The sequence below is a fragment of the Lactuca serriola genome, chromosome 4, assembly GCF_051521515.1.
Source record: "Lactuca serriola cultivar US96UC23 chromosome 4, Lser_US96UC23_V15, whole genome shotgun sequence".
In the NCBI taxonomy this organism is placed as follows: Eukaryota; Viridiplantae; Streptophyta; class Magnoliopsida; order Asterales; family Asteraceae; genus Lactuca; species Lactuca serriola.
The window spans coordinates 372,489,808-372,561,896 of NC_136411.1; the positions used below are offsets into that span (position 1 = coordinate 372,489,808).

Consider the following 72,089-nt stretch of genomic DNA (forward strand, 5'->3'; position numbering starts at 1 on the left):
CATTGTCACTCGGTCTATAGAAAAGATAGCCAAAAGACTTCTGCGGATAGCCGATGAAATAACACTTCTCACTACGAGGTTCGAGCTTGTCATGAGTCTCTCATCTTATGAAAGCCTCGCAACCCCAAACCTTAATATGTGCCAACGAAGGAGCTTTCCCTGTCCACATCTCATGAGGAGTCTTGGTAACCTTCTTGGTGGGAACTAAGTTAAGGATACGGGCGGCAATCTCTAAGGCATACCCCCAGAAAGTTATTGGTAACGAAGTCCGACTCATCATAGAATGAACCATGTCCAACAAGGTCTGATTACATCTCTCAGCCACACCATTCAATTGTGGCGTCCTCGGAGGTGTCAATTGCGAAACAATTATGCATTCTTTTAGATAGTCGTGAAACTCAAGACTTAGGTACTCTCCTCCTCGGTCCGACCAAAGCATCTTGATTTTCTTGCCCAGCTGATTCTCCACTTCATTCTTAAACTCTTTGAACTTTTCAAAGGTTTCCGACTTTTGCTTGATTAAGTAGATATATCCATATCTACTATAATCATTTGTAAAAGTCATGTAAAAGCGGCAAGCATCTCTTGTGGTGGATCTAAAGGGCCCACACACATCGGTGTGTATGAGATCCAATAGACCCTCACCCCTTTCACAAGTGTCAGTAAAGGGTGACTTGGTCATCTTCCCAAGTAAACAAGATTCACACGTGTCATTATCCCTAAGGTCGAATGACTCCAACACTCCATCCTTTTGGAGTTGGGATATGCGTTTCTTGTTGACATGGCCAAGGCGACAATGCCACAAGCATGCTTTGTCTAGGCTAGTAGACGAATCAATATTCAAAACATCATTTCCTAAATTATCAACAATCATCACAAATTCATAAATCCCATTACAAGGTAATGCATTGAAATAAAAGACACCGTTCAAATAAACATTAATAGAACCATTGCTATTATCAAAAGAATATCTGAAACCTTGTCTAAACAATCCATGAAATGAAATTATGTTTCTTGCCATATATGTAGAATAACAACAATTATTTAAATCTATCCCTAACCCATTACTCAACACTAAAGAATAAACTCCGACTTTGGTCACAGGCGACGATCTTCTGTTTCCCATAATCAGGTTCATCTTTCCATGTTCCACTTCCCTACTTCTTTTTAGGCTCTGCAAATCAGAACAAATGTGGTAACCACACCCTGTATCAAGAACCCATGAAGTAGCACATGATGAGTTATTAGATTTAATAGAATACATACCTACGAAGGTGGGCTTAATCTTCCCATCCTTTATGTCTTGCAGATACTGAAGGCAACTTTGTTTCCAGTGGACCTTCTGGTGGTAGTAATAGCACTCTGCTTCTTTGGGGTCGGAAGAGGGTTTGACCGAACCAGCTTTGGTTCCACTAGAAGAGGAACCATTTTGGGTCTTACCCTTATGGTGGCTCTTACATGGAGCCTTCCTCTTCTTACCCTTTCCTTGGCTAATTGCCAACACGAGAGCAGCCACAGCAAGGGAAGATGCAACAGATTTGTCTTTGAGGTTGCTCTCATCAGTTCTCAACAGTCCTTGGAGCTTGCTCATGGACACCTCATCCTTGTTCATGAGGTAGGTCATTCTGAACTGGTTGTAACAGGAGGGCAAGGAGTGGAGGATTATGTCGATAGCCAAATCCTCATCAAACTTAACATTAAGTTTGAGAAGACGATCAACATACCTCTGCATTTTCTGCAAATGAGAGGTTAGGGATTCTCCACTCCCCATCATAGTGGTGATCATGTTAGTAATGATCTCATAGCACTCTTGCCTCATGCTCTGGTGATACCTGTCCAGCAAATCCTGATGCATTTCATACGGATACATGTCATCATAGGACTTTTGGAGTTCGAGGTTCATGGTGGCCAGCATGCTGCAATGAACTTTCGTTGCATCACGCTCGTGGGCCTCAAAGGCGGCCAACTCTTCAGGAGTAGCAACATCTTGGATGATCTTTTCAAGCTTTTCATCGAGGACATATTCTTTTTCCTCGTAGCGTGTGATCATGCGAATATACCTCATCCACTCATTGAAGTTTGACCCATCAAATGTCACCTTTTGACATAGGTTCATCAACGAGAATGACCCAGAAGCGTTGTTATTGTTGTTTGCAGACATTTGAAAAAGAAAGGAACAAAGTTTGATTAGAAATGAGTCCCTAATTAAACACCCAAATGAGAAATTAGGGCTAGGACCCAACAACATTATTTACAACTTAGAAAGGGATGCCGTACGCTAAAAGTAAATAATTTGAAGGTAAGTGAATGATAATTCACTAATTCTCACCATGAAAAACGAAAAAGAGATTTAGGTTTTAAATGTATTGAAAACTCCTAGATCTTTGAGATTCATTGAACTTTTCAATGGCATGTTTAAATCTCAATATGCACTTCAAATTTGCGATTGGGATACCGAGGATCGCAAACAAGTTGTGAATAACCATGTGAATCAACATGCTGCACTCAATGTCTCTATCACCTAATCAATGTGTCGGTAAACCACACACGCTCCATTGATCTATGACAAACATCGAGTCACCCTTCACTACCAATGTCACTCCCAAATTAGTGTTTTGGTTAACCACACGCGCTCCACCAACGTTTGACAAGGGTACAAAGTGTGATTCCATGGATTAGCATCATTTTCACATTTTACCCTAAAGTAACTAAGATTGGGAATTTGTAAAACATGTAGTTACTTTGTATCTTACATTATACTCTTAATGAGGAGATGATTGCCCTATCCTACCTATTCAGCTAACGACCCTCCACCAGTCAAGCAAGCGGTGGGTGTGAGTGTACACCCATTAAGCGTCATTTTATAGGTAGCAACCTTATACCCACCTTATAGACTGGCTTCGTGAATGAGGCCTACTAACGGTAAGACTAGCATTTTAAGTTATATATATATATATATATATATATATATATATATATATATATATATATATCCAGCTTGTAATAATATAATAGTATAGGGTTGAATTTTAAACTTGTAAAATTCTAAGGGTTTGAAATTTAAATTGTTCAAAATTTAACTTTTAATCACAAAATTCAAATTTCAAAACTTGAGGACAAGTTTTGAACTTTTCAAAACAAAAAGGGATCAAATAACAAATAATTTAAATTGAAAAATTAATTTCATAATTATCTATATTTGATCTAATCCAATTTTAGACATAAGATAATTACCAAATAATTTAAATAATCCTTATTTATCATATAAACAACTAATATTTAAAAGATTTGAAATTATCTATTGTTTTGGCAGGGATAAACATGCAAATAATATAAAATTCGGATTTTATCTTTCAAAAACAATTTAGGCATTAATCCCATGACAAAACAGCAACAAAATCCCGAAAATCTTTCTGTCTGACGTCAAAACTCATCAAGTCCACTTTGGAAATCGTCGAGTTCATCAAACAATTAGCACAAAAAAATGATTTTCAACAAGCAAACAGTTAAAGCATCACATACAATTGAAACCAACCTGGCTCTGATACCACTGTTGGGTTTTATGCATATGAACAATCCTATGTGCTCATACAAACCCTAATGCTTGGATTTAGGTTTCTCTATTGTACATGCTTTGAATCCAAGACTTACAAACCTAGATCTATCATATAAGATTCGAAAATAACATCATAAGAACAGATCTAAGTGTTTACCTCTTTCAAATAGCTTGAAATCCTTGTAGTCTTCTTGATCTTGAGCTTAGAGTCACAATTGTAACTCCTCTAATGGTTCACAAACCCCACAAGCAAGAAGGAAATATGAGAGAGGATGAGAGATGCTAAAATCGGCCCTAGGGTTCTCTTGGAATCAAGTGTAGCCGATTCTCATAGCCTAGGTGTCTTATTTATACTGCAGGCTGCTAGGGTTTCAGTCTAAACCCTAATGGACAGCTTAATCACCAAGCAGCTCAAGGAACCTTCTAGATTAGGGCCTTGGATGAAAATATGATCGATCCCCATCATAATTTCGTTCCCCCTTAGTCCATTAGGTTTCCAATCCCAAAACTCAACTATCATACATTTGACAGTTTATGCCCCTTTATTCAATTAATCTCTTTTAGTCACCAAATTAATTCCCAATTAATTTATGACCAATACTAATTAAATAAATATGATTTATCCTTTAATATATTATTCTCATAATATATTAATAAACCATAATATTCTCTCTCTCTCTCTCTCTCTCCTTAAATTACCTTGTCAAGTTGCTTTGGTGAAGGCAACCCAAAAGGACCATGCACAACCGAGTCAAGTACATACCAAATATAGTTACGGGCTTAGACACTAATCCAACATATACGTGTATAGATGTATATACATAGATGTATATAATATTTGTATTTGTTTATGTATATATGTGTGTATGGTTAGTATTTGAAAGAGAATGTGTATACATATGTGTATAATCATGTGTTTAGCATGATATGTGCATATGTTCATATATGTATATACACATATGTGCAAAGTGAATGTATGCTAAGTATTTCACAGTGAATATATATATATATATATATATATATATATATATATGTGTGTGTGTGTGTGTGTGTGTGTGTATACTCATGTGTTAAGCATGATATGTGCATATGTGCATACATGTATATATACATATGTGAAAGTGAATGTATACTTAGTATTTCAAAGTGAATGTACATGTATATGTGTATACTCGAGTCCTAAGCATGACATGTGCAAATATATAGACGTGTATAAATACATATGTGTAATAATATGTATATACACAAAGGCATATGTGAACATGTGCATATATGTCAATTTATTTATATACAAGATAAGACTTTACAATGCATACACATACTTACTTATATGTATATGCACATATATGTATGTGCACATATACATATATGTCCATTTGTCTATGTATAAATATATGCATAAACTTATTTGTAGATAATCATTTTTCATTAACGTACTTAATAATTGTAAGTTTACGAATTTTTATTTATATTTGTGTATATGCATATGTATGTGCATATATACATATATGAATATTTAGATATACACATGCATTTTTACAAATGCTCTTAAAATTTTGTTTTGTATTCATTTTGATGAATTTTTCTGTAGATTTAGAGGAATTTGTCGATGAAATCTATGAATGAAAAATGGTTAATCGAAGAAATGAAGATAAGCCAAAGTTGTTGGATCAGGTGTCTAAGCCAATAACTGAATTAATATATACTTGAATTTTAAGCAAAGTCCTTTTGGGTTGGCCTCAAATCTAGTAATTGAATATGATGACTTTTAGAGAGATAGACTGATTTATTGATTTATTATATGATTAATAAATATCAATAAATAAATTTGTTATGATGTTATGGAAATAATATATTAATTAGAAATAGTATTGTTTAATTAATAATTAATTGAATATTAATTGAAATTAATTTTAGGATTAATTGGATTAACTAAACGTACATGGGTCTAACTATAATTGTTCAATAGTTGAACAAGAGGTTCGAGAACCTTCCTCCCTTAGGGTGGATGGTTTCTAGAGGGAATATTCTAGGGTTTCTACAATATCCCTTGTAGATAATTATCTAATTTGAGACATTAATATAATATTCAAATTAGGGTTATCTAGGGTTTCGTAATTCAAATTAAATAGACTGTAAGGGCTTCAAAATTTCGACCACTTGATTATTCCAAGGCATAGTTGAAATTCTACTTCTCTCCTCTCATCTCTCTTTAATCCTCATTGTTGTTAGGACTACGCGGGAATCATCAGAGGCATGAAAATTCTATTTCTAGCTTCCATGTTACTATAAGAAGGATTGTGATTGATTATCTACTAGTATAATTAAAAGGTATGTAACCAGAAACTCTTTTTTTTCGAAAATATTAGGGTTCTTGTAGGGTTCTTAATGGTCAATTGGTTGTTGCATTCAATAGTGAAAACATAGATCCTGTAGGTTGCATGTGAACTTAGGGTTTCAGTTTTTCAGCCAAAATATGATTTTTGTAACCTATAAATCCCATCAATGATATCATAGCCATTGTTTTCAATTGAATATGCATAATAGTTGAATAGATCAAGATTAGGGTTTATAGAAATTAAACCCTAAGCGATATAAAATTTTCGACTTGGGCTAGGGTTTTTGAAACCCTAGCCTCCACCCTTATTTTCGAAATTTCTAGGGTTTCCTAATTTGATAATTATTGCTTTGTTGAAAATAGAATAATTAAAATTGGATAACCATTATCCCTTGATTTTTGAAAATTTAGACGGAAAGGGATTAGGATTAAAGTTAAATTATTTGGTTAATAATTAATGGTAAATAATTATTTAATCCTCATAAGATTTAAATTAATTAAATTAATTGTTACTTAAAAGATAAAGATTAAATCTAAATTAATTTATTTTAAATTGAATTAATTCTTTTAATTTCGAAAATTTAAATTAAACCTGGTATTTTAGAAAAATTTTAAAATACACCTTATATATATATATATATATATATATATATATATATATATATATATATATATATATATATATAATATTATAAGTTAATTACTATACGTATGAGATTAAGTCAGTCGGATCGCTAGTATGCCTCATTCACGAAGTTGAACTATAAGTGGGGTATAAGGAAACTGCCTATAAAATGGTAGTTGAATGGCTGTCCACTCTCACCCACTATTTCCTTGTTTAGTGGAGGGTCATTAGCAGAATGGATCTGATAGGACATTAACTTCATTAAAAGTATAATGCTATTAAAGTACTAGAACTCTTTTATAAAATCTCACTCTAGTTATTTTAGGAAAAATGTGAAGAGTATGTTAATCCATGGAATTACACATTATGCTTTGTATGTCGTTAGTGGAGCGTGTGTTGTTAACCAACACATAAATTGGGACTATAAAGAGTATTATTAGGCATCTCGAGAATTATCATTGTTGATGGAGCATATGTGGTTAACCAACACATCAATTAGAGATGATAAATGACATCAAGGTTTTCAAGAACATTTGCATGGTTATTCACATCTTGTTTATGATCCTTAGTATCCTAGTCGCAAATAGATAGAGCATAATCTGAGATTTAACATGTCATTGATAGATTCAATGAAAATCAAAAGATGTAGGGATTTAATTTTTGATTAAAATTAGTAAAAAAATTTTACTTACCTTTAAAAAAATTAATAATTAGATTATGACATCCCTCTTCTATATTGTGAATTGCATAGTTGGGTCCTAGCCTCAAATATTTATTATGGGTTAAATATTAAAGATTATTTTATCATCAAACTAAAATTACCTTTTTCTCTATAGATGTCTACTCCCGGCGATGCTTCTGCTGCTTCATCGTCTACCCACAACTCAGTTTTCTCACTACTCTCGATCGTGTCCAAGGTGACATTTGATGGCACCAACTACAACGACTTGATACGTAACATAAAGATGGCTCTTCGATTCGAGGGCAAAGAATATGTCCATGAAAAGGAACTTTTTGAAATCAATGAAGCCACCACTACTCCATAACAACTAGCCTCCTACAAGGAATACTACAACGTTGCAACAAAAGTTGCTTGCATCATGGTTGCTACTATGTCTCCCGAATTGCATAGGTTCTATGAGGAATATTGGCCATATGAGATGAACAATGACCTTGTGGAAAAGTAACACAAGATAGCTCTTCAAGAGAAATATGAAGTGGTCAAAGCTCCCATGGCTTGCAAGATGAAAGAGGGAGAGTTTGGTTGAAACCACATGCAGGGAATGCAAAGGTACGTGGAACACCTTGTTAGGCTCAATGTGTAGTTCGATGAGGAGTTGGCAATTTACATGGTCTTGAACTCTTTGCTAAGTTGTTATGATCAGTTCATGTTGGCTTATCATTTGAACAACAATGAAACCACATTGGCCCAACACCATAACTTGCTACAGACTGTTGAATCAGGAATGAAGGGAAATAATGCAGCTCCTTCCACTAATGCTCCCAATTCTCGCCATTGGGCACAGCAAAGGGAAGAATAGGAAGGCTACTCCCAAAGCTAACTGGAATGGCAAGGCCTATGTTGGTTCATCTAGAAATGGACCAAAAGCGAGGCCTAGTACATACATTCCAGCTATTAGTGACCCCAAAGAGGCCACTTGTTACTATTGCAATGACAAGGGCCATTGGAAGAGGAGTTGCCCCAAGTACCTGCAAGACATCAATGATGGTAAGGTGAAGCCATCATTAGCATGTATATACACTATTCAAACTAATAACTCACAATATACTTGTTCTTGGGTCCTTGATACAGGATGTGGTTTTCACGTTCTTCTCCTGTTACCAAGATTAGGACTTATCATCTTACGCTTAGTAGTGATGTTAGTTTCGATTTAATAGATTGTTGTTATTTATCATAAATAACATGAAATATTATTTCATTTCATGAATTGTTCAGAAAAGGTTTCGTTACTCTTTTAATGATTTGAATGGTTCGATTTTAGTTTATAAAAATGGTGTTTTTATATTTGAAGATTTATCTTGCAATGGTGTGTATGAAACAGTGACTTGTGTTGATAGCTTAGGCAATAGTGTATTTCACATTAATTTATCTAATGGTTTAGACAAGGCATGCTTGTGGCATTGTCGTCTAGGGCATATTAACAAGAAACACATTGCCCAACTCCAAAAGGATGGATTTTTGGAATCATTTGACCTGAGGCCAAATGATGAGTGTGAATCTTGTCTTTTGGGCAAGATAAAAAAATCACCTTTCACTGGATCTTGTGAAAGAGGTGAAGGATTGTTGGACCTTATAAACACAGAGGTGTGTAGACCCTTCAGATCTACCATAAGATATGCTGATCGATTTTACGTAACGTTTATGGATGATTATAGTAAGTATGGTTATATCTACTTGATCAAACATAAATCAAAAACCTTTTAAAAGTTCAAAGAGTTTAAACATGAAGTCGAGAATCAATTAGGCAGTGGGTGCATAATTGACCATAAATAGATTCAAGAGTCAACCAAGGTATAAAACGGTTTCGTATGGAAAATTCCAAGAAAGGACAGCTACCTATTCAAAGCAATGCCAAGTTAAGTAAGACTCAAAGACTAAGTACGGATGAAGAGATAGTTGATATGAGTCGATTCCCTTATGTTTCGTTTGTAAGATAGATCATGTATGTTATGACATGTACTCGCCCTAATATGTCATTTGCTTTAAGCATGGTCAGTCGCTATCAATAAAATCTTGGAAGGGCTCATTGATTAGTAGTAAAGAACATTCTCAAGTATCTGAAAAGGACAAGGGTATGATTCTAGTCTTTGGAGGTAGTGATATGTTGAGAGTAAATGGTTATAGTGATGCTAGCTTCCAGACAGGTAGATACAACTTTCGTTCTCAGTCAGGTTGGGTGTTTCCATTAAATAGTGGAGCAGTTACTTGGAAAACTTCTAAAGAAGACACGGTGGTTGATTCTATGTGTGAATCAGATTACATAACGGAAAATGAAGCATAAAAGGAAAGGGCTTGTGATTGATTATTTACTAGTATAATCAAAAGGCATGAGAATTCTTGTACTAGCTTCCAAGTGACTACAAGAAAGATTGTGATTGATTATCTACTAGTATAATCAAAATGTATGTAACCCTAAATTCTTTTGTTATTTTTTAAAATATTAGAGTTCTTGATGTTCAATTGGTTATTGCATTTAATAGTGAAAACATAAATCATTTAGGTTGCATGTGAACTTAAGGTTTAAGTTTTTCCTCCAAAATATGATTTTTGTAACCTATAAATCTCATCAGAAGAGTACATGAATGGTTTCAGTTTGTATTCTTATTCTTTTTTCATAAATGCTTTTGTGGACTTAGAAGAATTTGTCAAGTAAATTGAAGAATTAAAGATAAACTGGAGAGTTGATAACAACTAAGGAATAAACAAATAAAGATATTTTGAAATTTTGTTGTATTTTATTGTTTTTAATTTTTTATGATTATATCTGTTAAAATAAATGTATGTTATTGGTTTGTTGTTTTTAATAAAATTGTTTTGCTTATGATTAGTATTCATATATTTTTGTGTATTTTATTTCTTTTTATACTTTATGGTTTTATGATAACCATATATTATGAAATAAGGATATTTTTGTGTGTTTTTTATGGATGTTTTTAATAAGCAGATATGTATATTTGATTATATATAGTGTAAAATTTTAAATATGTATATATGCATTCTCCTAAAAAAATACACATATTTGAAAGCTTTCTATAAAAATTCAGAAATATGATGTTTTTTATATAATGTTTTTGATATTTTTCTTTAACAATTAAAAAAATCTGATATTTTTATATTCAAAAAATTGTTTTATTTAATAAAATTCAAAATTTAAATTTTTAATAGCCTTATTTTAGGGGATGTTTCAATCTTTGAAAATAATTACAAAATCAATAAGTTAAATTGTATTAACCTAATGACTATCATGCCCTTGACACATCTAACGGTCCAAAAAAGGTTCTTAATTACAAGATTTCAATCTCTCTCTCTCTCTCTCTCTCTATATATATATATATATATATATATATATATATATATATATAGAGAGAGAGAGAGAGAGAGAAAAAAAAAGAGGTTTATGTGTTCTATACATCTATTGTGTGTATGTAGGAACCAATAGAAATTTAGAAAAATTTAAATTATTAAAAATCAATATAAGGATAAATATGTAATTTGCATAATAAACAATTAATTAACACTAAATTCATAAATCTTTGATTTAAGTATCTAAAAATATAAAGCCTATTTTTAAGGTATTGAAACCATTATCACCAGCCAAGACCATAACCATTGTCTTCTCTATTGAACATCGATTGTCATACCATTATCTTCATCGTCTACATCATGTGCGACTCTTATCTTTTCATCCTGCGCCTATTTCTGAAATCCAATCTCACAGTCGTATTTACTTCCATGTTATCGATTTTCTCTGGATTTATCTCAAGATCTTTTTAATTTCTGTACTATTCTATGTCAATTATTTTCTCACGATCTTGATAATTGCATCCTAAATTCATTATCCATATGTTATAATATCATTCTGATACTAAGAAAGACCACTTCTTTATCTCAACTGTCACTTGCCTTCCTCCTTGTTTCCACCGCCAACCAGCACCCCATGTAGCTTTCCATCCTCATCAAAATTGAAATACTACATTGTTGGCATGTTATTTTTAAGGTAATTATGTTTTTGGTTAACTTCAACAAATTATCATGCTCTTATGTTATCTTCTGATCGACGATAGTTTCTTTTAGTACCATATTTTTAATTGATAAGTGAAACAAAATGTAAAGATAAAACCAAAGTGTTTGATTTAATGCCTCAAATAAGCTTGAGTATCAATTAAAATGGTTGGATCTTTAACCATATATGTTTAGATGACATAGCTCAAGAATTTAAATTTTAGGCAACCTAATAGCCAACTAACCTGCAGCCTTCTACCTTCTACCTATTGGACCATATACCTAAAATATTTGATTTCTTTTGTACATCTATTTTCTTGATTTACATGATACAGTGAAGTTCTAAACATAATATTTATAAATTTCACATCAACAACACATAGCTTTTGTTTTATTGATTTAAGTGTTGTTTATTTTTTTGAAGCGAAAATTCATGAAGTCTGCAGACCACCTCTACAATTCTAAGAGGTTGACCAAACGACTGTGTTGAGTTGAAGACTCGTTTGAAGATTGCGTCATTGGGCTCGGCTGTTAGTCCATTTGTTTTGTACTCCGGTTTTGGGCTTGTCCAACCGTGAGTTTGTTAGGTTTACTATATAAAGATATGCTTGCATGCATATTAGGTAATCGATTTAAGAGAAGTAACGATAATTACGATAGCGGTGCAGATTTCTTTATCGTTCTTGTAAACCTCCAACCCTCTACAGTTGATGTTCTTAATCGAGCTCTTCTGAGGGTTTATTTTATAATCATTCGACACGTTTGATTCATCCTTGAGTTGTTCTTTATTTTGCGTTCATTCTTGCTGTTTAAATATTTATTTACCTGTTTAAGATCTAATCGATCTTCCAGATTAAGTTTTAATCTCATCAATTGGTATCAGAGCAGGAGGCTGTGTAATCGATACACTTCTTTTCTGTGAAAAGGTTTCAATTAGGGTTTTTCCGCAATAACTAATATTTATTGAGCCGTCATCTCATTATTGACGTATCTGATATTTATTGTTTTGCCCTAATCTGATTTATTACAAGTCTGATCTTTGAACAGGTTATTCGATCATAATGGACGAGTCGCAATCGAATCCCATCAATATTTCCAACAGCATCGGTTCAACCACGAAGATTCCCATCCTATATACCCATGATTATGAAGTCTGGGCGCATCACTTCGAAGACTACGTTATAGGATCTGAGGATAATGGATACCTCATATGGGAAGCAATCATTAATGGACCTTTCTCTCATTCTGCAACGTCGAGGATTATTAAAACTCAAAAGGAGTATAATGATCTACTGAAGGATGTCAAAGATATTGCGCAAGATGAAAAGGATAAATTCCAGTGTAATATCAAGGCGTTACGATTGATCAGATTCGCCCTTCAGTCCGACACCTTCAGGTTGGTAAGCTCATGCACGACGGCAAAGGAAGTTTGGGATAGACTTCGTGAACTGTACTCTACAGACGAGGATCTTGAACACTCTATCCAAACCTTGCTCTTATCTGAGTTTGGAGAATTTAGGCAAGGAGCCGAAGAAACTGTGACCCAAACGTTCGATCGCTTCAATCATCTTCTCAGCAAGATGATCAAACATGACATTGAAAGGAAGCTTATCGAGCAGAAGGTTACGTTTCTAAATGGTCTAAGGTCAGAGTGGAGAGCAGTGGTGTCTACAGTTAAAGCCCATGAGCAGTTTAAATCATATTCTTTGGCGAAACTGGTGGGTATTCTCAAGTCCCAGGAGAAGATTGTGCTGCAGGAAAAGAACGTTGTTTCAAGCCTAGGTTCGCTGGCCCTCTTGTCAAAAAGTAAAGCTGTAATGGAGGACGAAGACCTCAACCTAGAGGAGTATGACCTCACGTCGGAGGATTATGCTATGATGGTGTCTAACCCCAAGAGGTTCATTAAGAAGAGATTCCCCAGCAACAAAAATCGAAACTGGCAGGGGAGTTATAGTTCAGAAAAGGTTAACAATGAACTGAAGGTTGAAGAGCCCAAGAAGGAACCGAAGGCAGATGGTGATTCTGGAGTAAGCTGTTACTACTGTGGTGGGAAAAATCACTATGCAAAGGATTGTGTCCTCAAAAAGATGGCTGAAAAAGAGTGAGGCAAAATGTAGCCGCCACGTGAGGTTTCTTATGTAGTGTTAGATTCTTTAGTCTATGCTGAAAGTGTAATTTATTCCTCTTGTTTGAATAAATCGAGTGATCATTCGACCTAATCTTCATATTTGTGTTTGTTCTTATTTTCCGCACCTTGTTCATCAAATCTCAATTAGGGTTTTAATCCCAACAAGGGAGAAGCGAAGTCCGGATCGAAACCACCTCCTTCCTCAAAAGCTGCTCACACAACCGAACCACCTCCGACTGGTCAAACTTCGGGTTCGGGTGTGAAGGACAAAGGAAAGAACATAGCTGAGGAAGAAGAAGAAGATGATAAAGAAACCATTGCTGACTTGCTTAAACGCAAAAACAGTCGCAATGTGAAAGATGATATCAATCGTGTGGCGCGCGAAGCTGAAGAAGCCGAACGAAAGAAGAAAGAAGCCCACGATCTCCTCGAGAGCAGGAAAACTCTTTTCCCTGCTTGGACTCGAGAGAGACTGATTAAGGAGGCCATAGATACTCCTAGCATCCTATGGCTCGAACCGGTGATATCCTTCGACTGCAATAATTTTGTCGATTCGCAGTTCGATATGCCGTTGACTCGAAAGGCGTTTATCTTCCACGCCTTCTCCAATATTTTTGAAGTCCCTCATCCTAATTCTGAGGTCGATAAGGAGCTTATCGAGTTCTATCTGAAGGCCGCTCAACCACAATACCAAACATGGAGCGCTCAGAAGATCGTGAATGTTCGGGTCTTAAAGCCTTATACCGAAGGAAGATTCATCAACGTTCGGTTCAGGGTGATAAGAGGGTCTGCTAGAACCGAACATCTTATATCATTGGCAGATCTACCGAACCTAAACCCTCATGATTGGATCGTTTTGCACAACATCCTTTTGACGAATGAAGCTGAATATGGTCCAATTATAGACCATCTCAAGAGGATGATTGTTTGTTACATCATGGAGGTCGCCCTAATGGATCAGGAGATAGCCACAGTCTTCAAGAAGAAACCGAAGATAGCTCCTGTGGGATCGGCCAGTGATCTAAATCAAATGAAGATGGGCAAGATCGACCCGAAGCGTAATACAGTCATGTTCACTAGAGCAGAAGGACAGAAATGCCTCTTTGCTTTAGCGGATAAACATCTTTATACCACTGCTTGTCTTGAGCATGTGATGTTTATCATTCGGCGGTGTAAAGAGAATGCAGCAGATGATGTCAAATACTTCAACGATATGATCCAGTGGTACATCAGATTCAGACAGACGATACTTGCTCTTTTCTCTCGTCTGTTTCAGACTGTGAAGAAGAAGGTACCTGCTGCTGCTGCTGGCCCAAGTAACAAGTGAAGATCTCGCTCCAATTGACGCAAAGGGGGAGATTGTTGAGTTGAAGACTCGTTTGAAGATTGCGTCATTGGGCTCGGCTGTTAGTCCATTTGTTTTGTACTCCGGTTTTGGGCCTGTCCAACCGTGAGTTTGTTAGGTTTACTATATAAAGATATGCTTGCATGCATATTAGGTAATCGATTTAAGAGAAGTAACGATAATTACGATAGCGGTGCAGATTTGCTGCAGAAAAAGCTTGATGAGATAAGGAAGAAGAAATCTACCGCTAACCCTTCCATGAATGCTCTAATTGTGCAGGGTTCGGTTGCTGATGACGAGTTCGGTGGCGTGGAAGTCTGGTCAACTGACTCCGAAGACGATGAAGTGAGGATGCCTTCGCATGGAAAGGCCTGTCTGGCTAAAGAGGAGAGCAGTGGAGGCAGGTGCTTGATGGTGTCTGAAGTATCTCAGATGAGGGGATACAACACTAATGGTGGAAGCAATGAACCGAAGGAGCAGCAGGATATGTGCTTTACGGCCAAACCGCTCAACGTGCAATTCAACGAGCTCGATGAACTGATCAAGAAGGTACAATCGGTTTTTGTTTCATTTAAAGTACCACAAAGCTCATATGAAAAAGAACTAAAAAGTGTTAACTCTCGAATCTCTCATCTAGATAGTAGTTTAACTCAAACTCGAGTCACCAATTCTAACCTGACTGATCAATTAAGCAGGGCGTCTTCGAAGAGTGAGGAGCGGCGCATGTGGATAGAATTGAAGGAGTCTGAATTAGTTAAAATAAAAGACGAAAACATTTATTTACAGAGAGACAATTTAAAGTTGTTAAAACAACGAAATGTTTTTTGTTTGATTGCAAAACGTCTTTATACTAATATTACTCAGCTTCACTTGGATTGTGAGATTGGACAAAAGATCCATCGCATGATTCTGCCCTTCCTTGAGTTTAAGGAGGATGAAATTGATGCTGAAGCCTATAATTGTGAGAGTATAATATCATCTGATGACGTCAATCCGACCTATATGTATGGACTGGACAAAATTGAATCTTTCATTAAATCCAAGGACCATAAAGATATGCTCAAAAACCTTTTAGATGAAAATGATAGACTTAAACTGAGAACCGAAACCATACAAAAATTTGACTCTTTAAACGCCAACTTGAGCTCAGAAAACAAAATTGATGTTGAAAATGCATCTGAGCTTAATGAGGATGACAATATGAGTGAAATTTCTGTAGAGGACACAGTTGACTGCTCAGAATTTGTGAAAAGCGAACCTAAAAACCACAAGAATCTAATTTCAGAAAATTCAGTGGAGTTCGCTCGAGTGTCCCAACAAAAGTCCCCGATCTTAGCAGAAAAAGTCGTTGTATATCAAAAGGTTAGGACCACTCCAAATCAAGTTTACAAGGTCACAGGAGTAACCGAACATCAGACTGCTGAACTCACAACAATTGTAAACGAAGACAATGTTGATGGCTGCGATGAGTTCTTCTGGTCAGCTCCAATTGATAATGCACATGAAACGGTAGGCTTATCAGAAAGGACCTCATGGATAAGTAAAGGTAGATACATACCAGAACCCTTGAACAAGCCAGATAATTTCGATGTGCCAAGTACCAGTGGTACGAAAGACATTCCTCTAGAAAATGGAAGTTCGGCAAAAGAAGACATTCCCTCTAGTTCCTCAGTTCAAAGTGAAACTTCCACAGTTCAAAGTGAACCAGCGAAAGAGAAACCGAACATGAAAGCCAATATCCATCATCAACCGAAGCAGATGAGGAATCAGAAACGTGAAAGGAACCAGAGATACAGGAAGAATCTCTCTGAAAGGAAACAATTCTGGCAATCCCAGAATGCATATTTCTCTCATCATGACAAGAATCTAAAGTTTGAGAATAATCCTGTTAAAAAGCATGAGAACCACAACAACCAAAAGCCAAGGTTCGGTTCGGAAAAGAATACCAACCAAAAGCAAAGGTTCAGTTCTGAAGATGACTCCAATCGAAAGCAAAGGTTCGGTTCAGAGAACGACTCCAACCGAATGCAAAGGCTCGATTCAGAGAACGACTCCAACCAAAAGCAAAGGTTCAGTTCTCAAATCAAAAGAGATCAAAACTCTAAGGTCGGTCCCACCAATAATCAAAAGCAAAAGGGTCACCTAGAGTCTCCAGCCAAGAAGTCATCCCCTTCTCACTCATCTAATTCTTCTACTTCTTCAAATTCATCTCGATCTCACTCAAAAGTTCACTCAGCTCGTTCTAAAAAATCTCATTCGTCAGCTGAACAAAAGGGCAAACAGAAGGTTTCTGCATCCAAACCAAAATCTAAACCGAACGCACCTAATCCTAATAAAATCAAAGTTTTTACCATCAAAAAGAAAGATGAAACAACACTAATAAAACGAACGTATCTAGTTAACATCTCTCTTACTATTCCTGTTCCTGTGAAAGGCTCACGAGGACCCAAGAAACTTTGGGTTCCTAAATCTGCTTAATTTTTGCAGGTTATAAGTGACGAGCAGTTTGACGAAGAATGGTACATCGATAGTGGCTGCTCGCGTCACATGACAGGAAGGAAAGAAGAGCTCAGGGAATACAGGTCTCTTTCAAATGGTGGCAACGTCAAGTTTGGAAACAACTCTTTCGGCACCATAAAGGGATACGGAATGATTACCAATGGTGATTTTACTATAAGGAAGGTGGCATATGTGGAGGGATTGCAACACAACCTCATCAGTGTATCTCAGCTTGTTGGAGGTACAGGTCTTAAAATCTCATTCGACGATGAAGGCTCTGAAATTATTGAGAAGAAGACGAAGAAAGTAATTCTCAAATCAGAGCGTAAGGGTGAAATGTTTCCTCTAAACCTCAAACCCATCAAAGGAAACCCAGCTATATGCTTGTTATCAAAAGCACAATCTGACGAAAGCTGGTTGTGGCACCGAAGACTCTCTCATCTCAATTTTAAAGACATAAACAAACTTGTCACTGGAGGCCATGTTCGAGGTCTTCCATTGCTCAAGTTCGACAGAGATCATTTGTGTGCTGCATGTGAAATCTGGAAGCAGAGTCGTCAAAGTCATCCATCTATAATTAACACGAAAGTTGTTGAACCACTCGAATTACTTCATATTGATTTGTGTGGTCCATCCTCTATCGAAAGCATCGGTGGTAGCAAGTATATTCTTGTTGTTGTTGATGAATTTTCGCGATTTACATGGGTGTTCTTTCTAAAGCTCAAATCTGAAGCGACTCATAAGCTGAAAGTGTTCATCAAGCAGATTGAGGTACAACTCAAGAAGGTCGTTCGCAACATCAGGAGCGACAATGGTCTGGAATTCAAGAACAGGGAATTTGAAGAATTTCTGGCAGAAAAGGGAATAAGTCACAACTTCTCAGATCCCTACACACCTCAACAGAACGGAATTGTCGAAAGACGAAACCGATCTTTGTGTGAAGCTGCCCCAACAATGCTAAGTTTCGCTTCCTTACCTCTTTATTTTTGGGCTAATGCTATTTCTGCTGCTTGTTTTACACAGAACAGGCCATATCTCACCAAGCGATTCACGCTCACACCATATGAGATTCTCAACAACAGGAAGCCTAATGTGAAATTTTTCCACGTGTTCGGCTCACGGTGTTTCATCTTTAACTCTAAAGAACACCGCAACAAGTTCGATGTCAAAGCCGACGAGGGAATCTTTCTGGGCTACTCTCTCACTTCCAAAGCATACAGAGTCCTAAACAAGCGTTCGAGGAAAATCGAAGAGACCTATTATGTGACTTTCGATGATAGCTATGTCAAAAAGCTACAGGCCAAAGAAGACACAGCTGGGGAAATCTTTCCTCAAACTGGCCAAGTCACAGTCTCGATCGCTAATCTATACGAGAAATTTATGGAGCTATTTGACGAACCAGAGAAAGCTACTCTCTCAGAAGCAGGTGCAGCAGACAACAAGGTAGACCATATGAAACAAATTGTCGAAGAAGCTGCCAGGAGAATGAACGAAGGAGGATCGAATTCTGGTGAACCTCCATCCAATGATGCTTCATGTTGAGGGGGAGCCAAGCTCTACAACTGCTACCGAAAGTCCAACTCCAACCGAAAGTGCTTCACCAACCGAAGGTGCATCAACGCCTGAAAGCCCAGCACCACAAGAAACCTCTGAACCTCAAGTTTCTCATAGCCCATCAATCGAGGGGGAGCATGGTGATATGTCACTTGACAACGAAAGCCAATCCGAGCCAGAAGAAATGATCAATGCTGAACTAGACCCAACCTTTGATCCAAACTATCCTCCTCTCACCAAATGGACCAGAGATCATCCTATCTCTCAAGTGGTTGGTGATGTCTCTGAAAAGGTTCTGACCCGATCACAACTGAAGGCAAAACAGACATCCTTATTTTCCAAAGTTGAGTTTTGTATGTTTAACTCTTTCGTATCAAAAGTTGAACCGAAGACAGTTAACACTGCTCTCGATCACTCCGATTGGGTTCAAGCGAAGCAAGACGAATTGAATGAATTTGAAAGGAACAAAGTCTGGCGCCTCATTCCAACTCCTCCAGATGCCTCGGTTGTTAGTCTCAAATGGGTCTTTAGGAATAAAATGGACAAGGAAGGGAACGTGATAAGGAACAAAGCTCGTCTGGTGGTAAAAGGATATTGTCAGGAGGAAGGGATTGATTATGAAGAGACTTTCACTCCTGTAGCCAGGCTGGAATCTATACGAATATTTCTTGCTTATGCTGCCCACAAAAACTTCGAAGTTTTCCAAATGGACGTCAAGTGTGCATTTCTTAATGGAGAACTAGAAGAAAATGTGTACGTGGAGCAACCTCCTGGGTTCGTGAACGAAAAGTATCCAAATCATTGCTACATTCTGGATAAAGCTGTGTATGGACTCAAACAAGCTCCGAGAGCCTGGTATGAAATGCTAACTAAATTCTTAAAGATGTCCAAATTCAAACAAGGTTCGGTTGACCCAACCTTCTTTCGCAAAAAGGAAGGTAACCACCTTATGATAGTTCAAATTTATGTCGATGACATCATCTTTGGCTCAACGAATCCCAGCCTAACAGCTGAATTCAGAAAGCTGATGGAGACTAAATTTGAAATGAGCTCAATGGGTCCTATTAACTTTTTCCTTGGTTTAAATATTAGACAGGGACCCGAAGGCATCTTTATCAATCAGGAAGCTTACACGAAGACTCTCCTTGCAAAGTTTGGTATGATGGGAGACTCCAAAGTCAAAGTCCCAATGGCATTCGGCACCAAGCTAACTCCATCCCTAGACAAACCGGCTGTTGATATCACGCTCTATCGACAAATGATAGGCTCACTGATGTATCTTACTGCTAGCAGGCCTTACATCATGTTTTCTATGTGTTACTGTGCTAGATTCCAGGCAAACCCACGCGAACCTCACATGCTTGCAGTAAAGAACATTTTACGTTATCTCAAGCGAACTGCCTCCTTAGGTCTATGGTATCCTTCCAACTCAGGCTTCTTCGTTCAAGCCTATTCAGATGCAGACCTTGGAGGATGTGGACTCGACAGAAAAAGCACCACTGGCGGCTGTCAATTCCTTGATGGGAAGTTGGTGAGCTGGCAATCAAAGAAACAAACGTGCGTGTCGTTGTCTACTGCCGAAGCTGAATACATAGCCGCTGCATCCTGCACCTCCCAAGTGATTTGGATCCAGAGTCAACTTCGAGACTATGGACTCAATATGAAGAAGATCCCACTATATTGTGACTCTGAAAGTGCAATTAGGATCTGTCATAACCCAGTGCAGCACTCTAAAACCAAACACATAGCACTGAGGTATCACTTCATCAAAGATCATGTGGAAGATGGAAACGTTGACGTACACTTTGTTCGAACCACTGATCAACTGGCTGACGTCTTTACCAAAGCTCTTCCTGAAGCATCATTCAACAAAATTTTACAAGGGCTAGGTATGATGGAATTAGAGTCAGTACCTCAAACTACCTCTCAACCTCAAAAGTAACAAGCGAAATTGACCGAACGTTCAGGTTCGGTTAAATTACCTAACTCGCTCATCACCACAAAGGTAGTTTTCTTGGTTGTATATTTCTTGTACAAAGTTTTTTGTATTATTGTCAAAAGTATATTCTGATTACATGTCTCAATTCATTGGTTTTTCAAAATTTTCCAAAACCGAAACCAACCGAACGCTCGGGTTCGGTTTTTCAAAATTTTCCAAAACCGAAACCAACCGAACGCTCGGGTTCGGTTTTTCAAAATTTTTCAAAACCGAAACCAACCGAACGTTCGGGTTCGGTTCTTCAATTTTTTCCAAAGTTTTTTTACTTACTCTTTCCAATTTTTTTTTACTTATTTAATTTATGTGTTCGTTCGTTTATGGGGATAAAATTGTTGGATTACTCAAGTGTCCCTAGAAGCATGCTGCTGTATGTGTCCCAAGCCTCATAAGATTCTGAATAATAGCCTTAATGACTTGGTATAAACAAACCTTGTCTTCCTAATTAGGCTATCCCATTTATTCTAATCGTGAGCTACCTCACTCTTTTCTCACATGAGATAAGAATTTTCTGCTTGGTCCTTATTTTTGCAGCGGAGGTACTTTAGTTTCTTCCACCATCTCCGTTACATTTCTCCATTACATTCATTTCATCAATGTAACCCTTGAGACTCTTAGAAATTACCACTGAGGTTTATGGTTACACAACAACTGTGTTTATGATCTCAGTTTCGTGCAACTTCGAGCTGAGTGAAACCCAAAATTCAACACCAAATCTGAATTGACGGTGAACAATAAATTTGCTCAAGTTTTCACCAACGAATTGATGGATGTATCCTACTGAAATCTCAAATTTTATTTTTGTGTGATTCCTATGAAATTGTTAAACACCATAACATTTCTTCCCTTGGGATCCAGTTTTTAATTTTTTTCTAAGATTTTATATTTTCCAAGCCAATTTAAAATTAATTCCTACCTACTTGTTCAACAGACTACACCGGTCTCACAAGTACTTTCTTCACTTTCTTTCTTATTTCAAGATAAGAATTGTTGAATCAAAGCGAAAGCCACCCTTAAGTAGCCTTATTAAAAGAAACCTTTCAACATTTATTAATAAATGTTTGATCGTCATTCAACAGGAAACCACACTAATACTTTGAGGTCTCTCTTGATCTTGAAGGAAGAGATTCGTGCCCGAGATCATTTGTTTCGTGTCATTATTGACATCATAGTCATTCCTAAAAAGAGTTGCTTTATTTCTTTTCTTTTTACACTCTTCGCACGAAAATCTTTGATTTTCCAAAATTCCGTTACTAATCATTACAGGCTGTTTTATTGCTTTGGTGATTAATTATAAAGTTGTGGTCAAAAATCATCCACGTGGGAAGTTAATTCAAAAGATGCCATTTAAAAGATAAGACGAAGGGTTGCTGACTCAGGCGGGAGTTAAAAGGATTGAATTTCAAACGACGGTAAAAAGGGAACGCCCATACTTTTACTGACATCATGGACGCGTGTGCGAATTTCAAGCGACACCTCTCTGGCACTTAAAGGCGCGTGAGGATTTGAAATGGTATGTTCTGAAACGGCGCTTGTTGGGCGGCGTGATCCTTGGAATCTGACACTCTCTCTCCTACGTGATCGTCGCATGCCTTAACTGTCACGCATCTGTCATTCTGGAAACCTTTTCGTATTTCCATAGAAGATTTGAAACGATTTTTCTCTCTCCTTTCACCCACTATAAAAGGCAGTCTATACTCCCATTTACCTCTTTACTGCATTTGGAATTTCCAAGAGAGCAAAAACTACCAAAAGCTTCACTGTTCATCTTCTTCTTCTACCTTCAACAATGGCAGAATCATCCTCAGTCCATGCTACCTCACACATCCTTCCCATACGTTCTCAACAATGCTTGGTGATTGACCTCACTCCTCAGTTGTACGATTCCTATATGGCTCTGATCATCGAGTGCCTGAAGTACTCCCAGATCGCTCCAGCACTTTCCAGAGTTGAGTCTGTGCCCATGGAGATTCTATCGCAGGTGTATTCGACTGCACACTATGACAAAGCCGTCGAAAGGGTGTTCTTCGAGGTTGCTGATCACAAGACCTCCATTTCTCGACAACGATTTGGTACACTGCTAGGGTTGGCTGCTGACCCTTCAAGAATTAATCCGGAGACGATTCCGGTTGGGATGCTTTACAACATGTTTTATAACATGGGGTACACGGAGGTCCTCACCTCCGTCGCAAAGTTCAAGGAATCCTGCTTGCCGCCACAATGGAACGGCATGTTTACAGTCCTCTTCAAGGGCTTATCTGAACGGAGCTCCGGATCTGATGGTTCAAGTCGACTGTTCTTGTCGATTTTATATGGCGTCTACAACGGCGTAAATCTTGACTATGGGTTGGTTCTCTGGCAGCAACTCATCCAGAGCCTTTCTTCCTCTTCACGACACTCTGAGGTGTCGTATGCCCGGTTCTGGACAATCATCACCAAATGGGCGATGAACAAATTCGATATTCCACCTGCTGCTGGTGCATCGATGTCTTCGATCGGTACTTTTCATACCACGAAGATCATCATCTCTAATGCATCCAATTTTTCTTTCGTTGGCTCTATTCCGGAGACAATGTATGGCGATGTTCCCTCTGACAGCAGGGTCATCAGGACCATTAAGGAGTTCAAGGCGTCTGGTCCTAGGGTACTTACACAGGAAATGCTCACGTCAATCCATGACGCTGACAAGCCTGTTCATAGGGGCAAAAAGGCAGAAAAAGGGAAGCAAGTGACCAAAGCTCCTAAAGGTCCTTCTCCCAGGAAGAGGAAACCAACCAAACCTGCCAAGTCCCCGCAACCGAAGAGAAGGAAGACTCAACCGAAGCGAAAGCTTATTATCGCTTCCTCTTCGAGTGACTCAGAAGGTGAGAGTTCGGGTTCGGACGGCTCTCAAAGAGGCGAAACCCCTCCCAGAGGCAACACCCCACCCCGATCACCTACCCCAGACATGGAAATTCCTGTCTCACCAATTCCCTCCCCTCCTCAAACAATCTCTACTTCCATTCCGACCATAAACCCCACTACCACCATCCCTAACACCTCTTTCCCTATACCCCCACCCATTTTCACAGATACCACTACAACAACTGCAAAGGTAACAACCAACGTATCTGATATGGGGGTTCATACCAGTGCAACCGAAACACCACCTGTAACCGAACCACCTCAAACCGAAACCCAGCATACAACCGAACCTACCCACACTCAACAACCACCCGAAACTACCCCAACCAACACTCAACCTGAACCTACCCACAACTCAACACCTCCAGCTTCCCCACCCCCTCCATCTCCAGATCATGCCTCTGATGGAGACAACCCCTTCCTTGGCGGTGAAAATATGACCTTCGATTTGGTCTACTTTAGTCCGTTTCAGGTTCAAAGTGACGATGAGGATGATGCTCCAGTAACAAAGAAGCATCTAAAGGAGCTAAACGAGAAGGTTGACTTACTTCTTGCGTCATCCTCTAACACTCAGTCCTCTCTCTCTGAAGCCGCTCTTCAGAAGATTGTTGACGCCTTCTCCAGGGCTCAACATGATTCTGTTGCTTCAGCCACAGCCGCCATTGATGCCTCCACAAAAGCCTGTGAGGCTGCGACCGCAAAAGTCGATAAACTATTCTCAGACGCCTCTTCCCTGTTGAAGTCCTTACAGGAGAGTGCTGACGCCACAAAGACAACGTTGGAACCAATCCTTCAACAATTGGCCATGTTCGTCTCAATGGAGTTACAGTCGTTCGCTACACTTCGCCAATCCATAAGCGACGACAACTCGGCCCTTCGTGCCTCCATTGATGAGCGCCTCGTTAAGCTTCAAGAGGATCTCGCTGCCGAAAACTCATTAATGGACGTTTTGGCAAGTAAAACCACCGCCCTTAAGGTCAAGAGCACTCAGCTTTCAGAATCTCAGCAACAGATTGAAGCTCTTCGATCCGAACGGGAGGTTATAAAAACTTGTGTTTCGGATGTACACGCTGCCCTATCCAACATCCTGGAAGCACACGATCTGATTCTCAATCATTCGGTGAGGCAAACCCTTGCTGAAAAACTTGCTCCTGCCCTAGACCTTCTTAGCAAAATTGAAGGCTTACCTAGTTTTGTGTCCGATCCGAAACAAGGGGGAGAAGCGAAGTCCGGATCGAAACCACCTCCTTCCTCAAAAGCTGCTCACACAACCGAACCACCTCCGACTGGTCAGACTTCGGGTTCGGGTGTGAAGGACAAAGGAAAGAACATAGCTGAGGAAGAAAAAGAAGATGATAAAGAAACCATTGCTGACTTGCTTAAACGCAAAAACAGTCGCAATGTGAAAGATGATATCAATCGTGTGGCGCGCGAAGCTGAAGAAGCCGAACGAAAGAAGAAAGAAGCCCACGATCTCCTCAAGAGCAGGAAAACTCTTTTCCCTGCTTGGACTCGAGAGAGACTGATTAAGGAGGCCATAGATACTCCTAGCATCCTATGGCTCGAACCGGTGATATCCTTCGACTGCAATAATTCTGTCGATTCGCAGTTCGATATGTCGTTGACTCGAAAGGCGTTTATCTTCCACGCCTTCTCCAATATTTTTGAAGTCCCTCATCCTAATTCTGAGGTCGATAAGGAGCTTATCGAGTTCTATCTGAAGGCCGCTCAACCACAATACCAAACATGGAGCGCTCAGAAGATCGTGAATGTTCGGGTCTTAAAGCCTTATACCGAAGGAAGATTCATCAACGTTCGGTTCAGGGTGATAAGAGGGTCTGCTAGAACCGAACATCTTATATCATTGGCAGATCTACCGAACCTAAACCCTCATGATTGGATCGTTTTGCACAACATCCTTTTGACGAATGAAGCTGAATATGGTCCAATTATAGACCATCTCAAGAGGATGATTGTTTGTTACATCATGGAGGTCGCCCTAATGGATCAGGAGATAGCCACAGTCTTCAAGAAGAAACCGAAGATAGCTCCTGTGGGATCGGCCAGTGATCTAAATCAAATGAAGATGGGCAAGATCGACCCGAAGCGTACTACGGTCATGTTCACTAGAGCAGAAGGACAGAAATGCCTCTTTGCTTTAGCGGATAAACATCTTTATACCACTGCTTGTCTTGAGCATGTGATGTTTATCATCCGGCGGTGTAAAGAGAATGCAGCAGATGATGTCAAATACTTCAACGATATGATCCAGTGGTACATCAGATTCAGACAGACGATACTTGCTCTTGTCTCTTGTCTGTTTCAGACTGTGAAGAAGAAGGTACCTGCTGCTGCTGCTGGCCCAAGTAACAAGTGAAGATCTCGCTCCAATTGACGCAAAGGGGGAGATTGTTGAGTTGAAGACTCGTTTGAAGATTGCATCATTGGGCTCAGCTGTTAGTCCATTTGTTTTGTTCTCCGGTTTTGGGCCTGTCCAACCGTGAGTTTGTTAGGTTTACTATATAAAGATATGCTTGCATGCATATTAGGTAATCGATTTAAGAGAAGTAACGATAATTACGATAGCGGTGCAGATTTCTTTATCGTTCTTGTAAACCTCCAACCCTCTACAGTTGATGTTCTTAATCGAGCTCTTCTGAGGGTTTATTTTATAATCATTCGACACGTTTGATTCATCCTTGATTTGTTCTTTATTTTGCGTTCATTCTTGTTGTTTAAATATTTATTTACCTGTTTAAGATCTAATCGATCTTCCAGATTAAGTTTTAATCTCATCAGACTGCAACCTGTAATAAGAAGCATGTTTGCTTTTTAACATCTGCAGTAAACAGAAATTTAAATAAACTAATTTAACAAACTAAAAATTGTTTTTCAACACCAAATTTTTAATAATTCTAGTCTTAAAACATTGAAAATAAAATTTGTACAATAAAGTATATATTAATGGGCTACTGGATCAATCTAGTTTTCAAGAATTTGATTAATTTTATAAATAGGTTGAAAAAGTTCTTATCTACAAAAAAGATACTTAAAACATTTGATTACATAAACAACATGATAGGAACTCCTAAACACAACAATGGAATCTTTCAAAGCTAAAACCTTTACTCCTATTTTTCTTGTTCTTGTTCTTTTTCTATGTGTTATCTGTTCATGGGTTTCTCCTGTGGGTTTCCATTGGTTTCTTGATTCCTATTGGAATTTTGGGCATAAGATTGTCAAACACCAACAATAAGTGGTTTAGAGAGGCAAAGCAAGTGTTGCATGGCGCATAACACACGCATAGGTTTTTTAGTCTGAATACGTTTAAAAAACAAACTGTTGTCAGGTGGAAAGTGTTGCGCGTGTGCTGCGCCACACAACAATAAATGGTTAGAAGAGGTTTTTTTTACAAAAAAGACAAACAGCACCTTAGTCTTGATTATATCAATCTCTGTCTATTTAGATAGCTAAAAGAAAAGTTTAATAGTATATGAGTCCTTATGTTGGATTCTAGTTTGATAGCTAAAAGAAAAGTTCATATCTTCCATTCTTATAAAGTTATTATTATTATTATTATTATTATTATTATTATTATTATTATTTTGTGGTTGTTTCCGGTAGCATTTGAATCAACAAAGAAATAAATTTTTTGATGCTTTTGTGATTTATAGAATCCTTGGTTGTAATTTTTTGGGGAAAGGACACAAATGTCCTACACTATTTTCGTGGCTTTATGAAGGATTTCTAGAATCCAGGGTTGGTGTATTTAGTCCCTAAACTATTTTTGTGGCTTTATTAGGGAACGAACTCGTGAGCAGCTTGTCTATTTAGTCCATTAGGCTTGTTTTAACTAGGTTGCTTGCCAAATCCATAATATTTTCCACATCAGCCATGACATGGAAACCATCTTACTATTTTACCTTAATGAAACTTTCTAGGGTTGAGCTGCAAACGACTCCCACCCAAGAATATAGCTTCATGTCCATTCAGTACTTCATATACTTCTGAATCTTTTACAGGTGCAAGTCAAAGTCGAATAATTTTTGAGATTTATCTAAAGCTTATTCATGGTCATAAGATTTAAATCCACTTTTGTTACAGTAACAAGCTCAGAAGACTCGTTTCGTTGTTTGTGTTCAGAATGTATCGTTAAACTGAGTTATTTTGTGTTGACTATAGATTTATAGTAGAAGCTTGATCAATTGAGATTTGTATTTGGTTTTTTGATTTTTGATTAGAGCCGGAGTTTCAGAGGATGAATCATTGTGTTCCTGATTTTGAATGCTTCCGCCTACTTCAAGTTTAAAAAGGCACAAGAAATCAGCAATGTAATTTCATTTGTTCAATTTGGATTTCTAATTGATGATTTCTCTATTCATGGTGTTTTGCAATTAGGATTTTTATAATTAAAGGTTAATTTCAATTTTGTATTGTAGGGGCAATAAAGATATAATGGCGTTACTATGGAAAAATGGTCAGGTGGTAATATAGAGCTAAAACTAGAGATTTGTCATCGGCAACAAAAAGTTAGAAACAATGTCGTCTACCACCACTCAAGAGATCAGATCCGGTGTTATCGAGGAAGAACCGACACCGTGTAATCTTTTTATGACAAGATAAATATGAGATGGTCTCTTGGCTTCATTATCCAACCGATTACAACTCTTTAGACCTCCACCTTCATAAAAACGAGATCATGTATCATGCTCTTCCTTTGTCGGCTTCGTAGGGCATTATATTATTTCCCTAAATTTGTTTTATCAACTTCGATTGTGAATTGCTAAGTGTATTATTAGATATATAAAAACACAATTGATTTAATTGATTATTACTTAGTTATTATCCTAGATAACTAGAATGACTTTCATTTTTGAAGTTGATTTGGTGTTGACTGTCTTATAATGAGACAAATTCTTTTAAAATGAGGAAATGCAATATTCTTTCAGAATGAGGAAGACTTCGGAATACGGATGGTCAATATTCTTTCAGAATAACGAAGACTTTAAAATGAGGTAGACTCATATTCTTTTAGAATAGGGAAGACTTCAGAATAAGGATGACCACTATTCATTTAGAATGACAAAGACTTTAGAATGAAGAAGACTAATATTCTTTCAAAATAAGGAAGTGTAATATTTTTCACATGCAAATATGCAAATTGATTAGACATAGATAACTAGAAAGAAGAGGGGAGATTTAGTTTTATTCTTTAAGAATATATATTATTTTAGAATTCTTGTTCTTTATGAACACCTCGAACTGTGGATAGAAAGAAGACACATGGGTGCCACCATGGTGCTTTTACTGGTGTTGGATATGATGGACCATAAGCATGCATGATACTAGTGGTTATTAGTAAAGTCTTGTTCAATTATGTCAAATCTACAAAATATATATTTTTATTGTATATTGATACTTGTATGTTCATTGTTTAATGTTGATTCATAAAGTTATGTATGTTCATTCTTGCAAATATACATAATTAGAAAAATCATGTTATTGGATACTCGATTCCATATTCTTTAAGAATCGTTTCTACCGATTACTAGTGTTGTTTCTTGATTAAACTTCAATTACCAAGCGAGCGTTTTTTATAAAAAAAAACCAAGGTTTATAAAAGGTTCAACATTATTTTCGATTTTTGAAAATCAACTCTAATTTCATGCTCCGATTGAAAGGGTTTTCTAAATTTAATGTGTGCTAGAATTTTGGGATAATGAGATTAGTTACCAAAATAAACTTATATTGTGTAACATGTAGGGGATGTAAATGTATCATATTACCCTTTCTTAACCGTTTCATTTAATTAGATGATGTTTTCATATTAATTTTTAATTATATATATATATATATATATATATATATATATATATATATATATATATATATATATATATATTAATCATTTTTTTTAAATAACTAAGATGATTGGTCTACATTCAACCTTACATCCACACAATACATAACATCCACACTATAACCAAACCATATATATATATATATATATATATATATATATATATATATATATATATATATATATATATATATATATATGTGTGTGTGTGTGTGTGTGTGTGTGTGTGTGTGTTAAATTTAAAAACAAATGCATTTATAAGGTTTCATATATAAAAATAATACATTTATATGATTTCAAATGAAAATGGTTGATATTATATAACATCGGATAACATGATATTTGATTTGGAACAAAAAATGGAGTATAAAAATGTAAAAAAATAAATAAAAATTTTTAATGTTTTTTGTATAATGTTTTTTCAATTTTGACATGTCATCAAATCATATTAGTCCCAATAATCAAGTAGTGTCATGTTAATATACCATGTCTAGGAAAAATGATACTTCAGCATGTCACTTTAGCAGATGACTGGATTAAACGATCAAATGGTCCGCATCAAAACAACTTATAAAACTTAATGATTAAATTGTAAGAAAAAAATAATATACTCTCAAATTTCATTTTTTTCAAAACATACTGAATTTTATATTTAGATATATTAAAGTATGAAAATAAAATACATGTTTTTAATTAATCAAAACCAATCATACTGTTGTAAAAGAAATACAAAATAAATTGCATATAATTCTTTGAATGGTTATTGTACTTTTACAATTAAGCTATCGATCATGAACGAACGTGATGTGTATTATATTAACAACAATTTTTTTTACATGTTTACTTATTTTTCAAAATATAATTTAATTTTGTTTTGTATAAAAAAACCAATAAATTATTGCATTATATACAAATGATTATTAAAGTTAATCGTTTCTTCAAAAATACACTCTTCCATCACCAACTCAATAATATGTATAAATACTACATTTTGTTAGTGTTTTGTGAACAAACGATAAACTTTAATGGTTATATGCATGGTTTCTAAAAGCCAAAGAACTTCTACCCAACTATATCAGGTGGTGTTCTCCCTCCTTGAGGTCAAAGGTTTAAGTTTTGTTATTGCCATAAGTGAAATTAGGTGTAGATTATATATATTTATATTTTTCGGTTAAAAAAAACATGGTTCTAAAAGGTGTGTAATGACACGGGTTCGTTAAGCGTGACATCAAAATTATGTGTTAATGTGCGTCTTGTCGTGTTATGGTGTAAGGTTTTTTTTTCAAAACGTGATTTTTTTCTAATCGGATATGAAACAATTGATTTTTTGTTGACACTTTTAAAAAATTGAAATATTTCATATAATTTTATAATTATACGATTTCATCTTTATTAAAATATATAAAAATTTCAAATCTCGAAAAAATCATGACATATGGCTTGAGGCTTAACCTTACGGTCGTGTCATTCGAAAATTGGTTGGAACATTGATTATTTGTGCACAGGTATATAATTTATTGATATTTTTATACAAACAAAATTAAATATAATTTTTATATAATGTTAAGGCTTTGTTATTCTTCTAAAAGTAAATTTTCCTTTGAAAATTGAGATGTTAAAAAAGAGGTAACTAGTCCTTTACTCCTTTATCAACTCATAACACGAAAAATCTCAAATTATGTTAAATATTGAAAACCTGTTAAAATATTTATGACAAGATAAAAATGTGATTTGATCATCATAGAAATAAAATAATAAAATAAGGGGGGCGAAATGACTGCACCTTTTGTTTGTCTTTCCCGGGGGGGGGGGGGGGGGGGGGGGGGGGGGGGGGGGGGGGGGGGGGGGGGGGGGGGGTGGGGGGGGGGGGGGGGGGGGGGGGGGGGGGGGGGGTTGATATAGTGGACGTTAATATCACTTACTGGCAATACCACGTGTTGATATGACAAGTGCACAACGATTACACCGTATTTCCAATAACGTACAACTTCAACCCTTCATTAATTTTGTACTTCATATTATTTCCCCCTTTTATATTTTTGCACATCTTTGCCCCCTTTAGAATCTCGATTTTTAACATTTTATCCTTTTTGTCCTGGATGTGGTATATTATATAATTCTTTTGGGACAGTAAACTGAACAGATATGACCACTGAAGACCAATGTCATAAAACACGATTGTACTACTCCGACCAAATTTGATATAAAAATTATAAACGGTTTACATTCTTTTTAAAGAAAATTACTATTATCAACCACAATTGTTTGCATTTGGTTAAAAAAGGGAAATTACATCTGAAAATGTATTTTTTTTTTAATTCATATATTAATGCATTTATAGTAGCATACAAGATAAGTTTATAATCAAATGATCAAATCTAACTATCTAAGCAGGTAAATCGAAATTACTAGGTGAAAACTATTGAGTATTTAAACAGACCAAGTTATTAGATGGTAGTGGATCTATATCTCTTATAAAAGAGTTATAGAACACAAAATTTATTAAAATTTTAAAGACAATGGGTAGCTTAACAAAATTACAATTAGAAGTGTAAAAGTATATTTATGTTACACCATGTTAATTAACATGTTAGTTTTTTTAATGCACTAGACATTCTTATTATTTTAATTTTAACCTAACTCCTCCACTTTCAAACACATTTTTTATAATATAATATTGTGTTAAACTGAGCAAATTCAAAAGATGTTTTAGAATTAATATATGGAAGAGTGAAACCAATTGTGGTTATTTGAAAAAGCCATTATTGTGGAGTTTAAAAATCATCATATATATACAATGTTAAAATTATTTAAGTGTAATAATAGTTAAAAACTACATAGTTACATTGAAACTTATTCATAATATTAAGAATGCAAAACTCATGGGTAAATATAATTAAAATTGTATGGTTTTTTTATCTTACACTACATAATTAATTTCTAAATTACATTTACATTAAAAAATTATAAACATATATTTCAGCATTCCGTATTCTAGTTACGAAATGTTTCTCTTGTCATAATGTTTTAAATTATATGTTTAACTTTTTAGTTTTTAATAACATATATTTATGAATATTTAAAATTGCAAAATTCTTTTTTTATCAACACCGGCATTCATCTAGTTTTTAAGTAACTAATTCTTCGACGACCCCTTTGGCATATATATATATATATATATATATATATATATATATATATATATATATATATATATATATATATATATATATATATATATATATATATATACTTTTCAAAGCCATAAGCTAATAAATAACACTTTAGCAATTGTTCAAATTAGTTTTGATAAATAAAAAACCCTTTAATAAAAGTGAACTTTAATTATAGATATTAGATAATGTCAACTTTTCATAGTTTGCAAACACAAAAGTACGATTTATATGTTTTACTTTAAATTTAGGGTATCGATCTAATATAACACGTTCTTTGCACTTTGGTTCTAACGTTTAAAATGTGTAAATTTAAATTAAGGTTATGGTCTGAACTATAAATTTGCAATATAGACATGTTAGTGTTGATGTTTAAGGGCGACAAAATACCATTTTTAATATAAATTATAATACCATATCATGTTACTATAAAAATCGTCTTGTTAATAGTTGACACAGACTATTATAAGATCAAATACAGAAATACTTCAACTTCATATAGTACATTATCTTAGGCTCTGTCTTTTTCACTGAAAACTCATTGTACATGAAAATGATGATTATTTATGGTAAGAAAATCATGATAAATTTAGAATTAAAAAGTTATAAAAAAATGTAGATATGATCATCTTAATGCTAAAAAGTTTTTATTTTATTTTATTTTTTATGATAGACTATAAAACTAACTTTTACAGCTTCAGTCCATAATATCATACAGCAAAAATTGTACGTATAAAAGCAAAAAAAGTAAAATAATACAAACAATAACAATAAATAGAAAAGAAATCCTATGATTTGGACCTGTCATGAGTTGACACGTGTGATACCTATTTAAGGTTGGTGACATATGTTGATGTATTTTATCTGTAAAAACTAATAATTCACCATTGACTCAACGACGCGCTCACCTCAATCACTTACTCTTACAAGCGTGTTAAACACGCGCTGTATTGCGAGTGGGATTCGTCTCCGTCAGATGATGCTTGCTTGTGTTTCTCAAATAGGTTAAAAAGCATGAAGCTTTGAAGATGCAAACAACACCAACCCTAAATTTCATTTCTGGGTATCAAATATGAAAGAAAAAAAGTCTTGAAAACCCTAAATAGAGAGAATCCGAGATTCAATCCACAACCCATCTCTGTTCGTGTGTGTGTTTTTTCTCAAAAATTTCAAGATTTTTTTCTTGTATGATCTTGACGCAACATCACTACAAGTTTCTTTCTTTCTTTTTTTTTTTCTTTATTTCGACTTCAGTATTGATTTTGATTCGGTTTTGGGTGTTGAAGAACTTCAAGATTTGGGTTTCTTGTTGTGAAATCTTGAAGAGATATGGGGAGGGGAAGAGTGGAACTGAAGAGGATCGAAAATAAGATAAATCGGCAGGTGACTTTTGCTAAAAGAAGAAATGGACTTCTGAAGAAAGCCTATGAACTCTCTGTTCTTTGTGATGCCGAAGTCGCTCTTATCATCTTTTCGAATCGTGGGAAGCTTTATGAGTTCTGCAGCACTTCCAAGTACACATCTTTACTCTGTGTTTGTTTTTGTGTGTGTTTCTTTTTGCAGATCTGATGTGGGTTATACGTTTCTTGATGATCATGGATTTAGATTCTTTTAAGCTTTTTTAGTGATTTGATATAACACCCACAACTTGAATAACTAAATGGTTTGTGTTTTAACAAGTTAAGGTTTTCTCTTTTCGAAATTTTATACTTCAGGGTTGAAATTAGGTTTAGTAATCTAGGACTTGAGTAGATCTCATGTGTTTATGAAGTAAAAACAAGAAATTGGGAAGAATTTTACTTTTGATTTTGGTTTTTATTTGGAAATGAATTATCTTTCGGGTCTTGATTGATACGATTCAGTTTCGCAACAAAAGTAAGATTTTTTTTTATATTTTAATGTGAGTTTTTTCGCATCAAAATCGATGAATCGTTGTTGTTTTTAAGAAACTAACTACATTTATCAATAGCAATCATCACCGATCTTTACCTTTTGTTAACGATCTTAATTTCGTTCTAAATCCTGTTCGTTTGATCGGTTTCTTTTTCGTTGTTGTGTAGAATTAATTGGTGGTTATTAGATTTTGTGGGGATTAGAGCTGAGAGTTCATTGAATTGATAGACTGAAGAACAAAATCTTTACCTAATTTTCTCTTGGAACCCTAATTTTCAGCACAATTTTCAAAGACAAAATCATCCAATCATAGATTTTGTTTTGTCCTTTTCTCATTTCAAATCAATGTAACATGCTTTTTGGATTTGGGAATTAATAAGATGATTTAGCATATAAAAATCATGGATCATTGTAATAAACCCTAGCTACTCGATCACTACCCACTTTATCTAGTTCATGATCATGGCTAGTGGACTTTTTCTCTTTTATATTATTTTAAAATTTCCCCCTATTTATAGAGACTAGGGTTGTGTATAGTAAAAAACGTGACTGATTGAATCATGGGTTTTCGAACTTTTGATATTGAAGAGTCGAATCGATACGTACACTTTATTTTACTTCAAGTTTGACAAATACAAATATGTTATGCAAGTTAAGATTAGAAGGTTTAATGGCATTGCGTTAAATAAAACATGGATCTTATATGTCTTAAAAAGGTATGATACTTAGATGATCATAATTTTGTGTTTTTGCAATGATACGATGGATCATGTCTTATATACTATAATAAACATTTGAAACAACATGGACCAATAGATCTTCATGGGACAAAAATCCACAAAAGTGAATAATTATTTAATTAATGTCTTAGTGAATGAGTTTTCATGTTTTAAATGAGTTAATTTCAAGAATCGAATGATTTCACCTTTCGATTAGAAACTTAATTTTGAAATACTCTTAGACCAATTTTAACATAAAATAAACGCACGCTAATGAGAAATTTTCTTTGTTATAATTTTATTGTATCTCAGTATGCTCAAGATGCTCGAAAGGTATCAGAATTGCACTTATAGTTCAATGGAAGTGAATCGGACCGCTAATGATGCCGAGGTATGATATTATTTTTTATTTCTATGAAAAAGACAGTCAGTTATTTTGGATTAACTGTCGTTTGTGATCCTATATCTAAATTTTTCTTAGCACTTTAACCATTTTTTTTCTTTTGCTTACTCTTAGCTAGTTCTTAAAATATATATGTATTTTGTTTTCGGCTACTAAAAAAATTATTTTTTATTTGTGTTGCCATTTTATATCATGTTAATGGGATCAAGACGCGTATCTTTACTATATTCGACTCTCGTATTCTAAATGGTTTATTCTTTTGATAATTTAGCAAAGCAGCTACAAGGAGTACATGAAACTAAAAGCCAAATACGAGTCTCTACAACAATACCAAAGGTAATTAGTGTTTTTGTGACTATAGTAAAGATTTAATTTGTACTTATTTATTTATTGAGGCTAACAACATTCTTATCATAGGCAACTATTTGGGGAAGATTTAGGGCCACTAAATCTAAAAGAGCTCGAGCAACTCGAGCGCCAACTTGACTCCACTCTGAGGCAAATTCGTTCCATACGGGTAATTAAAAGTCACCAAATATTTTTTGAAAATTTTCTATAAAACTTCATAATCTTTGGGAATATTTGGATATGCAATCAAAAAGTGTTACGATTTCAAGATTCACATAGAGTTAATTATTCGACTAAAAAACTAAGATATTTACAAAACTTTACATTTCATTTTAATAATCAGTTTTCTTACATCAATTCCTTAATTACATACTTCTCCGATTTCTAAAAAAATCCAAATATTTATTTTTGGTGAAATTTAAAGTTTCTTAATGGTTAAACCGGATCTATTTTTGAAAATGTGTACAAATCTGTATGATCGTATGCTTAAAAATGCAGACTCAATCAATGTTGGATCGTCTTTCTGATCTTCAAGTAAAGGTATTGTACTTCTCGTCTTCAAGATTCAAATTGTCTTCAAAATAAAAATAAATAATATTATTATATTTACCTAATTACAATTAAATCGATCATGAAATCACAGGAAAGGATGTGGCTTGAAGCTAATAAAGCTTTGCAGAATAAGGTATAAGAACATCCATGGATCAAAGTATTTACTATTTAATCATAATATAATCTAGAAACAATTGTTAGAGGAAAATAACTAATTTTTTTGTTCTTGTAGTTGGAAGAATTTTATGCAGAAAACCAAGCAGGGCCTTCATGGGCAGGAGGAGAAAATGGTAATTCATTTGCGCAACATCATCAACATCACCAGGATCAGCATCCTCAACCTCAGGGCTTCTTTCAGCCTCTAGACTGCAACTCTAATTTGCAAATGGGGTATTAATTCTTGACGCCAAAATTACTAATTTGCCCAATTTCCGATAAATTAAAATTAGATCTTTTGAGTATTATTTATTCAAAATTTAGTAATTAAAAGGGTTAAACGCATAAATGACAACCTATTTTCTTTAAAAAAAAATTAATTATACTATTCTTTTTAGTAATTCTATCCAATTGTATCGATATCAATTTATCAACCTAAATAAAAAATCATTCAAAAACCAGATGTTAAGGTTATATTTGTCCTACTGAGAAAAAAAATACAATGCTAGAAATTAGAATGTTGTAATAGAAAAATAAAATTGGATGTTATAATACATAAGTAAATAATAAACATGATACTTTTATCTAGCATTTAGACTTTTGTTAATATGAGAACTTGATGATAAAATATATAACTAGTAAACAAAATTAAATCGGAAATGAAATCGATTATGTTGTCACCTCATCTTTGATCTTTGATGATATATATATATATATATATATATATATATATATATATATATATATATATATATATATATATATATATATATATATATATATATATATATATATATACACTGGACGTCAACGTGGTTTTAAATAAAATAAGATTTTTTTTCTGATGTTTAAGAAATTCGACATATTATTTTGATCGATACTTTCATTAGAGAATGAGGATAATAATTATTTAATTAATGAATAATAATTAGATATTTACAAAAAAAAAAAAGCACACTTGACACATATCAAGAATAAGAATTTTTATATTAATAAAAAAAAGGAATTTTTATGTGAAATGGTAGGAGGGTGTTGGGTTTCTGTAACAAAATGATTAAATTTATCAATCGTTATGTAGTTTTATATTTTACATCATTACTTGCTTCGTAAAAAACCATGATTAAAGTGTATCTTAGACAATTTACATATAATTTGTACTTTGTGCTTGGGTTTATTATTATTATTTTTTTATAAAAATCAAAATTAATTTGCAGGTATAACACAATAGGTTCAAGCCAGATAGCAGCATCAACAAGTGGACAAAATGTCAATGGAATAGTGCCTGGATGGATGCTTTGAAAATGGATTTCAGTTTGACTTTTCACATTGACATGGTCAATGAAGCTCTATTAATCTGGTCAACCCTCTCGATCCTTTTTTGGTGATATAAAATCTACAATAAGCATGATCTATAATAATTTTGGCTGAATTATGTGTGATATGTAAGAACCTAGTACCATTGAAGAAACACAAAAAGGAACAACCTTTTTTTTTTTTAATTTACAAAGTCTTAAGTTTTTTGTGTGCATATTATAATTTCCCTAAACGTTGGATATGTTCTTTGTTCATGTTTCCATGGTTGTTTTAAAAAAGAAAATTTGGCATCATATTATCTTGTGATAGTTATTAAATAAATTGACGATCTTGGTTTTGGTAATGAACGGTATTTAGACATCGTTGTGAACTTGTGATAGTTATAAAACAAATTGATGATTTTGGTTCGGGTATTGAAGGGCATTTTAAAGATGTTTATAGTCTTATAGATACTCAAACATTTGCACATCTAATGGCCATAAATTGGACTATCTTGGATGTCAAAAGGGTCATGTTAATTAGGCTAGCGAAGCATGATTTCAGTCCTAATGTGTTGGGTATCATGAAATTTGTTCATGAATAATCCAATGAAATATGGCAATTATAAATTTTGGCACAAAACTGGAAATCCTTACTAGAATTGCGTAAAAGGTCTATTTGATAATAGATATTTCAATTTTCGAAGAGCCCTAAAATACTTTTATATATATATATATATATATATATATATATATATATATATATATATATATATATATATATATATATATATATATATATATATATATATATATATATAATTTCATTTGAAGTGATAACTTACAAAATGTTCATTTTAGGTGGTTTAAGGTAGTTTTTCACAATTAATTTCACTACCTAGGTCCGGTTTTAGGACCAACCACTTTCTAAGAGTTGTCAACACCTTAACTTTTCTCATTTTGGTATCTCCCTCCTTGCGGTTAATGTAACGACTTTGGGCATGACTAACTTTCATAGTATGATGGGCAGTGTATACAAAGCTCGGGAATATATACACCATTGTATTGTTGACCGGCGATTAATAGTGGTTATGGCTTCATGCACACGAGTTGCAGCCTGCAATCTGAACTGATGAGGGGGTTTTGGAGTTATCTTACCCTTGTAGGATGGCCACCCTTTATCCCGGCCATTATAGCATGTAGTTTGCCAAAGGAATAATAGGCATTATGACTTGGCATCATCCATAACTTCCTCCGACTTATCACCGACAGTCTGTTCAGGGTTCCAAACTCAATGATTGCAACTAAACATGAGGGTTACACTCATTGATGGGCTTAACCCAACACCTTACAACACGAGCTGATTACAACCATGCACCATTAGTGTTTGCCTTCTCGAAGACACCCTTATCTTTCAAAAGGCTTTGTGACGCCAAGTACTACTTGTCGCTGAAAATGAATTTCTTGGACCCTATATACCGAAAATGAATGCAATTACCTCCCTTCCATGTATCCTCATAGCGCACCTAATATCTATCCTAAACGCAGTAGTGACCACACGACTTTTGGAATTTATGTAAACGTCATAAGACGAATAAAAGGTGAAGTGTAACGACATAGAGTAAACTTATACGTTAAAAATGCATAATAGAAAGACCTTCTAACATACACCTATGAGTAGATAACTCTCTAGTACCCACTTATCCATATAGAATGATATATAGTTTTCATCATACTCCATTGATGACGAAACCACAAACCACATAGGGTAACGACACAACAAAAGTCATGAACACTTAACAACTCACAAAAAAAATCACTGGCTTCATCTATAATATGAAATGAGTAAATGAATAGCTAGTACTAAGCATAGTCAACTCACACCAAGTAACTAACATGTCAACTATACAACAAACAATAGTAGCAACGATAACACCAAACAACAACATTAGCAAAACAACAATTTCAACAATGCATAAACTACAACTAAACTATCCATAAACTACATCAAAGAAACAACTAAACTACCCATAAACTACATCAAAGAAACAATTGTTGTTGCAATCGTCACCATCTCTCCCGACGATGTTAATGCATTCTATGACATGTTCACCGAATGATGGATGTGAAAATTATTCCAAATTAAAAGCCACTACCAAGTTGTTGAACTAGAAATTAAACTTTAATGTTTCCAACAACACTAACCATCAGGTAGTGGTTGATGCAGAAGTAATTGTAGCTTTTGTAATGTTTTTTACTATTTAAAATGGCTTTTTTACCATTGGAGAAGATGAATTTTTTGAATAGTTGCTCGAGTTACTTAATACTCTCAAACCCTTTAATTATCTTTTAAGCTTTTTCCATTTTTTGTCCTTGCATTTCATAACAAGTAAATTTATATCGTAGTTATATGTAAATATTAATTTATATATTTTTATTACTTAATATATATATATATATATATATATATATATATATATATATATATATATATATATAATCTTTTGTAACCTGATTTATATATTTTTATTACTTAATATATATATATATATATATATATATATATATATATATATATATATATATATATATATATAATCTTTTGTAACCAACAAATAGTGTGTTATTATGTAACCTGATTTAGACCACTAGATGAAAGAAAAGAATAAATAATCAGATGATCATAGAATGTATGTTATTAAGATGGAATAGCATACACCATATAATTACACTAAAATCATATAAAAATGTATTATAGACATTTTTTGTTTAATTATTTATAGAATGTGCACTAATTATGGGATGGGTTTTTTACTATTTTTTGAATAATTATTTGATGGATTTTTTATACTATTTTTAGGAATTTATTTTTTTGTAAAAAACATAAACATTCTAGGATAAATATTTTTTGAAGAACACATATTCTTGACAGAATTCATTTTCAATCTTGAAAAAATATGATATTTTTTTTTGGAACAAGACTTTCCTAACGGAATATCAACAGGAAATAAATAAAATCTACAAAAAAAAATAAGAACAATCTACTAAAATCTATGAGGGTGTTTGGTATTTCTTTTTAATTATCTTTTTGACTTTTAACTTTTTCAAAAAGTTAAAAATTAATAAAAGTTATTTGGCAAATTAAAAAGATTTTTTAAAACCAACTTTTAGTCAAAAAGGAAAAATTGGCTGGAGAAAAGATAGGAATTCCTATCTTTTTGTGACTTTTAGCTTTTATCACTTAAAAGTCATAAAAGATAAGTCAAACACATTTTAAACACCATCTTTTAGACAAAGTTCTTTTACAAAAATGACTTTTATGTTCAAAAAGCAATCCCAAACACATCCTAAAACCATTCTTCTGAAGTTAAGCTTCAATTTTTGACAAAATTACAAAAAAAAATAATAAATTATATTCTTGAAAGAATTACATAAGAAATAACGATGAAACCATTCCATTAAACTAAAAGTTACATCAAAATAAAAAATATTCTATAATCTTCATAAAAAAAAATACAATTTGAACTAAGAATAAGAATCAACATAATGGTGTAAAGAATTGGATTTCCATCTAATAAGAATGTAAAAAAATATAATTGTCTGTCTTTTTTTTTTGTAAATGAATGTAAAATAGAAATATAAAACATAAAATTCTTCTAATAATGAAAGAATTGAAAGAAAAAAAGTTATAATTTGTTTTTAAAAAACTATGTCATTCTTATGAGAATACCTTTGATGGCAATCAATTTTAAAGATGTTATAGGTTTGGTGTTTTCTTTCTTCCTTTACTTGTAATCTCCAAGAAACTGAAAAAAAAAATCAAGTACAAATCATTTCCTCTTAATCTGCAAAAATATTTATATAATAAGATTTAATATTTTTTTTTGTTGAATATCTTTCCTAGTATCATCATCAAAACAAAAACATAAAAGATTAACATTTAAATTAAGCGATAAACTATAAATTTTCATAAACTAGAACATAAGCTTTTTGATTTTATAATCAAACCACTTTCCAAAATGATACTTCATGAATGCATGCATACATACAATATTAAAGTAGCAAGCAAAATCATTCAAGTCAAACTCAACTAAATTCAAAATAAGGTAGGAGATGTGTATTTCTGGTAACTCACCTCAACTTGTAGCTCCCAAAACCACTTCTTTTTCAAGTGACGTTTATCCTCAACTGCTAACTAAATGATTTAAGTTAAGCTTTTAAAAATGACCAAAATACCCGTTTAGGTATACACAAGTTTTATAAACTTAAAATGTCATTTTTATATCCTTATATGACTTATAGAAGCAATTAGACCCTAACCGGAAAGCCAAAATGTAACAGCCCAAATTCTCAATAAAAATTTTCATTTTTAAATAACGAATTTATTTCCATAAAATATAAAATTCTAATCACAATTGTTGTCAAAATCCATAACATCAGATAAATTATTCATAAAATCAGAGTGTCCCCAAACAAAACGCCAAAGAGTTCATGTCGCACCATTACGCCGGACTCTTGCCCTTAGATCCTGAAGTACCTGAAACAACCTACAAATTGTAAGCTAATGTTTAGTGAGTTCCCTATAACATACCCCATATAATCCACATAATCACAAAAACGTATCAACCATATAAGCTAAAGAAGTCATGCATACAAACATATAAGGATGCCCTGGACACCCTCTAGGGTCTTACTCCAGGATGTCATGGGCACCCCCACATGGTCTTACACCTATGTGTCATGGTAACCCCCATGGTATTACTTGGAATGCCATGGGTACCCCCATTTAGTCTTATAATCAAGTGCCATGGACACCCCCACATGGTCTTATAACTAAGTGTCATGGGCACCCCCATGGTCTTTACCTGGAACATCATGGGTACCCCCACATGGTCTTATAACCAAGTGTTATGGGCACCCCCATGGTCTTTCATGTAAGTATCACAAAGACAACTAGTATATAACATACCACATAATCAACTAGCATACCACCTAAAACGTAACCAACTAGCATACCACATAACACATAATGGGTGGCCTTGGTGCCTTCGACCCATTGGTATGGTGAGGAGACTCACCTTAGTCTGATGAACCCGAAAGATGCTCGCGTAACAGTCCAAAACCACCCGTGCTGAACAATAATGTCATTAACCCAAAATTAGGATTAAATACAATCTAATTAAAGAGCCTAATTACCTAAGCCCAAATCCTTCCATAATGGCCCAATAGTCTTTCCTTTGCTAATGGGCTTAAAGTCCATGTCCAAAGCTATTAATGGGCCACATGGCCCAATAAGGCTCAACTAAAACAACCATGGCCCAAAACAAATTAATCGGGCCACTAACCCCAAAATATGACCAGGCCCAAAACTGATTAAGGCCCAAAGGGCTTACGAGCCCACACGAAGCCCAAAACCAACTGGGGTGCGTATGCCTAACGTACCACTCCAATATGCTTAGCGTACTAGTGCCTTAATCAGTATGCACTGCGTACAGGCTGCTACGCGCGGCGTGCAAGTCAGATACGCACAAATAACCATGAAGCTCTTAATGCTTGGGATATTAATGTCGAGCTTTAGATCTGAGTCCATTAAGACGTTCTAAGGCATAAAGTTGGAAACTTTATGCCCTTGCATGCTCCATATGTTCCCAACAACCCCTTATAACCCATTAAGACCTTTCTAAGGGTCTTAACTCATACATGAGGTCAAAACACTCATCAAGACTGCATTTTTATGGTATTAATGAACTAAGGGACCTCATATCTACTCTTCCTAAGCTTTAGGTTGCTCAAACTCCCAAGATATGATCCATGAACAAAAATGGGGCAATATAGAAAACCCTAGTCCAATCTAATGAATAAGATGGCAAGATTAAGACTTTATACCTCTAGAAGCTCCTCAAGGTGAACTAGATGCAGAATCTTGAAGCCCAATGCCACCCCAAGCTTGCTTACAAACTTCTTCTTCTTGAATAAGCTCCAAAATGTCCACCAACACACTTCTATGCTCCAAAATCACATTCTCAAAGGGAAACTGAGGTAAAGGGATGAAATGAGACTCTAGAGGCTGGTTAAGGTTTGGTCTAAGAGGCTTAAGGATGTTTAAATAGGTGTCAAGTCTGAGAATTAGGGTTTTGTTCTTCTGTCGCGTACTCCCCACGTACGCGGCCACCCTCTATGATCATTCATCCTTAGTACACTAAGCGTACTCCTAGAGCACGCCCCGCGTACTAATGCACCATTATGATATATTTTTCATTTCAAGGGTTCAAATGGTAATTACCTTATTTGGAGTGTTACACAAAACCCAAGAATAAACAACACATGAAAATTTCTTAGAAGATTTAACAGGCCCCATGTCAAAATAACACACCCTGTGTCAAAATAACATGTCCCTTGTCAAAATAACATGTCCCGTGTTCAGACTACAAGCCTTCATTCATATGGTTTCTTTCTCGTTTTCCCATTCTTCCTTTCATAAATGTTTTGGATTTTTGTATCAACATTTGTATTTCTCTTGGAATTTTTTAACATTTCTAGAAGGTTTTGAAACCCTTAGAATACTCTTGACTTAATACTTTAACTCCATAAAGTCAAAGGGTTCCCAAAACACCAAAAGGAGGTGTTATGAGCGTATTTTCATGTAAGCTCAATTGTGATTCAGTTAACCCACTCTAATATAAATAATACACATTTGGACTAATTTAAGTGCTTAATAACTTATTCACAATCCAATTCCAATGATATTAGGTTCATATTTCAATTATGGAATCATTATTCTATTTCTATAGTTTCCCAAATTATCCTTATGACTAAGAATCATTAGAAACACCTTTGGATCAAGTAATTCTTCTTGTCTTGGATTCTAAATCATATCTAATGTATCAATTCTTGAATTAGAATACCATTTAAATAATAGATGCTTAAAATCAAATGAATCCATCATCCAACCATTTAATCTCTTCTCCTAATCATTCAATCTTTAATTTCTCTCATTCTTGTAACGTGCAATTTTCACAATAAAAAATTTTCATTTTATTTAAGTAAAGCTTCCAAATTATAAATAAGTTATGGAGAAAACTGTTTATTCTAAATACATTTATTAAAAATAAGAGTAATATTAAAGCGTAGAATCTTTATTATTGTTGATGAATGTGTACAGTCACGCCTTCGCCTTCCCATGACGATTGATGATACCTGAAATAATAAGCAACTGGGTAAGCACAAAGGTTAGCGAGTTTCCTCCAAAATACCCCATACGATAAACATACAAGCATGCATCGGGTCCACTCAACCATCAAGATGGAATACCAAGGGTTTGTTGGCCTACGGCCTCAACCAAACCCCTCATCCCGAGCGTTCGTGCCTTCGGCTTACAGTCGGCCCGCAGTAGGTATCTTAGCCTACAACACAAATTAGTATGGTCTCAACCCAGTATTACCATATGTCGACATATAAACAATCAGGATCAAGTAGGCACATAATATAAGAAAACAACAATCATACAGCTCACTACCACCTACTAATCCTCTCATAGCACACAGTCCCGCTACCAGCTAACCTCCATTAAATGTGTAACCATAAGTACCCAAAGGTGAGATAGCCACCTGAAAAGATGATACTAGTAATCTAGAGCCACAACCAAACGAGGAACAGGCAAGAAAGCCTAGATTAAGAGTTCTCAGGCTATCCTACATGACTACATACAATCCTTAGGGCACTCCTTTAGATGATAACCAGCAAGTACAGATAAATAAACAGTTCTACAGACCATTCCCGCATAGCAACATCCTATATACCAGGATACCGATCTAACAGATCACTACAACATAAAAAATCCTATATACCATGATATAAATCTAACAGGTCACTACAACATAGCAACATCCTATATACCAAGATACAGATCTAACATATCACTACAACATAACAACATCCTATATACCAGGATACTAATCTAACAGTTCATTACAACATAACAACATACTAAATATCAACAATCTAGGGAATGCATAATCATATATACTTAGAGGTGAGATAGGCACCCAGACAGGTGATCCTACTCTAAAAGCACAACCAAACGAGGAATAGGTAAGAGAGCCTAGATCAAGAGTCCTTAGTTTATCCTACATGACTATATATAGTCCCTAAGGTATCCCTATACTAACAACTAACCAAATCTAGTGAGCCAGCATTGTTGCCTTCGGCCCACGGGTACAGTGAGGTGAAACTCACCTGAAATGAAGAAACCTGAGAACACTGTGTGTGACATCCCCAAAATCACGGCCAGAAAAGACCGGTTTGTTTATGCTTTATAAAATCAGAGTACTTCATTTTATAAAAATGTTGCGGAATTTGTTCCCAGAAAAACATGGTAAATACGTTATTAAAACATTTTCGAAGAAACGTATTTATTTCATTTTAAAACGTTTGGGATGTCATCGTTAATACAGAAACATAAGCATAAACAGAACTTACAATTATTTACACTAGTGATCTACATCTCTTTAAATCTCTCTGTGTAATGTGAGTTCATATCAACACCTGTGATATAAATAAACTGAGTGGGTCAGGTTGGGAAACCTGGTGAGTACATAGGGTTTTCAACCCACAATAATATAATTATTATGTTCAATCATCAAACAGTTAACCCAATTACCCATCCCCATTATCTTCTTTATTCTTTAAGGGTCTCCCCTAAGAATCAACTATTTCTCGTTCATTCATTCCTAAGGATCATCCTAAGGAAACAACATGAAGTCCGTTGTTGCCAATGACACTTTGGTCAAGCGCAGCTGCTAATCTTGTCACTTAGGCGCAGCTGCCAGAATTGTGACATTTTCTATGAGGTGCTTCTGCCGGTATTGACCTTTAAACGCTACTGTCATGGTCATAAGGCTCCCCATTAGGCGCAGCTGCCGATACTATCCTTAGAGCGCAGCTGCTAGGACGTTTACCGTAGATCTAAAACATCTACGGGTTGTGGCGCAGCTGCCAGTGCTCGTCTATAGGGTACTAGGTCCACTGCTGCCAATGCATACCTATAGGGTAGTAGGTCCATGCTACTAATGTTCCTCTATTTCAGCTTTTATCCCTCATCATTCATCTACCCATGTTTTACCCAACATATTATGTAGATATAAAATACTTTACACAGTTTACATCATTTAAAACATGTATAAAAATCTTTCACCAGCATAGACAGCAAGTATTCAGACAATATGCGCACATAGCACGTAATTAATAATAAAATACTTCATATCTATGTGTAAGATGAAAGGGACCATGCACTCACCTGAGTAGGTGGTGACTCAACACTCGAACAGTGCTTCGATACTCTCAAAACGATATTCCTTCGATAAAACCTAGTATCGATACCACTAGGGTTTAGTTTAACGATAACCGCGACAAATTAATTAGTCCGAGTATTATTAAGCGTTAATAATACTCGATATAACTCATAATAATAGCCAAAATAATTATTTTAAGGACCTAATAACATTCCTATAATTATTTGAAAGCTATATTAAAAATTGCGTAAGCGTAGCATACTTACAGCGAATTTTATCGAAAACCGGAACTTAATTGGAGCAGCGTTTCGAAACCGAAAAACTCCTTTTTCTCGGGACTCCGGGAGCCTCGGGGCTTCCCTAGGGTGCTAAGGGTTTTACCTAGGGCTTAGGAGGGTTTAGATGAGCTAGAGAGAGAAACTAGTGAGAGAAAGAAGAGGTTTTGGGGTGAGAAGAAATGGCAGCCTCGCACCTCAATTTATAGGGTCTGGCTTCGGACATTACGCTGGGCGTACCGAGGGTACGCTGGGCGTACTCCTCGGATAAGATTGCCAGCCTCGGACCAGCTGTCTTGCACTCCATCGGACGGATAAGAACCGAAGTACGCGGGGCGTACTTGGCCTCGGACGCGGGGCGTTCTTCGGACGCTAGGCGTATCCTCGCTACGCTGGGCGTAACCCTCGCACCAGGTGTCACCATCCGAAGCGATTTCATCCGACGGCTGGGAGTTCGGCCACGTCATCCTTTCATGCATCAGTTTCGCAAGTTTACTTTCCAACTTTAAAAATTCGTAACTTTCTCATACGAACTCCGTTTTTGACGTTCTTTATATCCACGCGAAGGTGGGAACGTACTCTACAACTTTCGTTTAGACTTTGTCGGCTAATTTTGGCTCGATTTTAAATTTTATATTATTAACGGGCCGGGACACGATTGGTCCGTTAAATCCTCATAACTTCTTCATCCGACATCCGTTTTCACCCATCTTTTTCTCGTTACGCTACCCTTAACGAGATCTTCGATTCTCGTTCAGGTCGTGTCGGCTAAAAACCGCTCGATCTAATATTCGAATTTCGGGCTGTACACTGCTATTCCGAAACTTCGAAAAATCATAACTTCTTCATACGAAGTCAGATTTGGGCGTTCTTTTTATCGATGTTCTTATTTTAACATATTCTACGACTTTCGTTTAGATCGCTAAGGCTAAATCTTGCTCTATCGTAAATTCACTATTTACGCTTCCCGGTGCCGTGCCGGTTTTACCGTAAAACTTCGACGGGTCATAACTTCTTCGTTATAACTCGGATTTCGACATTCTTTATATGTACGGAAACCTTGTGACATACTCTAAAACTTGGTTAAGATTATTTATTCTAAATAATCTTTTGTCGAAAAGTCGTTTTCGACCCCTATTGCCTCTAAATTGACTAGCCCGGATTTGCGGGCGTTACAATTATCTCCCCCTTAGGATGATTACGTCCCGGAATCATCAACGAAACATGGTCGTATAATGACTCCATACGTCGTCTCTTCATCCTAGGTAATAATTATAACTTCTACATTCCTTCAAGTCTATCTCTCAGACTTATTGATTGTATGTAGTACTTGATCGTGCACCCGCTCTCCACCTCAGGCTAGACTCCAAATTATGATCTTCAAGTCAAAATCTCGATCCTTACTGGATACGAACTTGAGATGACTTCTTTTATTACTACTATGGATCGATGTGTCATATTCTAATGACCTATCATCGTATGTTGCAACACTTAGACTTAGGTCTCTTAGAGTTAAATTCTAAAACAGACTATGCCTTCCTTCATGTTCTAATGTGATATAATCACACTTTAACATTAGGCATTTCTAGCTACCAACTTCTTTAACAACGAGTGCGATACTTCTATTGATCGCTTTAATTTCAACCGTTTGGTTTAATGTCGGACGCTACATCAAACTTGTTTCTCTGAACCACACAACATACTCATCGTAGTCGGACTCGATTCGATATGACCACAAGGGTCGGAATATCAACAATCTTCTTAGTCATTACCGAAACGATGGTAACGACATACTTGAATAAAACGAAATCAATTTCTAGCTTCTCGGTAACCTTGTGACTTTCCCTGATCCAAGTGTGAGTCCTGTGCTTCCGGTAGTATAGGCCTCTACTACCATTCACACCTACACATACTCGTCCCAAGTACTGTCCCGCAGTTTTCCAAGTCACCACACAAGAAGATCACATAGTAGCTTAACACATCAAATATCAAAACGAAGGTTTTATTACTCCTTGAAACTATTACATAGGTGTTCAAGTTCACCCTAGACTATGCCTCTAATAGGCTACATCATATGTCGCTATCTATATGGTTTCTTCATAACTTGATCTCTATATATCCATCCTTACTCCTGATTCCTTGCATCGTCAGCTGCTTCGTCAAGGATCATTTGAAATGCTCTTGCCTTTGGTTTTGGCGGCACATTTGTCTTTGTAGCCCCTTCTCTTTTTGGGCAATCTTGCTTGAAGTGCCCTTCCTCGTTACATTCGTAACACACCCTTTTGTTGAATTTACACTCGTTGGCATAATGCCCATGCTTCCCACACTTGAAACAAGTCACCTCCTCACCGCATTTTCCAGAGTGTTTCTTTTTGCACTTCTCGCACCATCTTTCTTCACTCCCTCCTCCTCTAAACTTCCTTGTATTGGACTTGCTTCTCTCATCGGGATTCGCAGACCCCTCAAACTTCCTCTTTTCGCCAACCTCGGTCTTGTTGGCGGCTCTTCCCTTGATCATCTCCTCAACCGACTTGGCAGCCCAGATAGCTGCTTCCAAAGTAGGTGCCTGTCGCACTGGCACCGCATACTCCCATGGAAGTCCTTTTGCATACTTGTCGACTTTCGTCAGCTCATCCGGAACAAGACGTAAGGCGAACTCCATCTTATCTGTGAAATTGTTGGTGTATTCATCAACAGACATGCTTCCTTTCTTCAAGGTAAGGAATTGGTTTTCCAGCTCGAGCAGATTTTGGGCTGAGCAGTACCTACGTTTGAACTGCACCAGAAATTCTGCCCATGTTAGTTGCAGGGGCTCATTGGGGCTCAGAGTTTTCCCCAAGGTATTCCACCAACGTACAGCGCCTCCTCGAAACTGACGCACTGCAAATGTGGTCTGTTGTTTTCCTCTGCAACCGCACGTCATGAAAGCTAACTCCATCTCCGAGATCCAATCGATGACCCCAATCGGATCCTCCTTTCCAGTGAAAGTTGATGGCTTGCAAGTCAGAAAATCCTTGTACTTGCATCCATTCCTCTCGACTTCGTCATCTTGGTTTTTTTGTCGAACTATTGGTGGGTTGACTTGACCAACAGTCCCACTATAGTTCTCCTCCTCAGTCTGCCCTTCATTCAACTCGGGCCGTTCGATCTGAATAGTGGCTTCCTCTCGATTTTGCTGGAGCAAACGTCTAGTTCCCTCCATTTGACGATCCAACATCGCCTGGATCATTGCTTGCACTCCGGCCATTGTTATTGGCTCAGCAGCGGCTACTACAACCGGTATTTGCTCAATCACTGGGGGTTGGTTTCGGTTCCCATTTGCATTCACGTTTCCGCTACGGGTTCTTGCCATCTTGATCTATACACCGAATAAGGTGAATCTAGGCCTTTACTTAGGATTGACGGTTAAATATTCCTTATCACTCCGAAACGTTTATATGCTAGTTCTAATATCGTAGTCGTACGTTTAGAATCCTAAACACATAAGGTTTCCAGATCCGGTCGGCAACAGACCATAGATCCGAACAACTAACAGCATATCAGGCACAAGTATTTAGCACATAAAAGCATTTTAGGCATAATTCCTAAAATAATCTAGTGCTCACACCTCACAATCATCGCTTAGCATTCTAAGTTTAAGTCTAGAAATAAATCCATATTCCTAGTTCGCTTAAACTAATGCTCTGATACCAACTGTGACATCCCCAAAATCACGGCCAGAAAAGACCGGTTTGTTTATGCTTTATAAAAATCAGAGTACTTCATTTTATAAAAATGTTGCGGAATTTGTTCCCAGAAAAACATGGTAAATACGTTATTAAAACATTTTCGAAGAAACGTATTTATTTCATTTTAAAACGTTTGGGATGTCATCGTTAATACAGAAACATAAGCATAAACAGAACTTACAATTATTTACACTAGTGATCTACATCTCTTTAAATCTCTCTGTGTAATGTGAGTTCATATCAACACCTGTGATATAAATAAACTGAGTGGGTCAGGTTGGGAAACCTGGTGAGTACATAGGGTTTTCAACCCACAATAATATAATTATTATGTTCAATCATCAAACAGTTAACCCAATTACCCATCCCCATTATCTTCTTTATTCTTTAAGGGTCTCCCCTAAGAATCAACTATTTCTCGTTCATTCATTCCTAAGGATCATCCTAAGGAAACAACATGAAGTCCGTTGTTGCCAATGACACTTTGGTCAAGCGCAGCTGCTAATCTTGTCACTTAGGCGCAGCTGCCAGAATTGTGACATTTTCTATGAGGTGCTTCTGCCGGTATTGACCTTTAAACGCTACTGTCATGGTCATAAGGCTCCCCATTAGGCGCAGCTGCCGATACTATCCTTAGAGCGCAGCTGCTAGGACGTTTACCGTAGATCTAAAACATCTACGGGTTGTGGCGCAGCTGCCAGTGCTCGTCTATAGGGTACTAGGTCCACTGCTGCCAATGCATACCTATAGGGTAGTAGGTCCATGCTACTAATGTTCCTCTATTTCAGCTTTTATCCCTCATCATTCATCTACCCATGTTTTACCCAACATATTATGTAGATATAAAATACTTTACACAGTTTACATCATTTAAAACATGTATAAAAATCTTTCACCAGCATAGACAGCAAGTATTCAGACAATATGCGCACATAGCACGTAATTAATAATAAAATACTTCATATCTATGTGTAAGATGAAAGGGACCATGCACTCACCTGAGTAGGTGGTGACTCAACACTCGAACAGTGCTTCGATACTCTCAAAACGATATTCCTTCGATAAAACCTAGTATCGATACCACTAGGGTTTAGTTTAACGATAACCGCGACAAATTAATTAGTCCGAGTATTATTAAGCGTTAATAATACTCGATATAACTCATAATAATAGCCAAAATAATTATTTTAAGGACCTAATAACATTCCTATAATTATTTGAAAGCTATATTAAAAATTGCGTAAGCGTAGCATACTTACAGCGAATTTTATCGAAAACCGGAACTTAATTGGAGCAGCGTTTCGAAACCGAAAAACTCCTTTTTCTCGGGACTCCGGGAGCCTCGGGGCTTCCCTAGGGTGCTAAGGGTTTTACCTAGGGCTTAGGAGGGTTTAGATGAGCTAGAGAGAGAAACTAGTGAGAGAAAGAAGAGGTTTTGGGGTGAGAAGAAATGGCAGCCTCGCACCTCAATTTATAGGGTCTGGCTTCGGACATTACGCTGGGCGTACCGAGGGTACGCTGGGCGTACTCCTCGGATAAGATTGCCAGCCTCGGACCAGCTGTCTTGCACTCCATCGGACGGATAAGAACCGAAGTACGCGGGGCGTACTTGGCCTCGGACGCGGGACGTTCTTCGGACGCTAGGAGTATCCTCGCTACGCTGGGCGTAACCCTCGCACCAGGTGTCACCATCCGAAGCGATTTCATCCGACGGCTGGGAGTTCGGCCACGTCATCCTTTCATGCATCAGTTTCGCAAGTTTACTTTCCAACTTTAAAAATTCGTAACTTTCTCATACGAACTCCGTTTTTGACGTTCTTTATATCCACGCGAAGGTGGGAACGTACTCTACAACTTTCGTTTAGACTTTGTTGGCTAATTTTGGCTCGATTTTAAATTTTATATTATTAACGGGCCGGGACACGATTGGTCCGTTAAATCCTCATAACTTCTTCATCCGACATCCGTTTTCACCCATCTTTTTCTCGTTACGCTACCCTTAACGAGATCTTCGATTCTCGTTCAGGTCGTGTCGGCTAAAAACCGCTCGATCTAATATTCGAATTTCGGGCTGTACACTGCTATTCCGAAACTTCGAAAAATCATAACTTCTTCATACGAAGTCAGATTTGGGCGTTCTTTTTATCGATGTTCTTATTTTAACATATTCTACGACTTTCGTTTAGATCGCTAAGGCTAATCTTGCTCTATCGTAAATTCACTATTTACGCTTCCCGGTGCCGTGCCGGTTTTACCGTAAAACTTCGACGGGTCATAACTTCTTCGTTATAACTCGGATTTCGGCATTCTTTATATGTACAGAAACCTTGTGACATACTCTAAAAGTTGGTTAAGATTATTTATTCTAAATAATCTTTTGTCGAAAAGTCATTTTCGACCCCTATTGCCTCTAAATTGACTAGCCCGGATTTGCGGGCGTTACACTGTGACACGCTCCCTACTACACTACTTGCTTCCGTCGACCCACTAACATCATAACCAAATAAAATCTTAATCACCAATCAAAATCCTTAAGTTTGTCCTAAAGTCAAACTTGGTCAAAAATTAAACAGTCAACGTAGTCAACAAAAGTCAAACACCAAGGATTGTTGAGTACGTCGTGCGTACTCAACTTAAGCTTCGCGTACATGGGATGTCTTAGTACGCCCAACGTACTCAAGTTAGTTCCATCCTTTCCATTAAGCACTTAATCCCTTAAGGAATTTTCACCCAACTCAGATCTAGCCTCAAAACATTGTTTTAAGTCATAAAGTTTCCACCTTTACGACTTTCCATGGCTAGGGAAGTTCCAAAAGCTAAAACCCTAACTAATTAATCCGTTAAGACATCACAAATCTTAAATGGAAGGGATAGAAGGACCAAGATCACATTTTTATGGTTCCTAATAACTCCATAATGGATAAAGTTTCCAACTTTATCCATTAGAATGATCCCAACAATCAGGATCTAGTCTTTAAGTCATAAAATGGACCAAAAGTGCATCTTTTTCAACCTAATCCATTAAGTCCAAGTCTCCAACCATCAGATCTGAATCAATATGATGTTTAGAAGGATAAAGTTTCCAAATTTATCCATAATAAGGTCACAAACTTCTAAGATCTAAAATTTATGCACTTAAAGTAACGAAAAGCTCATAACACCCAAAACTAGAGAGATCTAACAATTTCATCATCAAGATTTAAACTTTATACTTCAAGAAGAAAGATCAAGGTGAACAAGGTCTGGATCTATAAGCCCCAATGCAACCAACGCTTCTTCAATGAGTTCCTTCTTCTCCATTGTGCACCAAGAACACTCCAAATCACTTAAAAACACCTTCTTTTTGCTCACAAGGCTCAAACTAGGGTTAGGGTTTCAAGAGAGGGTGTTGGAGAGATGGAGGCTGAGAATAGAGTGGGTTTGGGGAAGTTAAGGAACTTAAATAGGGCTTAAACCATGAAAATAGGGTTTGAGCACTTATCGCATACGCCCAGTGTACTCAATTTACGCAAAATGTACTAGGGATGCACTAGTACGCCCAGCGTACTCGGCTTACCCAAAAATTGTCCTAACTTCAAACGGTCGTAACTTCTTCGTTCCAACTCTATTTTTGACGTTCTTTATATCCACAGAAAGGTATTGAAGAGCTATACAATATTATCTAAATATCTTGGACTAAAAACTTATTGAATAAAAAATATTTCATGCAAGAACCCGGCCTATGACTTTTCCTGTTCTACTCTTCGGTCCAAAACACAATTCAAAGGTTTAGATTTCATAAACATCATTGCCTCCTTCCAAAAGGTCTAAACATTACCTCCTTAAGGCCTAAAGCCTTTAAACAATCGATTTCCATCCCACGAACCTGAAATAAGAAATGACAGGAAACAGGATGTTACAATTCTCCCCCACTTAAATTAGATTTCGTCCTCAAAACTAGCTATCTCTTCTACTTCATGATGCACCCCTCCCCCCACATCAACTAAACTAACCGTAAACCCATAGATTTGATTGGCTTCAAACCTTCTCGGCCAAACGTTGTCATGCTAATCCCACGCATAAGTGCACAATCACGATGAGAACCAACTGGTCACATAGCAAACTAGGCTACACTCCTACTTGGCTCTGACAGCACCACTTAGCTATCTACTGACAACACTTAGGCTCACGCTTGGTCCACTAACCGATGAAAATGCTCGATCCCAACAAGACTTAAATGACTTTACTAGGTCTTCGGGTTGTGACTCAGACCTCCAAGCCCCAATCAAACAAGAACAGACAAGGGAGCCCTCATCACATCCCTCAACCTGGGCTCCTAACACCACAACTAAAACTAACACGACTTGAAGGAAAATACAACAAATGACGATGATCTTGATGCAAAACCAGAAGATTCAACAGATGCGCGAAGGTCTTGAGTTTGGAGAAATTCGACTGAGAACCAAACCTTGGCACAAGGTCTTTTTGCTGCAAGATTTCACTCTCCCTTACTTGAAATATGATAGAATCTGAAAACTTCACAGTCCTTAGATACTCAGACTAACCTGAACTCCAATACTCGATCCCAACTACCAATATCCATATACACATGAGAATCTAAACCAACAACACATTCACAAATTCCAACTAGCATAAAATCGAGGGCAAGGATAATTAATCCATTCATAATAAGAAATCAATTAAAACAGAGCAAATAAGGAAATTTCATTCATTTGATCATCCAAGGTTACAACCGAACTTCAAAACATAAACAAGAACTACAGATAAATACCAATACCGCAACAATTGCTAAATAGAAGAATTGCTAACTCAAATCTCGGTCTCCGAGACTCCGACCGTCCAATGACGACTGTCAGGTAACTACTAAGATAGGGGCGAGGGATCCAAAACCTCACAGAAAAAGAGAAAAGGACAACGAGCTCTGATGTGGCCTTCCTGGCCGCAATGGAAACAAACTCAAGCACTTCGCCTGTAATCTCTACTAAAATGGCCCTCCTCACCACACATGTGACATACAAAAGATCTGCACCTCCCTTTAGTTGATCCTGAACTCTGGTCGGCAGAATTGATCTACTTCGTTGCAAGCTGTGACATAACCGGAGCCCAACGTTGCTCCTTCGTCTAGGTATCTATCTTAATCTCTCGTCTCCCCGCGGCATCCTAAAGCTCAGCGAGGGTAATGTATCGTCGGGTAGATACAAATTGTCGAATCTTCATCTTGAGCATACTCAAATACCGAGTCATTCGAGCCTGATCTGAAGCAGAGAACTCAGGGCTAAATAAAGCCCTATCAGTGAACATCTTGGTGATCTCCGTCACCGACTCGGTCGTCTACCTTAGTTCCAAGTACACCTGGGTCAGTCTCTCCTTTCCACCAAAGGAACATATCTCATACGGAACATCTTTGAAAATCGCTCCCAAGTCACCACATCCCTCTGCTCGAGAGTGTAAGAACTAGTCACCAATCTTCACCAATCCTTCGCCCCCAACTTGAGAAGTTTTAGGGCGCACTTGACCTTCTGGTCATCCAGACAAGAACATGTGAAGAAACAACCCTCCACATCAGCCAGCCATCTCATCGCAACAATCAGGTCCTTTACCCCATCAAACTCCAGAGGCTTCGTCTTATCGAAGTCCTGGTACTGGAAAGCTCTCTCTCCTCGAACCCTTACAGCAGCAACAACAGACTCAAAAAGTGCAGCATAACAATTATCGAATAGCTCGATTATGGCAGTCTTGACCAACCCAAACAACTCCAGAGTAACCTCTCTGATCAGCTCATCCACTTTTGCAACAATAATCCCATAGATCTCCTCCTCACTCAGGCCTGCCCTCTCAGTGCTGTCAGCTCCAACTCCTGAACCTCCAATAGCCACCATATTGAATATATACCAAGGAAAGATAAGATATCACAACACAATACTCAACATACTAGGCCCTACTCCTATTAGTTCCTTAGTAGCCTCTAAATGTCTCCTACATCTTATACGAATCTCGTGCTTTTCAGTATTAAGGTCCCATACTACCTTTTACACATATCCGTAGATGATTCATAATTCATCCCAAGGTCCTAAGTCACTGCACTAGACCACTCCTAGGTGTGCTAACACGAACTTCTCCTACGAGCTACAACTAACTTACTAGGCACTCTTGCTAAGATTAACCGCGCTCTCGTACCACTGGTTGCTTTTGTGCATGCTTGTTGTACACAATACAGGTTCAGATAGACCGTCGAATAATCAATTCTTCCCTAAATCCACAACCAAAAAAGGAACATGAGGTAAGGCCATGTTGATCATTCTAAGGTTATTCAATCCCGACCATATACAACTAATCAACATACACGTAGCAATCACATAATCAAGTAACTCCCAATATCATAAGGTAATACTGGACTCAGGCACTTCTATTCAACAGTTTCTTAAAAGAACCTTATCCACCAGCATGCTTTTCTAAGGTAGTGTTTGTTTTTGTCTGTAGATCTGCGTGACCTCCTCTGTCTGCACTGCATAGACCACGCGCATACATTAGCCTTCGCAGACTGTTTGTTTTTTTTGAAGATTGCAGACCTAAAAATGTCTGTGCGCCCTCTTCTTGGCGTAGATGTGGATCAGAGTCTTCTAACATCTTTAGACATCTTCTAGCCTAAAAAAAACATATATATCTTTATTTTTTTCAATTTTTTTTAATTTATATTTTTTCCAACTTTATTAATGATAAACAATTGGAAAAAAAATTACAAAACTTAAAAAAAACGTTCGACGATACAAATATGATATTTTTGACAAATTTATAAATAAAGATTTATTACAATAATAGTCGTTGAATTTGTTTATATAAATATGAGAAAAAAAAATCATAATATATTCTTATAATTTTTTGCCAAATTTTGTAAAACATTATTTTATACAGTATCGTCAATTTCTCGAGAAAATATTTATGGTACGTTTATAACGGATTTAATTGAAAAAATCGAAGTTTATTTTCATCCATTTATGTATCAAATTCTTTGATCACTAATTATAATGTTTAGTTATAACTTTGCAACTAAAGTTGTTGGTTTTTATCAAATATATACGTTAATTCATACCATTTTTATTTTTATTTTTATACAATAATACATAAAAGTTGATCTAGATTCGTTAATTATTTATAACAAAGTCATAAAAATATTAAAAAATTACTTTGAAGTTTGTTGGGTCGTGTTTTGTATTAAGTGTTGCGTCTATTGGGCTCGTTAGCTAGTCCGTTTTTGTATCTCCGGTATGGGCCTATCCATCCATGAGTATAGTAGGGTTTATTATAAATATAGGTGCTTGCATGCATCTTAGGTTAACGATAGTAACGATAGATCAGAGAATTATTCAGAAGTTTTAATTATCGTTCTTGTAACCCTAAATCCTCTACAGTGGAAGTTCTTAGTCGAGCTCTGCTGATGATTGTTTGAATTAATCATTCGACATATTTTGATCCATACTTGTCTTATTTACTATTTTGTGTTCATCGTAATACCTGTTACAAAGATCTAATCGATCTTCAAGTTTGTTTTATAACTTATCAATTGGTATCAGAGCAGGAGGCTGTGTAATTCATACACTTCTTTTCTGTGAAAAAGGTTGCGATTAGGGTTATTCCGCATTTACTGATATTTATTGAGCCGTCATCCCATAATTGACGTAACTCAACATTTATTTGTGTTGCCCTAATTTAATATATTACAAGTCTGATCTTTTAAACAGGTTATTCGATCAAGCATGGACGAGTCACAATCCAATCCCATCAACATCTCAAACAGCATTGGATCAACGACAAAGATTCCCATCCTTTACACCCAAGATTACGAGGTCTGGGCACATCACTTTGAAGATTATGTTATCGGATCTGAGGACAATGGATATCTCATCTGGGAAGCAATCGTATCAGGACCATTCGCTCATTCAGCAACTTCAAGAATTATTAAAACTTAGAAGGAGTATAATGATCTTCTGAAAGACGTTAAAGATATTGCTCAAGACGAAAAAGATAAATTTCAGTGCAATATTAAAGCATTGAGACTAATCAGATTCGCTCTTCAATCTGACACTTTCAGGCTAGTGAGTTCATGTAGCACTGCCAAAGAAATATGGGATAGGCTGCGAGAGTTATATTCTACGGACGAAGATCTCGAGCATTCCATTCAAACCTTGCTTTTGTCCGAATTTGGTGAATTCAAGCAGAGTCCTGAAGAAACTGTAACTCAGACGTTCGATCGCTTCAATCATCTTCTTAGTAAGATGATTAAACATGATATTGAAAGGAAGCTGATTGAACAAAAGGTTACATTTTTAAACGGTCTCAGATCTGAGTGGAGAGCGGTTGTGTCCACTGTTAAACCGCATGAGCAATTCAAATCTTACTCTTTGGCAAAACTGGTAGGGATTTTGAAATCTCAAGAAAAGATTGTGTTACAGGAGAAGAATGTGGTTTCAAGCTTGGGATCATTGGCCCTTCTGTCCAAAAGCAAAGCTGTGATGGAAGATGAAGATCTCAACCTAGAGGATTATGATCTTACCTCTGAAGACTATGCAATGATGGTCTCAAACCCAAAGAGGTTCATCAAGAAAAGGTTCCCTACAAATAAGAACCGAAATTGGCAGGGAAGTTATAGTTCTGAAAAGGTTAGGGAAAAACCGAAAGCAGAAGAGCCAAAGAAGGAACCGAAAGCTGAAGGAGATTCGGGTGTGAGCTGCTATTATTGTGGAGGAAAGAACCACTATGCCAAAGATTGTGTTCTCAAGAAAATGGCAGAGAAGGATGAAGAAAAAGACGAAGAAACTGTGCTGTTGAAAAAGCGGGAAGAGGTCAAAAGAAAGAAATCCACTGCTAACCCCTCTATGAATGCTTTAATTGTGCAGGGTTCGGTAGCGGATGATGAGTTCGGTGGCGTAGAGGTCTGGTCAACTGATTCTGAGGACGATGAAGTCAGGAAGCCATCTCATGGAAAGGCCTATGTTGCAAAAGGTGAAGGGAGTGGTGGAAAGTGTTTAATGGTGTCAGACGTGTCTCAGATGAGGGGATACAACACAGATGGTGGGAATGAAGACACAAAGGAGCGAGAGGACTTGTGCTTCACAGCAAAACCTCTTAGTGTGCAGTTTAACGAGCTTGATGAATTAATCAAGAAGGTACAATCAGTTTTTGTTTCATTCAAAGTCCCACAAAGTTCATATGAAAAGGAATTAAAAAATGTCAATTCAAGAATCTCTCATCTAGACAGCAGTTTAACTCAAACACGAGTCACCAATTCTAACCTAACTAACCAAATAAGCAGGGTATCTTCACAGAGTGAGGAACGAAGGATGTGGATCGAGCTAAAGGAGTCGGAGTTAATCAAATCCAAGGATGAAAACATTTATTTACAAAGAGACAATTTAAAACTTTTAAAACAGAGAAATGTCTTTTGTTTAATTGCTAAGCGTCTTTACACTAATATTACTCAACTTCATTTAAACTGTGAAATAGGGCAGAAAATTCATCGCATGATTTTGCCCTTCCTTGAGTTTAAGGATGATGAAATTGACGTTGAAGCATATAAATGTGAAAGTGTTGTTTCGTCTGAGGATGTTAATCCGACATATATGTATGGTCTAGACAAAATCGAATCTTTCATAAAGTCCAAGGACCATAAAGACATGCTGAAAAATCTTTTGGATGAAAATGATAAACTGAAACTAAGAACCGAAACCATACAAAAGTTTGACTCATTGAATGCCAACCTGAGCTCAGAAAATAAAATTGATGTTGAAAATGCATCTAAGCTCAATGAGGACGATGATATGAGTGAAATTTCTGTTGAAGACACAGTTGACTGTTCAGAGTTTGTCAAGAGCGAACCCAAAAACCACAAAAATCTTATTTCAGAAAATTCTGTGGAGTTTGCTCAACTGTCCCAACAAAAGTCCCCGATCCTTGAAGAAAAGGCTGTTGTATACCAAAAAGTAAGAACAACTCCAAATCAGGTGTATAAAGTCACAGGCGTAATAGAACATCAGACAGCCGAACTCACAGCTATTGTAAACGAAGACAATGCTGATGGTTGTGATGAGTTCTTCTGGTCTGCTCCTATTGACAATGCTGACGAAACAGTTGGTCTGTCAGAAAGGACTTCATGGAAAACCAAAGGCAGATATGTGCCAGAGCCTTTGAACAAGCCTGATAGCTTCGACGTGCCAAGTACTAGTGGTACAAAAGCTGTTCCTGAAGAAAAAGAAGTTCCTGCAAAAGAAGTCACTCCTTCAAGCGAAACTTCGTCAGTTCAAAGTGAACCTGCTGACAGAAAGCAAAAACAAAAGGCGAATATCCATCGTCAGCCAAAGCAGGTGAGAAATCAGAAACAACAAAGGAATCAGAGATACAAGAAGAATCTCTCTGAAAGAAAACAGTTCTGGCAATCTCAAAATGCCCACTTCTCTTATCATGACAGAAATTTAAAGTCAAAGAAAAACACTGTTAGGTCACAAGAAAGTCATAACAACCGAAGAGAGAGGTTCGGTTATGAAGGTCAAAACAACCAAAAGGATACGTTCGGTTCGGAAAAATTTGACAACCGAAAGCAAAGGTTCGGTTCAGAAAACACTATCTACTAAAAGCAGAGGTTCGGTTCCGAGAGCAAAAGAGACCAAAGATCTAGGTTCGGTCCCACTAATGATCAAAAACAAAAGGGTCACTTAGAATCTCAAGCCAAGAACTCATCTCAGTCTAACTTCTCTCGTTCTTCTTCTTCTAATTCTTCTAATTCCTCTCAACCTCATTCTAAATCCAATTCTGTTAATGCTCAAAATCCATAATCTTCAACAGATTTGAAAGGAAAATCGAAGGTTTCCTCAGTCAAAACCGATCAAAAGCATTCCAATGTCCCAGTGCCTAAAACTGAATCCAAATCAATTGTACCAAATCCCAATAAAATTAAGGTTTTCACCATTAAAAAGAAAGATGAAACAACTTTAATAAAAAGAACATATCTTGTTGACATTTCTCTTACTATTCCTGTTCCTATGAAAGGCTCACGTGGACCCAAGAAACTTTGGGTTCCTAAATCTGCTTAATTTTTGCAGGTTATTAGTGACGAGCAGTTTGACGAAGAATGGTATATTGACAGTAGCTGCTCACGTCACATGACAGGAATGAAGGAAGAGCTGAGGGAATTTCGGTCTCTTTCAAACGGTGGAAATGTCAAGTTCGGGAACAACTCCTTCGGCACCATAAAAGGCTATGGAATGATTACAAATGGCGATTTTACGATTAGGAAGGTTGCATACGTTGAAGGACTACAACACAACCTCATCAGTGTATCTCAGCTTGTTGGAGGTACCGGTCTCAAGGTTTCATTCGATGATGAGGGTTCGGAAATAATTGAGAAGAAAACGAAAAGAGTCATTCTCAAATCGGAGCGCAAAGGCGAAATGTTTCCCCTGAACCTCAAACCCATCAAAGGGAATCCAGCTATCTGCCTGTTATCCAAAGCACAATCTAACGAAAGTTGGCTGTGGCACCGAAGGCTCTCTCATCTCAACTTCAAGGATATCAATAAACTTGTCACAGGTGGTCATGTTCGAGGTCTTCCATTGCTCAAATTCGATCGAGAACATTTATGTGTTGCGTGTGAAATGGGGAAGCAGAGTCGTCAAAGTCACCCATCGATTGTAAACACTAAAGTTGTTGAACCATTAGAATTAATTCACATTGACTTGTGTGGTTCATCATCTATCGAAAGCATCGGCGGTAGCAAGTATATTCTTGTCATCATTGATGATTTCTCACGTTTTACATGGGTGTTCTTTCTGAAGCACAAATCTAAAGCGACGCTCAAGCTGAAGACGTTTATCAAGCAGATTGAAGTACAGCTAAAGAAAGTAGTTCGCAACATTAGGAGCGATAATGGTCTAGAGTTCAAAAACAAAGAATTCGAAGAATTCTTAGCCGACAAAGGAACCATTCATAACTTCTCAGCTCCCTACACTCCTCAACAAAACGGGATTGTCGAAAGACGAAACCGATCTTTGTGTGAGGCGGCCCGAAGCATGCTAAGTTTTGCTTCTCTACCTTTATATTTTTGGGCTGATGCTATTGTTGCTGCTTGTTTTACGCAGAACAGGTCATATCTCAATAAGCGATTCACTCTCACTCCTTATGAGATCATCAACAACAGGAAGCCAAATGTCAAATTTTTCCATGTAGTCGGCTCACGGTGCTTCATCTTCAATTCTAAAGAACATCGTAACAAGTTCGATGTCAAAGCCGATGAAGGGATATTTCTGGGCTATTCTCTCACTTCTAAAGCCTACAGGGTATTAAACAAGCGCTCGAGGAAAATAGAAGAAACCTATTATGTGACTTTTGATGATAGCTATGTCAAAAAGCTTAAGGCCAAAGAAGACATAGTTGGAGAAATCTTTTCTCACACAGGCCAAGTCACAGCCTCGATTGCAAACCTATTTGAGAAGTTCGTCGAGTTATTTGATGAACCAGAGAAGGCAACTCTCTCAGAAGCGAGTGCAGCAGACAACAAAGTAGATCATCCGAAGCAACTCATCGACGATACTGCAAAGAGAATGAATGAAGGAGGATCAAGTTCTGACGACCCTCCACAGCACGATACTTCAGTTGAGGGGGAGGGCACATCTTCGTCATCACAGGCGAGCTCACATGTTGAGGGGGAGAACTATTCTCCAACTGCTCCCGAAAGCTCATCTGCACCCGAAAGTCCAATGGTACCCGAAAGCTCAACACTGCACGAAACTCCTATAGCTCCAGAAACTCAAGACACACCTGAAAGCTTATCTGTCGAGGGGGAGAATGCAGATATGTCTTACGACTATGATAGTCAATCTGAACTAGAAGAGATGGTAAACGCTGAATTGGATCCATCTTATGATCCAAATTACCCTCCTCTTGTCAAATGGACCAAAGATCATCCTGTTTCTCAGGTTATCGGTAATGTCTCTGAAACGGTCCTGACCCGATCACAACTAAAGGCAAAACAAACTTCCTTATTTTCAAAAGTAGAATTTTGTATGTTTAACTCCTTCGTCTCAAAAGTTGAACCAAAGACAATTAACACTGCTCTTGATCACTCCGATTGGGTTCAAGCTATGCAAGATGAACTAAATGAATTCGAAAGGAATAAAGTTTGGCGTCTCATTCCAACTCCTCAAGATGCCTCAGTTGTTGGTCTCAAATGGGTCTTCAGAAATAAGATGGACAAGGAAGGCAACGTGATACGAAACAAAGCCCATCTGGTAGTGAAAGGATACTGTTAGGAGGAAGGAATCGACTATGAAGAAACTTTCGCTCCTGTTGCTAGGCTGGAATCCGTTAGAATATTTCTTGCTTATGCTGCACACAAAAACTTTGAGGTCTACCAAATGGATGTCAAGTGCGCATTTCTAAATGGAGAACTTGAAGAAACCGTGTACGTGGAGCAACCTCCTGGATTTGTCAATGAAAAGTATCCCAATCACTGTTACATTTTGGACAAAGCCGTATATGGACTGAAACAAGCTCCGAGGGCCTGGTATGAAACGCTAACCAAGTTTTTAAAGATGTCCAAATTCAAACAAGGTTCGGTTGACCCAACCTTCTTTCGTAAGAAGGAAGGTAACCACCTTATGATTGTTCAAATTTATGTCGATGATATCATCTTTGGCTCAACGACTCCTAGCTTAACGGCTAAATTCAGAAAGCTGATGGAGACTAAATTTGAAATGAGCTCAATGGGTCCAATTAACTTTTTCCTTGGTTTAAATATTAGACAGGGACCCGAAGGCATCTTTATCAATCAGGAAGCTTACACGAAGACTCTCCTTGCAAAATTTGGCATGATGGGAGATTCAAAGGTTAAAGTTCCAATGGCGTTCGGCACTAAGCTTACTCCATCATTGGATAAGCCAGCAGTTGATATTACGCTATATCGCCAGATGATCGGTTCACTGATGTATCTTACTGCTAGCAGGCCTGATATCATGTTCTCTGTTTGTTACTGTGCTAGATTTCAGGTGAATCCGCGTGAACCTCATATGCTTGCAGTGAAGAACATACTCCGTTATCTCAAGCGAAATTCCTCTTTAGGCCTATGGTATCCATCCAACTCAGGCTTCTTCGTTCAAGCCTACTCAGATGCAGACCTTGGAGGTTGTGGACTAGACAGGAAAAGCACCACGGGAGGCTGCCAATTCCTAGACGGAAAGTTAGTTAGTTGGCAATCAAGGAAACAAACCTGTGTGTCTTTATCTACAGCTAAAGCGAAATACATTGCAGCCGCCTCCTGTACTTCTCAAGTGATTTGGATCCAAAGTCAACTTCGTGATTATGGACTCAATATGAAAAAGATCCCACTATATTGCGACTCAGAAAGTGCAATTAGGATCTGTCATAACCCAGTGCAACACTCGAAGACTAAGCACATAGCACTGGGGTATCACTTCATTAAAGATCATGTGGAAGATGGGAACGTCGAAATTCATTTTGTTCGAACCACTGATCAACTGGCAGACATCTTCACCAAAGCTCTTCCTGAAGCATCGTTCAACAAAATTCTACAAGGGCTAGGTATGATGGAATCGGAGTCAGTACCAAACATTACCTCTCAAACTCAAAAGTAAGAAGCGAAATAGACCGAACGTTCGGGTTCGGGTCTTGTACTAAGGTACCGAAATGAACCGAACGCTCGGGTTCGGTTGAATAATCTGCTTTTCGCTCATCAATCAAAGGTAGTTTTCTTGGTTGTAGATCTTATGTATACTTGCTCCAATTGCATTTATTTTACTATCAAAGTTATTCTCTTTTTGAAAATCTATTTTCTTTGACAACCGAAATAGACCGAACGTTCGGGTTCGGTTTCAAAATTTTTCTTACCCGAAATAGACTGAACGCTCGGGTTCGGTTCCAAAGTTTTTTTTTTTAACAACCGAAATAAACCGAACGCTCGGGTTCAGTTCCAAAGTTTTTTTTTAAATTATTTTTTTCTTATTTTCATTACTTCTTTTTCTTTTCTCAAAAATTCCAATTTTTTTTTCTTTCTCTCTCTGTAATTTTTTTTTCTCTCTCTTTTCTTTTGTCTTATTTTTTATTTCATCTTTTATTTATTCATAAAAACTCCAAAAAAAAAATTTATATAAATTCAAAAACTCCAAAAATATTTTGTTCTTTATTTTCTTTTTGGCTTTAATTTTATGTGTGTGTTCGTTTATGGGGAAATTATTGAATTAGCTAAGTGTCCCTAGAAGCATGCTGTTGTATGTGTCCAAAGCCTCACCTGATTCTGAATAATAGGCCTTACTGACTTGGTATAAACAAACCTTGTCTTCCCAATTAGGCTTTCTTATTTATTCTAATCATGAGCTACCTAACTCTCTTCTCACATGAGATAAGAGTTTTCTGCTTGGTCCAGTTTTTCACAGCAGAGGTACTTTGTTTTCTTACACCATCTAAATTGCATTTCTCCATCACTTTCGTTTCACAAAAGTAACCCTTGAGACTCTCAGAAATTATCACTGAGGTTTATGGTTACACAATTTCTGTGTTTATGATCTTAGTTTCGTGTCACTACGAGCTAAGTGAAACCCAAAATTCAATACCCAATACGAATTGACGGTGAACAATTAATTTGCTTTAGTTTTCACCATTGAATTGACGGATGTACCTCCTTGAAATCTCAAATTTTCTTTTGTGTGATTCCTATGAAATTGTTAACACCCATAACATTTCTTCCCTTGGGATCCAGTTTTAAATTTTTGTTGAGATTTATTTTATATTCCCAGTCAGTTTACATTATTCCCAACCTACTTGTTCAACAGACTACACCGGTCTCACAAGTACTTCGTTCACTTTCTATCTTATATCAAGATTAGGAATGTTGAATCGAAGCGAAAGCCACCCTAATAAGCCTAATTAAAAGAAGCCTTTCAACACTTCTTAACAAGTGTTTGATCGTCATTCAACGGGAAACCACACCAACACTTTAAGGTCTCTCTTGACTTTGAAGGAAGAGATTCGTGCCCAGGATCATCTGATTCGTGTCTTTATTGACATCACATTTTTTCCCAAAAATTATTGCTTTATTTCTTTTCTTTTACACCCTTAGCACGAAAATCTTTGATTTTCCAAAATTTAGGTTCTATTAATTACAAGGTTTTTTTTTTACTTGGATTGGTAGTCGATTAAAGGCTGTGGTTGATTTTAATCCACGTGGCGATATTTTTCAAAAGATGCCGTTACAATTTAAAGGGATAAGATGAAGACATGCTGACTCAGGCGGGAGTCCAATCGATTTGATTTCAAACGGCGCTAAAAGGGAATGCGTGAGAATCGGAAACGTTTAATCTCCAAACAACGCAAGAAGGGGCGCGTGTGAATCTGAAATGGTTCATATCCAAATGGCGCTTGATGGGAGGCGTGTTCTTTGGGATCTGAAACTCTCTCTCATGCGTGATCATCGGCTACCCCAACTGTCACGCATCAGTCAACTCCAGAAAACTCTTCGTTTTTCGATAGAAGATTTGGGAAGATCTTTCTCTCTCCTTACCCCACAGTATAAAAGGCAACATCCTCCACCGTTTACCTCTTTACTACAATTAAAATTCCCAGAGCGCAAGAAATCCCTGAACCTTCACTGTTCATCATCTTCACCACTTTCTTCAAACAATGGCAGATTCATCTTCTGTACATGCAACATCCTACATTCTGCCCATTCGCCCACAATAAAGCCTAATCATTGATTTATCCCCTCATGTTTACGATGCCTTCATGTTCCCCATTATCGAGTGCTTGAAGTTTTCGCCGATTGCTCCTGCACTTACAAGAGCTGAATCCGTTCCGATGGAGTTCTTGTCGCAGATCTTTGCGACTGCTCACTACGACAAGGTCGTTGATAGAATTTTCTTTGACATTTTTCAGCACAAGGCCTCGATTTCAAAGCAAAGATTTTGCTCGCTGTTAGGGTTTGAACCTGATTCCTCGAGGGTTAATCCAGAATCGATTCCAATGGGGCATTTGTTCAACATGTTTTACAACATGGGTTATACGGAGGTCCTTTCTTCAGTCGCCAAGTTCAAGAAGTCGTGCCTACCGCCACAGTGGAACGGGATGTTCATTGTTCTATTCAAAGGGTTATCTGAACGCAGCGCTGGATCTGATGGTGCCAGTCGGTTGTTTTTGTCAATAATGTATGGTCTCTACAATGGCATCAACATGAATTATGGGTCTATTCTATGGCAACAACTCATCCAGAGTCTCTCCTCTACATCCATACATTCTGAAATTTCTTACGCCAGGTTCTGGACTTTGGTCACGAAATGGGTGATGGACAAGTACCACGTCCCTATTATCGCTGGTGCTCCAATGTCTTCGATTGGTACATTCCATACCACGAAGATCATTATCTCGGACGCTTCCAAGTTTCCATTCAACGGTTCAATTCCGGAAACCATGTATGGAGATGTTCCTACTGATAGCCGGATTATCCAGAATTATCTCGGACGCTTCCAAGTTTCCATTCAACGGTTCAATTCCGGAAACCATGTATGGAGATTTTCCTGCTGATAGCTGGATTATCCAGACGTACAAAGGATTCAAGCGTTCTGGCCCGAGGGATCTCACTCCGGAGATGTTGAAGTCTATTCATGACGCCGACAAGCCTGCTCCAAGAGGCAAGAAGGCTGATAAAGGGAAACAGGTGGCGAAAGGGGCTAAAGGCCCTTCTCCAAAGAAGAGAAAACCTGTAACATCCCCCTCTGGCACGTATCACAATATTGTCCGCTTTGGGCCACTCGGCACGAGGACTTCCCAGGGGGTCACCCATCCTGGTACTACTCCCGCCCGAGCACGCTTAACTGCAGAGTTCTTATGGGATCTGCTGCCCTCACGGCTTTAAAACGCGTTGTGATAGGGAAGGTATCCACACCCCTTATAAGGAATGTTTAGTTCTCCTTCCCAGCCGATGTGGGATCAGATCTAACCCACTTTCACCCCCATTATAGGGTTCGACGTCCCCGTCGAACACATCGACCCGTGCCCTAGCTCTGATACCATTTGTAACATCCCCCTCTGGCACATATCACAATATTGTCCGCTTTGGGCCACTCGGCACGAGGACTTCCCAGGATGGGTGACCACCTGGGAAGTCCTCGTGCCGAGTGGCCCAAAGCGGACAATATTGTGATACGTGCCAGAGGGGGATGTTACAAGTAGAGCAAGGATGACAACCAGAGACTATTCTAGACAGTCTAGTGGAACACTAGCCGACTTGCAACCTGTAGGTGTTGTGAACAATGTGCTCAACTGGTGTACTCTAAAAAACCCATTGATAGGTATTGTGAGTGGACTCTCGAAAACGATATTGTCAATAAGCGAGATAAACCCTAGCGACTATGCAAACTTAGTGTCAATTCCTTAGGATACTCCTTAGGAATGAATGAACGAGGAATAGCTGAATCTTAGGGTGGATCCTTAAGGGTAAAGAATATAATGTGGATGGGTAACTGGGTTGATTGTTCGATGTTTAACATAATAATAATATTATTGTGGGTTGAAAACCCTATGTACTCACCAGGTTTCCTAACCTGACCCACTCAAGCTTATTTGTATCATAGGTGTCGATATGAAGCTACTTTACACTGAGGGATTTAAAAGAGATGTAGATCACTAGTATAAATGAATGTAAGTTCTATTTATGCTTATGTTTTTGTGACAATCCGAAATTTCCATTCTGAACAACCCATATCAAGACAATAGAGCTTAGAACAGTTTCAGGGAAATTCCAGACTTCGGGTATAAGTTTGGCAGTTTTCAGGATTTACACTTAAGGAGATATCAGGAGAGTGGTTGCACTAGGGTTTTGTGCAACACTGTTATTCCAACACTCTGTTATATGAGAAGTCATTTCAGGAATAAAAATATTTTCTGCCAAAAATATCTCAGGACTATAAATAGAATTCTGAACCAAATTCATTCATTATTCACATTTCCAATTAGAGGAAAGCCATTTTCTCTCTCACGGATCTTCGGGTTTTTATACCAAAACGTGAGTAACTCTTTCTCGTAGTGTTAAAATGATTATTAGATGCTTATAACATGATTTAGATGGCTAAATCATTAGATCTAGGAGTTTACTCCTCAAGGTGTTCTTGGGCGGTAAACTCCCGAAACAAAGCCAAAACCGACACTTGTGTTATACAACTGCCTTAGACTAAATTGTAGGTGTATTAAGGACAAGAAAACAACAAAAATCCACCCAAGTTTGGGAGTTTACGGCCCAAGATTATCATAGGCCGTAAACTCCAAATTCAAACACTAAATGGTACTTTTAAGGCTCCTAAAGCCTTAGACAATTACCTATACTTGTTCCCATTAAATCTAGGGCATTAAACACATCAAAGAACACAAACAAAGGAGAGTTTACGGCCCAAGTGTATCTTAGGCCGTAAGCTCCATTGAAATGGACAAAAGGGTGTTTTCATGACACCTAAAGCCCTAGACATGTAACATCCCTCTCTGGCACGTATCACAATATTGTCCGCTTTGGGCCACTCGGCACGAGGACTTCCCAGGGGGTCACCCATCCTGGTACTACTCCCGCCCGAGCACGCTTAACTGCAGAGTTCTTATGGGATCTGCTGCCCTCACGACTTTAAAACGCGTTGTGTTAAGGAAGGTATCCACACCCTTTATAAGGAATGCTTAGTTCTCCTTCCCAGCCGATGTGGGATCAGATCTAACCCACTTGCACCCCCCATTATAGGGTTCGACGTCCCCGTCGAACACATCAACCCGTGCCCTGGCTCTGATACCATTTGTAACATCCCTCTCTGACACGTATCACAATATTGTCCGCTTTGGGCTACTCGGCACGAGGACTTCCCAGGGGGTCACCCATCCTGGTACTACTCCCGCCCGAGCACGCTTAACTGCAGAGTTCTTATGGGATCTGCTCTGGGAAGGAGAACTAAGCATTCCTTATAAAGGGTGTGGATACCTTCCCTAACACAACGTATTTTAAAGCCGTGAGGGCAGCAGGTCCCATAAGAACTCTGCAGTTAAGCGTGCTCGGGCGGGAGTAGTACCAGGATGGGTGACCCCCTGGGAAGTCCTCGTGCCGAGTGGCCCAAAGCGGACAATATTGTGATGCGTGCCAGAGGGGGATGTTACAAATGGTATCAGAGCCAGGGCACGGGTCGATGTGTTCGACGAGGATGTCAAACCCTATAATGGGGGGTGAAAGTGGGTTAGATCTGATCCGACATCGGCTGGGAAAGAGAACTAAGCATTCCTTATAAGGGGTGTGGATATCTTCCCTATAACAACGCGTTTTAAAGTCGTGAGGGCAGCAGATCCCATAAGAACTCTGCAGTTAAGCGTGCTCGGGCGGGAGTAGTACCAGGATGGGTGACCCCCTGGGAAATCTTCGTGCCGAGTGGCCCAAAGCGGACAATATTGTGATGCGTGCCAGAGGGAATGTTACAAAACCAACCAAGCCTGCTCAGTCTCCGCAGCCAAAGCATCGAAAAACTCAGCCCAAGAGAAAGCTGATCATCGCTTCCTCCTCAAGCGAGTCTGAGGGTGAGAGTTCGGATTCTGACGATTCTCCAAGAGGCAACACTCCACCCAGATCTCCTACACCAGAGGTTCATGTCTCTACTTCTCCCATTAATTCCCCACCTAGAACCATTCCTATTTCT

At 37.0% G+C, this 72,089-nt stretch overlaps 1 protein-coding gene across 1 annotated transcript; it reads left to right on the forward strand.

Annotated features, from left to right (window-relative positions):
* The first annotated feature begins 33,910 nt into the window (after positions 1-33,910).
* On the forward strand, positions 33,911-38,230 carry LOC145097726 (agamous-like MADS-box protein MADS2). Its single transcript, XM_079035361.1, has 8 exons — positions 33,911-34,236; positions 35,647-35,725; positions 36,009-36,073; positions 36,155-36,254; positions 36,584-36,625; positions 36,729-36,770; positions 36,870-37,027; positions 38,008-38,230. The coding sequence occupies exons 1-8, from the start codon at positions 34,052-34,054 to the stop codon at positions 38,090-38,092; spliced, it is 756 nt and encodes a 251-aa protein (XP_078891487.1). The 5' UTR covers positions 33,911-34,051; the 3' UTR covers positions 38,093-38,230.
* Positions 38,231-72,089: the final 33,859 nt, after the last annotated feature.

Coding starts and splice junctions, on each gene's coding strand:
- LOC145097726 (XM_079035361.1), top strand. CDS start 34,052: ATGGGGAGGGGAAGAGTGGAACTGAAGAGGATCGAAAATAAGATAAAT. Junction 36,074..36,154: donor TCTCTACAACAATACCAAAG/GTAATTAGTGTT, acceptor TTCTTATCATAG/GCAACTATTTGGGGAAGATT. Junction 36,771..36,869: donor ATAAAGCTTTGCAGAATAAG/GTATAAGAACAT, acceptor TTGTTCTTGTAG/TTGGAAGAATTTTATGCAGA.